Source organism: Octopus sinensis, unplaced genomic scaffold (genome assembly GCF_006345805.1).
Source record: "Octopus sinensis unplaced genomic scaffold, ASM634580v1 Contig10079, whole genome shotgun sequence".
Taxonomy (NCBI): Eukaryota; Metazoa; Mollusca; class Cephalopoda; order Octopoda; family Octopodidae; genus Octopus; species Octopus sinensis.
This window is the reverse complement of record NW_021831989.1, coordinates 601,904-670,265: the sequence shown is the minus strand read 5'-3', so window position 1 is coordinate 670,265 and position 68,362 is coordinate 601,904. Positions and strand designations below refer to the sequence as shown.

Sequence of the window (68,362 nt, the reverse complement as noted above, 5' to 3'; positions counted from 1 at the left end):
GATGAGCTATGAAATTGATAGAATTTAAAAGCGTCTTCTGCAGTTGAATCTCGTCTGACCAAGTCAGCCGGAAAAAATGGAGAAGAAAGACTCGAGTGGAGGGGATTTTCAGATTCCTGGGTTTCAAAACTTTTTGGTGAATATGAGACAAAATTCTGTTTATCCAATTGTTTATAATTGTTGTTGCGTTCCATTGCACTTTGATAACGTTTGGTTGGTCAGGTCGTGCCATTAGCAGAACCGAGGAAGGATATTTAAGAAAAATAATCTTGAACCATTTGGACATTCGATGTGTCTCGGAGTCCGGAAGTTCCAATTGATGAGAAGGACAGTCACAAATATAGTAAAAATGTTAAGAATAAACGTAAAAAGAAGATATGTTGAAATCAAAGGAATTGTCGAGGACGGAGGCAGAAATCTTGGACACAGAAGCAAAAAAACGTTTATAGGAAAATAATATAGAAATCGATAGAGTAATCTTCTCACCAGCATCAGCCGGTAAATAAAATACAGTGACGCTGAGCAGTGCAATGAGTAACACAGGGAATAATAAGATTGCTAGAATAAAAAACAACGACTTTCTTCGTATGACAAAAAAAAATACAAACTTCAACATGTTTTCCTAAATCACTATTTCTTTTTGTTATAGTTTCGTAATCGATGATATCCATACTGGGAGATTCGATAGTCATTAAATCTGCATTCACGTCCAAAAAGTCAAGTTCATCTGGATTATAAGTCCAGGAACCAAATTTCATTTCGCATATTTGTTGATCAAAAGGAAAAAAAAAGGACACATCGATTGTACAAGATGACTTATAATGGCCGGAGGAACCCAGAGAATAAGCCCAGTGTTGTAAATAACCACATTCGACATGAAAGATGGTTCATAGTTTCCGTCGGCACTTGATAATTTACAATTTTATAGAAAATTATTAAAAAGAACAACATCGGGTGTCCAAACAAACGAGTGATCCACGCGGACTGAGCTTACCATGTTGTACTGTTCAGGATCCCACATGAGCTGAAAATCCCCAGTTCTATAAATACAACTAAAAAGATTGTGAACAAATGTGAGCCAGAATTGGATTTCATTATTTGATTCCTTTCGTCCTAAAAATTAATTTCAACGTATTCACTATGTTTATAAGCTGCTGAAAAGCCAGACTGAATTGGACAAATAGGGGGGTTGAATGATTGGAAAACAGGTCGGACAAGTGGGTGTTGTACCTCTGTTTTTAAATAAATCGTACAATTAATCTGTGTTCATCTAAAAGTGTAGAGGATAAGAGATAAATCACACATACCATTAAGATTTTCGGACCATGAATCCTCCCATAAAAAGATCAAAAACTATAAAGAGCGAGAGCATATCCCGTGAATTCTAATTCTAGAACGAAAAAATCATTAAGATATATAATCTAAATCAAAGATCTGAACGTTTAATGACACAAACGTTATCTCGACAATTATTGATGTCAAGAAATTACTGATTATAAAGCAACTCTCTATTAAAAATTTGATTTTAAAGTCAGCTACATATCGACAATAGTATTTATTTCCAACAGTTCAATCAACAGAGTGTACATAATACCGTTTAATAAAACTAGTTCAATAATTTTATTCAAACATAAGGGGCTTATCTAATTCAATCAATAAATCTTATAAATTAAATCAATGTCCACCAAAAATCTGCAGTTTAACAGCACAATCAAAAATCTTTAAAATAATCATTATGTGAAGTAAAAAATAATTCATAAAAGGGGACGTCCAAGACATCCAGAATCACAGGGAAAAGTGGAGCGTTGCAATCAAACATTTGCAGATGGATTCAAAAAGAACTCACAGACAAACAGAAAAAATGGGGGATGTGTTAGAAAAAAATGTATATCAGTACAATATTTCAATTCATTCTTCTATAAATATGTCACCATTTATGGCTTTTTTCCGAACAAGAGGATATAACATTTCTTATTATAATGATGATGAATTAATTGAAGAACATGAAAATCAAACTATCATAAATGACAAATATCTTGAAAGAATGGAACGAAATTTTTCAAAAACATTGAAAGAAATAATTGGAAATAATGTTTTGCTGAAAAAAGATTTTGATACAAATCAAAGGACGAAGAAGCGAAAATTAGAATCTTTTTTTATCAACAAATCTTTACTGTTGAAGATTTAATTTCAAATAATAGAGTTAAAATAAAAGATCAAGATGGAAATGAAAAAATAGTATTTAAATCACAAGTTAAAAAAATTTAGACAGGTAAATTTTCAGGTTAAAATATTTTTAATTTTTTGGTAATTTTAAAATGGCTAACCATTATTTAAATAAATTGTTAATCTTTCAAACGATAATAATAAAAAATTGATTTCTCGGTTTTATTCCTGTTTTCATCAAAGGATTGTTAATTTTATTTTCAAAGTTTTTTGTGGTTTTCTCAAGGTTCACAGCGTTTCACTTTAGGCACGCGTTTCATCCATTGCGCGCGACATTAATTTTTATGTTAATGTACTTTCGAGAGACGACTCCACATAAAGTACAGTCAAACCCCGGTCTTAACCGGCCGACATTCGCGGCGAGTACATTCTTTCAGTACTCAATAAGTTGACTATCCTAAACGACCCATACGCTCATAAAAGGACACCAACCCGCAAAAGAGACAGCCCAACATCCCCGGACCTGTCTCTCTGCACTCCATCCTTGGCTGTAGATATCTCGTGGAATGTTCGTTATGGTTTCTCAAGCGACCATAACCCCATTGTACTGAGACTTAGAAGGCCTTTCTGTTCAATGAGCCGTTCTACGAATTTCAAAAATTACTCAAAAGCTAACTGGGATGGTTTCGGATCGTATGTGGACGACTGCCTGCTTGATCTCACTATGGAAAATTGCACGGTGGAAAGGACGGCCAAGATCTTGTCTACTATCATTTTGAAAGCCGATAAATTATTTATACCTGTCGCTTCATACAAGAAGTTTAATCCAAGATTATCATCACAAATCCTGCCACTTATCAAAGAACGGGGTGCCCTGAAGAAAAACAAGTCCAATGACTCATATCATACTATACGTTCGTTGAATATTTAAATTTCTGAACTGATCCGGACTAATAACGGACTCAAGTGGAGTCGTCTCGTTGGACGATTCAGAAAATATTTTTTTGGCGTGAGGGTTTTAAGGACTTCATCATCGAGGATATTTTTGATATGTAAGATTTTTGGGTGGAAGGTTCTTGGAGGACTTCATAATTTTGGACTTGTTTCCCATTATTGGCTAATTATAAGGAGAATGGATTTTTACAATTTATCTATATTTGGCTAATTTGAAGTTGGTTCGCGCACACACCATAGCATTTTATTATTAAGATAGGTAAAAATGTAACATGATAGAATGTATAAGACGGATGGCTCGCCATATTTATCAATAAGTATAATTATTTCCCATATTATCTGTGCTCATTAGCTGTTAAATTAGCGAATCCTTAGAGATTAAGGAATTATATTTATAGAAAAATTTTGAAAATGATTCAATGAAGCCAATCATACTCTTGCCTTTTTTAAATATTTTATCACATTTCTCAGCTTATGGAATTCTTGTTTTTCTAAAGAACCCGTCGAATATTCCAATTCTAAAAAATTTCATAAACTCAAGCCAAATAATAAATCAATATATAAATTTTGAAGTACTGCTTTTTAATCCAAATCCGAGACACATGATGGATCAAATTTGTACTAAAGTTGCAATAGTGAAACCAAACTTAATAATTCTCAGCTACGACAAATCATCACTGATTAGTCTAAATTTTTTGACATCCTGGATTAAAAAAATACCAATTTTAGTTATCGGGTCACATTATGATTCAGATTTGAACTTTTCTTTAGACGTTTTGACTTTCGGATTTACGAAATTTTAGAATAAAATTAAACAACTCATGTTGTATCCATCAATTGAAGATGAACTTGATCTTTTAACTTTGCTAATCAAAAGAAACAATTGGACACAAATTATTTTTATCAACAGTGACGATGCTGTGAGCAAATATATGCTACGTTCATTGGAAACGTCACAAATAAAAGTATTTTCTTAATTTTTTCAAAAGGTTGAATTAAACATTGTCATTACTTTGGGAATAGAAAATAGCTTCGAAAAAATTAGGCAAATTATAAATTCCCCTGGAAGCGTAATTCTGGGATTATTTAAGTATTTTTTTATTTTAATTACCTGATTATTTATTTTCTAGCACAGAATTAAAAAAAACCTAATTTAGAATTGAAGTAGCACCTTCCATTTTTAAAATAGCAAAATCTCTTAAGTTATTTGATATTCCTTATGTTTGGATTTTAAACGGAGAATTGGCTAAATTAAATGAAGCTCCTGAAGGTAAAAAACTTTTCAATATTTACCAAACTAGGAATTTTATCTTTTAAAAATAATATGGAAGAAGAACTAAATTATGTTAAAGATGCTTTTAATATGACGCAAACTGCATTAAAATTTTCCAAATTACTTAACAGAGTTTACAATAATTATGAAGATTGCCATTCTACGGTCGAATCTGAAATTCTAAAGTAATTCAAAAAAGAGGCCTTATTAGATTGATGATCTTAACTTACAGTGATGGATATTCTGGAAGAATAATATTCTCGGATATGGGACAACGTCGATGGTACAATTATTCTCTTGTAAACAAGCAACAAAACTTGTTGGTATCTGTTGGAATAGTTATCAGAGACAAATTGAATGTTATTATAATTTTATAATTTTTAAGATTGATTTTCAAATGAACAAAAATCTTATTTGGTTTCCAGGAGTGTCTGGACCGTATTCCGAATGTAATAATTGTAGTAAGATTGGCATCCCAAAACAAAAGCTTATCAGGGTGGCATTTATCTTACTATTCGTGAAGATCACTTCAACAGAAATCATTCCGTATACAAAAAAACGCTTAAAAAATGGGACTTGTAGCTTTGAAGAGATTGAATGTATATATCTAAACAAAACAGATGTTAACAAAAATGAACAGATAATATATTGTTGCAGTGGCTATTTAATCGACATTTTGATGATTTATAAAAGTCAGATTAATTTTTCAGTTGAACTTAAACTGGACGACAGTGTCGGAGGAACATATGAAAATGTACGTAATTATTAATATCTTAAGCACAACAACGCTGTTTTTAAATACTGGAATGGACTAATTGGAGATTTAGTCAGTGGAAAAACAGATGTTATTTTAGCTCCAATATATATCACAGCAGAACGAGCAAAATTTATTTCATACAGTCTTTCTTTTAGAAGCCAAGAAAGTGTATTAATACAAAATAAAGTAATTTTATAAAATATAGAAATTACAAAAATTGGTTTATATTTTTATTAATTAATAAAATATTTTTGAAAATTTATAATCTATCAAGGAAATAAACGAAATTAATATTCAAAATTTTCTCCATCCATTTTCTTTTAATTTGTGGATGCTTATAATTTTTTCTATCCTTTCAACGGCGGTAGCCTTTTTTGTATTTGACAGAGTCTCTCCGTTTGGAACGTTTCACGAAGAGGAATCGTGTGCAGTCAGAGATGCACTTAATATCTCAAGCGGATTCTGGTTCACTTTAAGTGTTGCGATAAATTCTGCAATTGGAGAAGGAATTCCGCGCAGTTTTTCAGCCCGTGCTTTAGGGCTCGTATGGGCTTTTTTTACCATGATAATATCTGCTTCATATACTGCTCAATTGGCTGGATTTTTGGTCACCAAACACGCAGAGTTTATTCAGTTAGAAAAATCCGGGAAGCCTGTATTTAGTTTTGTGTATTGATACTTGCAGGGCGCAATTTTTGGAGGTGTAAACGATCCATATATCATTGAATCACTAAAATCGGAACAAAAATACTTTGAAATTCTTAATAAATTAAAAAAATTTTATAACTCAACAGAAGAAGCACTAAGCGCTTTAAAAACCAAGTTTGGTGTGTGTCTAAATATTAGCCAAATCGATGGTCTCATTTTGCCAAAAGAACGGTTGATTTACGAGAGTTACAAAGAATGCCGATTTAGCCAACTGAAATTTAATTTTGCTGAACATAACTTGGCTATAGCATTTGCTAAAAACAGTCCTTTTAAAGCTTCGTTTGACCGCATATTAACACAGATTTTAAGTTTGAAATGATTATAAATTTCAAGAAAATGACATCGAAAATATTGAATTAAAATGGCATTTAAAATTCTCTACAAATAATTGTAATTTGAAATTAGAAGAAAATAACGGGAATTTCTATCAAATTGCAGGTTTTGTTACAAACATTTTATTTCTTTTCAGGAGTCTTTTTTACGGCCATAGTCGGAATTGGTGTGGCAGTTGTAGCAAACCTATTTGAGAATATATATTTCAGAAATAAAGATAAGATTAAAAGAAGTACCAAGGGCACTTTAAACAGATTTAAAAAATATGTTTCATCAAAAAAGATGACTAATTAAATTAATGACAATAAACATCACTAACATTAAACTAAATAATCGGCTATGAAAGCAAAACAAAGACTATTTTTTATTTAAGTACTGTCTTAGTATTTAAAATACTCGTTTAATTAAAAAACTACACTTTCTCCGAATCGAAGCAAAGAACGCGAATGCTACTCCTTCGCTGAAATCCCAATGAACTGGCTGTAGCTGTCAAAATGTTGGCCCTAAAAAGGATTGTCCGATTTGTGGAATATATTTTAGCAACAAATCATTTTAACATTAAAATTTGTTTTTATTTTTTAGTTCATATTAATAAAGAAATAAGCTGGCAGCAAAAAGATTGACCAATAATTGACTTGGATTATGGCGAATGAAATTAATTAACATAAAATAAACAGGAATGTAGTCATGATATATACCTAATAAAGTATCTGATGTACATTTTTTTGATTAATTCCAGGAGTGGAGAATCAATCGTGTTGCGGATTGTTAAATAGGTCTCTTTCAGGATTGCCACTAAGATGAAATTAATTAGTTTAACTTATTAAAATTCATTATTTGGAGTTACATTATTGAATTGAATTGTTTTTATTGTTCAAAAAACTAAAAACCCAAAGAACAAGAAAAAAAATAACGGGAGATAAAACAAGACACGGAAGTGTCTCTTTCCATGCTAACCCAAATTATAATTACTCAACACAACTTTTCTCCAGGACTATCTGGATTGCGGGCACAGAGGATTCTTGCGAGTCTTCTAGTCTTCCGTCAAGTTTTACTTAGTAAGCAAAACTTAGAAACTTGAGTACATTCCCCCGACATTTAGCCAGCTAGCAGTTGTGTGCATCTCAAGCACAATAAGTTCATAGAGTGACTTCTCTACAACTCTAATGTTCCTAATCTTCAGGTTCGCCCTGTAATACACCAAGGCTTCTGTTCCCGCAACTGAGTCTACTTTCCATGGTATATTAATAGACTTTTAGCCTTCAAATTTCACTTTCATTCCTTCCTTCAACTTTGTCTCATTAATAACAAAAATGTGAGACTTCGCTTTGCCAAGATAGAGCCTCAGCTCCGGTGTTCGCCTCACAAGCTAGCAGACATATTGTATCATTAGTACGATCAATTCTTCCGCGACTGACCTCCCTCAGAAGCACCTTGGCTAAATTGGAGGGAGCAATAATAGGCTTTTCAGCCATTTCGAAAGCTTGTTTTTCGTGCAGTTTCATTTGATATCGACTTTCTTCTGACCGTTTTTCATACTGAGGCCTCCTGACATTTTTTTATTTTTTCAAATAACTTTTTTTAATAATGAGATCATATTTAATAAAATTATTAACATAAATTTTTTAAGGTTGTAGTGATGGATGCATGTAGAAATGTGCTTTTTGTAATGTCTGGGAAAGGTGGTGTCGGAAAGACAACAGTATCAGCATTCCTGGCTTTTTCTTTGTACGTAAAGGGATATCGAGTAAATTTATAATGTCATAAATTACGGTTTCTTTGTTGGACATTGATTTATGTGGACCTTCTGCACCAACAATTCTTGGCCTCCAAAATAAAAAATTAATTCAAAGTGAATTAGGGTTACTTTTATTATATTTTTTAACACGTGATAAATGCAACTTTTATTATTATATTGTATATTACATGATTTAAGATAAATTATATTAAAATAATATTTTATAACAAAAATACAATAGCTGGGAGCCCGTGTATTGGAGCGCAGATAAAATGTTTTCTGTTGTGTCTCTTGGCTTTCTCTTACAAAGAGAAGACACACCCGTTGTTTGGCGTGGCCCCCGGAAAGTATCGATGATTCGCCAACTTGTCCAAAATGTAAACTGGGGAGAACTCGATTTTCTAATTGTGGATACTCCTCCTGGAACGTCAGATGAACATATTTCAATCGCCAAATTAATATCTCCCAGGGGCGTCATTCTTGTGACTACTCCTCAAGCCGTATCCCTCGCTGACGTACGCAGGGAGATTTCCTTTTGTAAGGAGACCTCCCTTTCTATTCTCGGAATTATCGAAAATATGTCTGGGTTTCTCTGCCCCCATTGTGAGGTTGAATTTTACTTTCGTAAGTTTGAAGAATATTTCGAATATTTTTGCTAAGGACGGAGGAAAGAATCTTGCAAAAATGTTTAATATAAATTTTCTTGGTTGAAAATTTATAATTATTCTAAGGTTTCCTTCCAATTGAACCAATGTGGGGCAATATTTTTATTAGAAAGTGTGACGAAATAATAGAATTGTTTTTGAATTCTCCTCGATACGAGCCTATGAGATCGCTTGTGGAAAACATTTTATTAGCTATTGATTGATTTTGTTTATTGTTTTTAACTGAATTTTGCCCATTTAAATAGATTTTAATGTCAAAAAGCTTATTTTAAGAATTTTTCGTTTTAACTTGTGGACCGAAATTGCCAATATTGGCTTTACCCCAGAAGATTTTACCTCTGTATTTAATACGTTCTCGAATGTCCTTCCAAATATCCGCAGGACCTTGATCGAAAATTTGAAAATCTTAGGGTCCCTCATATCTAATCTGGGTGTTGAATTATCCCTATATGCTAAAACATCCTCGCTAGTGGCAATTTCTAACAAACTAGCAAAAATCGATTCCCATTCCGGCCTGTTTTTCCTACGCAACTGTTTTGCAATTCCAAAGCTTCTTTTTATCCTCAAAAGTGCCCCATGTTTCTTTAACCTGAGGGCTCTCGAATCATTTGATTTTTCGCTTAAATCCAGCTTGGAGTTCATTTGCAATATTACCGGTTGGCAACAGGCCACCCTTCCTATAAGCCATGGCGGTATTGGTATCCGATCATCTGTCGACCTTTCTATCCCGGCGTACTTATCTTCAGTTAATGCGACAAACGATCTGGTCCAGGAGATTCTCCAATCCGTAACCGAATCATCTATGGACACAGAGTCGGTCGCTGCAGAAAGTTGCTGGCAAGGGATGTCTCTGGAAATCCCGAAGAATACACACGCTCAAGGCCAATGGGACCGGATCCTCTGCGACCACAAGATAAACAGCCTCAAGCCGAAACTCAATCAACATCGCTTGGCTTGCTTATTGGCCGCCTCGCAACCATATTCTGGTGCATGGCTTACAGCAATCCCTATGGCGTCAATCGGCACCTTAATGGACAACGACTGTGTAAGGATTCCGTCTCTCTCCGCCTCGGACTTCCATTTGCAGAACACACCAGTGCCGCTGCGGTTTAAGAGTGGATTCATTTGGCCATCATCCCCTCTCCTGCTCACGTAGTGCCGGACGTTTCCCACGACACGCCGCCATCAACGACACCGTGAGCCGTGCCCTAACGACGGCGGGGTTTCCTAATGAGCTCGAACCAGTCGGGCTCGACAGAGGCGACGGTAAGCGCCCGGATGGCATGTCAATCTTCCCGTTTGAAAAGGGGAAATGCCTTATTTGGGACGCCACCTGTTCCGACACTTTCTCCGCCAAGAATCTAATTGCCTCCGCTGCGGAACCGGGCTCAGTTGCAAAGCAGGCGGAACTAACAAAACAGAAGAAGTACCGGGTCCTGGCAAAGAATCACCAATTCACTGCAGTCGCGGTGGAAACCTCTGGAGTCATCGGCCCGCAGACGCTATCGTTTCTCCGCCGCCTTGGATCTAAGCTCGTGGTTGCCACGAAAGATCCCAACGAGTCGATCAGACTCTTTCAAAGGATCTCATTGGCCATCATGCGCGGGAATTGCCAGTCGATCCGCTGCGCATTTTAACTCTTTTCTGTTGAACTGGTCAAAAATTTGATTGATTTAGTGATAAAAACTTGTGGAGTAAAATCTGTTGAAAACTTTAATGCTTGGCCTACACTGAGCGGCCTTGATTCTCTGATTTCACAATTTCTTCTTAAGTGATTACTGAAATCTTCTTAAGTGATTATGATCGAATATAATCTTTTACGTAGTTTTTTAATTTCGACATGCTTGAAGGACTGTTGCAACGTGATCATAAACTCAATAAAATTGATGGTAATTCTTCTTTCCACAAGCTTGTTATAGTTTTAACAAGCATAGAAAAATGAAAATCATTTCTTTGCGCTTCAATACGATTCTCCAACCCGTTACCGAATCTCCTGTCGACTCGGAGTCAGTCGCCGCAGAAAGTCGCTGGCTTGGGATGTCTCTTGAGCTTCCGCAGAATACACACGCACAAGACGAATGGGACAGGATTCTCTGTGATCAGAAGTCGAACAACCTCAAGCCTAAGCTTAACCAACATCGTTTGGCTTGTTTATTGTCTGCCTCGCAACCATATTCGGGGGCTCGATTGACCGCCATCCCTATGGGATCGATTGGAACCTTAATGGACGATGATTGCCTGAGGATCGCCGTCTCATTGCCCCTGGGACTAAATGTATTTTGAGAACACCGGTGCCGTTGTGGATCGACCGTTGACCCCTTTGGATTGCACCCACTATCGTGTCAGAGAAGCTCCGGACGCTTTCCCCGACACGCTGCCCTGAACGACATAGTCAAGCGGACTCTTGAAACTGCCGAATTCCTATCACAGTTGGAACCGGTCGGCCTGGTTCGGGAGAATGGTAAACGTCCTGACGGCCTAACGACATTCCCCTTCGAAAATGGCAAGTCTGGGACGCAACTTGCACGGCCTGAAACATCTTTACGTTAGCCGCAGAGCCGGGCTCCGCAGCTAACCTGGCAGAAACGCTAAAAATCAAGAAATACAGTGCATTATCGCTCCGTCATATCTTTGCCTCGATCGCAGTGGAGACGTCAGGAGTCCTCTGTTCCAGAACTAAAAAATTCCTTATTAAACTGGGGGACCTGACATGTCTTTTCCAACGCATATCAATAGCCATCTTGCGTGGGAATTGCCATTCCATCTTATCCTCTGCTGCTAATTAAATACTTCAATGTTTATTATAAAGTTTATCAGAACTATTTCTCAAAAATTTACGAAACAAATTATTGTGGGCATAATTGTCTGGATTGATTTTGCAGAGGATTTTTTGGAATCAAGCGATTTCAAATGAGAAAGTTAATTTTAATAATTTAGTTGTTCAGGTTTTTTTTGATTTTGGACGAAACCAATGTTGGGAGAAATAAATTTGTTAAATGTCTAATTGGAACGTTGGCAAATCCGCAAAAATCTTACCTAATAGATTGTACAAAAATTGATTTTTCTCCAAATTCTTCTATAATCAGTCAAATTATTAATGACACTATTCAAAAAATTTTTCAGTCAATTTTTAAAATTTTACGGCCTATTAAATTGAATTTTTAAAAGTAATTTTTTTAGGCTGGAACCACCATCAGTGCTGGAACCACCTGGATTGGACCGAGGAGATGGAAAACGCCCAGACGGGATGACTATCTTTCTGTTTTTGGAAGGAAAGCCTCTCGTATGAAATTCAACATGTTCCGACTCCTTGTCCAAGACAAACATGTTGGAAAGTGCCTGCATGGCACAGCTGCGGATAAAGCAGAGGACATCAAGAAGAAGAAATATGATGGGCTCACCGATCGTTACGTTTTCCGGCCGGTTGCTGTCGAAACCCTGGGATTGATTGGGAAGGAGTCGTTGCGCTTCCTCAAGTGTATTGGACGTCTTAAGACCTTGAGAACACACAATCCTTTGGAGACGAGATGGCTCCTCCAGAACGTGTCCCAAGCAATAGTGAGGGGAAACAGGATCGCCATCAGTTCTTCTTTACATACAAGAACTACTTAAACCTCAAATAATTGATGGTAAATTGTGTTAATAATTGTTCTAATTTTTTTAGGTCAATAAAAATGTTTCCCTAGTTATTAGTTATTATTGTAGATTTGAGAAACATTGTAGTCAAAATGATCATTTTCTTTGTTTTGTTGCTTATTGACATATATTTAAAATGTGCATTCACCAGGAACCTACTTAACAAAAGTGGAATTAAAACCATTATTTTGTATCAGTCGTATCAGTTAGGAATTAAAACAAAAAGTTATGGTGGAGCGAAATCATCACTGATATTTGTGGAAACTTTCAGGAATGAAATTTTGTTAAAAATCATTTTATATAATTAAGTACTAGAATAATTTTTAAACAATAAAATTTATTTTTGAATTAATTATGGAATTTGTTTAATGGTTGCGTGTCACGCATTTCTTTTCCTGTTATTAAATAAAGTGGCCAATTATAGTTAAAAATTTAAAGATTTTGAATGAACCAATTGGTCGGTGTAGCATGTATGGAATCTGTTACACTGACGAAAATGGAAATCAAAAAAACTGTGATTACACTGGAGACGCAAAAATTTTAGAAGGCAAAGATTCAAACAAAATACTCAAAAATATATGCCCACAATTTTATAATGTTCAAGGTTATTAAATATTTTTATGTTCCAGGTTCTTACACGTGCTGTGACCCGGAACAACTGGAAATTTTGAATAACAACTTGGAACTAATTCGCTCTATTTTTTCGAATTGTCCTGCGTGTCTGAGAAACCTTTTTAATTTTTTTTGCGAGATGACATGCAGTCCATTTCAGGGGACGTTCAGCAAAGCTCTGGAATTAGGTCAAAATAATTCTGTCACTTTATTGGAATGTTTATACACAGAAACATTTGGAAATGAACTTTTTTCATCATGCAAAGATATGGTCGGAGTTGGAGGATTTAAAACGATATCTTTCCTTTGCGGAATGGACACGAACTGCACTTTGAAAAAAATGCTCAACTATCTAGGAAACACCAAAATCAACCCAAACGTCCCTTTCGATGTTTTCCATGTTAAATAAATTAAAGATCCATTTTGAGTTGAGTGATGGCCCGAAGGACAAATTAGTTCCTAGTACAGTTACAGCTTTCCGGTGTAGTGATGACCTTAATGGAACGGCAATGCCTTGTAGTTGTCAAGACTGTCCTAGGATGTGCATTGCACCTACATTTCCTTCTAGTGATGAGAGAATAGTGATGGGCATGCCTATACGTTATTTTGTGCCAATTGTGATCGGATCTGCATTTATAATTATATTTGGCTCAGGTTTTCTTATAAAACTAAACCACAGTGAACATAATATATTTTGGTTTGTATGACAGGACAACATATTTTGATTTGGCTTATCAACCGCTTCTTGGAGATTCCCCGCAACCTTTCACTCAGAAATTCAGAAAAAATTATTTCAGAAAACAATCCGTTTTATTTTCTCAACTATTTCGCTCTTGGGGAATGTTTAGTTCCCACCATATTCGCCTTATATCATTGATCTCGCTTGTTTTGGTGGCAATTTTATCTTCTGGAATATATAAGTTTAAGGTTAAATATTTTTTATTTGTAAAATCATTTTTTTCTAATTTAACATTCTTTTATCAATTATGAGATTACTTATTTCTTAATAAAAAAATTATTTTTAGGATGTAAATGATCCTGTGAAATTGTTTTTGGATCCATCCAATTCCGCCATTTTCGAGAAGCAATACTTTGATGAGAGCTTTGGGTTATATTTTTAATTATCATACGTTTCAGTCCGTTTTATCGAATTGAGCAAATAATAATAACCCCAATACCAAGTCAAAATTCAAAGAAAACTAATTACAGTTCTCTCTTGGATAAAGAAGTTTTATTTGAGGTTTATATTCCTAAATATGTATTTACAAAGTTGTTTGAATTGGAGAATTCAATCTCAGAGATCAAAGCAGAATACAATAAATCTATGATCAAATTATCAGATATTTGTTTTTCCCCTCTCTCTCCATTTAATTCGAACTGCACAATTCAGAGTGTCAGCTCATATTTTCAAGGAAATTCCTCCAATATAAACAAGGTGTCTAAGACCGGCTACAATTACATTGATCACATTGATTTCTGCACGAAGTGACTAATTTTATGAATTTTAGACACCCTCTCTCGTTTGATGATCCATCAATTGGCATTCCATGTATTGATAAATCAGGTATACCTGTTAGACCTGAAATATCATTTGGCGGATTCGATAGTTAATTAATTCTTGTATTATGTATTAGGAAATGACTATCTCTATTCACAGGCTTTAATTGTGACTCTGTTGGTAAGGAATAGTATGGATTTGGAATATTTGGCCAAAGTTGAGGCGTGGGAAAATAAATTTTTATCATTTTTGGAAACATACAAATCCAAATATTTTTTATTTTCATATTCTGCACAGGTATCGGAGTTATTAACTAACCAAAACAGATCTCTGTCGCAAGAGAAACCCAAAAAGTGATTTCCACCAACTTTCCAATAATTTCCATTAGCTTTGTAGCAATGTTTATTTGCATTTTTATGATTTCCGGATTCCTTTTTCCTTTTCCTCGTTTTCCTGTAATATATTGTCTATTATTATTAGTGTGAGATCAAGTTATCTTTGATTTGTATATTTGTCTCTGTGGCTTCTTTGACATCAGCTGTTGGTTTTCTAAGTTATGTTGGAATAGACGGATCATTTATGGCGTTGTATAGTGTGTTCTTGGTTGTCCTCTCTATATCAGTCATTAATTTTTTTACTCTATACCATACTATCTGGGTATATTTTACATTTCGCATACATAGTGGAGAAACTGGCCATATGCTTCTACTGAAGAACTTTTGATTGGTGATGTATGTGAGACAGTGTTACCGACTATATTTAAAACTTTTCTCATTCACATTTTAATATTTATTGCAGGTTTCTTCAATTTTTTCAATTGGCAGTTTCGGTGGTCCGAATTCCTATACTACAGATGTATGGATTATGCGGCTTGGTTTCAGTCGTTTTTAACATTCTCCTATTTTTAGCATTTTCGGTTGTTCAATTAAGATGGAATATTCCTGATAGAATGGTAATTTTTATATATTTGTTTAGACTAAAAATATTGCTATGAGTCCTTTGCGGAATTTTATGAGAGTATTGTTTGCTCGGCTCATTTTAAAAAATTATCTTCGTCCCATAATTGTAGTCGATAATATATAATTGATCAGATTGTGACGTTTGTTATCTGGAATTTAATTTCCTGGACATTTCTTCTTAAGTTTCCGGTTGGACTGGACATTAATTCTTCATTCCCAAAAGTCATAATTTAAATTCAAATCATAGGCCTCATATCTCAACAAGTATTTGGATGATCAGGGAAAATATCTCCGAATTGGAGCTCCAGTCTACTTTGTTGTCAAAGATGGATTCAACTACAGCAATCCTCGTTATCTTAAGGCTTTGAGTGGGACTTCTTCCTCATATTCGAAATCACTGTCTGCTACGATTGCTGCATATTCCCAGTTCTCAAAGAAGTATTCAATTTCATTGGCGTATTTTGATAGGTCTGGTATTGCAACCTCTTGTAATAATTGGGTGGATCAATATACTTTGTGGAAGGATAGTTCAAGTTGCTGTCGTTATTATAATGATACTGGAATGTTTTGCAACTCATCTGGTATATTAATATTTAATATTCCGATAGTAAAAAATTCTAAATGTATGCCATGTCAACCTTCTCAAGACTTTTTGCAACATGTACCTTGGTTTTTAAGTGACGTCCCTACTGCTACATGCCCCTTAGGGTATTTATTAATACTAAATGATTAGTGGAAAGGCAGAATATTCGGCTTCTGTAAATTACACAGATAATAAAATCGGGGGTTATTTTTAAAAAAAATTAATATATTTATAGCTACTAATTTCATGGCTTTTGAAATCTCTATGAACACTACTGACCAGTATTTGTCTGCCTTTGAGGAAGCACATGCCATTGGACGTCTTATATCTAACGATCTTAGCAAATTCCTGGACTCACCAGTTGATGTATTTCCTTATAGGTCATATGACTTCTGTTTGAGTAATTTTTAGTTATTTCTACATCTTTTTTGCGCAATATCAAGGTTTGTATAGGACGACCTGTATTCTTGTTTTGTCGCTTCTTAGTGTTCTATTTTTTTGCTTTATAATTTTTTTTGCTCTTGATTTATGGTCATCGTTAATTGTCAGCATTACAATGGCTTCTGCAATTTTTGTTTTTTTTGGTACACTTGGAGCATTGAATATTCAATTGAATTCAATTCTATTAATAAATCTGATCACGGTTGTTATGTTTATTACATTTTTAAGTCTGTGGCTGTCATGATCCAACTTCTGATTCACAGTGCTCATACATTCTCTCTAGATCGAGAACCCTCTAAAATCAAACGTGTAACCAACATGTTGAACTTTAATGGAAGCATTGTAGATATATAATTTTTATTTTTCGGTAGATTGTTTGTGGACTTGTTTTTGTATGGTTTGTCGGGATAGTGATACTATCATTGAGTAAAACACAGTTAATATATATCTACTACTTCAAAACTTTTATGGTAGCTATCCTTGTTGCGGCTTCACATTTGCTTGTTTTGTTTCCAGTCTTACTTATTTACATCGGTATTATAGACGTATATTAACTAACGACACTAGGACCTTTACCTCTGGATAATTTGGAAGATGATTCCCGATTTTCATCTTAATTGATTAATATCTAATTCATTTTCATTCTAAATCGCTAATAATTTCTCATTTTTATTATTGAGCATCCTAAATTAGAGTTTTGGAATAATAAATCTTAAATTACTTCTACCGGTTTTTGGATTTGCAAATTAATTCAGATAAAAAGTTCCTAAAATGATAGATCTGGTGATTAATAATTAAAACTACGTGTTTATATTCTCTTGCAAATTTATATAAACGACAATAATTTAACGAGTACTGGACATTTTCTAAGATGAAAAAATATTGATTAAGTTTTAAGATTTGCCATCTTTCTCTTAGTCGCAATCTTGATGGTATTTCACGTTTCTCAGGTATAATATTATGTTGCGAGCTGAGGATGAAAACATGACAGATTTCATAATACTCCCAGTCGTCATAAAATAATAATCTACGTTAAAACAATTACGGCCTTAAAAGATTGAAATTCATTCCTTGAAGGGAAAGACGTAGATATTTCAAAAGTTAGAAAGTTTCGACTAAAGAAGAAAGCTTCAAATTTTATTTTTATTTACTTAAAGCTATATTTGCAAAATACTAATCGACTCCACAAGGTTGCTTTAAGAAGCACCAAAGGAATGAAAATCATTCCTTAAGAAATCCACAAAACAAACCATTGAGGGCATAATGCTCTAGATGCACTTTTCAGAACGACATTTTTCGAATTAAGTAAAACATCAATATATGCAAGTTTCCTGTGCCACTGAAACAGTATGACGATTCAAGCTATAGTATCGCTAATTTACCTAATGAAAGGTTTCAAGTCGATTTGATTTTAAAAAGTTTAAAGTTTATTGGTTATTATTGTAGATTTGAGAATCATTTTTCTTGGCTATTATTTGTAGTCAAAATGATCATTTTTCTTGGTTATTGACATAAAATCAAAATATAAATTCACTAGGAACCTACTTAACAAATTTTGAAAAAAGGCGGCCAACAAATTAGAAGAAATTTTTATATTACGGGCCTTGAAAATACTCTAATCAAACAAAGGCACAGAGTTCAAGCAAAGGTTTGAGCAGCTCTATGAAGATGCTGTCACTATTGTTAGAAAATGGTTCAAAAATTTTGTCAATGTTAAAGATAGTGTGGGAATAGTGAGGAAAAGCCATTTTAAATGACTTAAAAATGATTAACAATAATTAGTTAATGTTTGCTTGAAAATATTTGATTTTTTTATTTTTTAACAGTGATTGACATTCATTTCAGCTGTTATGGTTTCATCCTCGACTCGTTTACATTCTTGGCTCTTGACAAATTAAACTCATATTTGGGGCATACTCTGGCTTAAAAAATCAAATTTTTTTAAAACTATTTTCTATGAAAAGTGCTTAAAAATGCTTAAAACATTTAAAACTTGTTTTTATTATAGTGCGGCTGATTAAACGCTAAGGAAGCTCAACATCCCATCCGTTCCATCCGAAGTCCGCATGTGATGAGATGTACATGACGGGGTTACTCATTACCCAGGTCGAAGCTTCCAGCACAGACAGCCGCTGGGATTCCAACCCAGGCAATATAGAGTTACCAATAGGTTCTCGATCGTTCACTTTATTTATAATCTCTCAAAAATATTTTTAAGTGGGGTTAAACTTGTTTATACACTAAAAATTGAACAAGTCGTTTGTTGAATCGACGGATGCTTGTAATGGAAATAAATAAAATAAAGAAAGGGTGACAGTTCGTTTATGTACAAATTTTATCAAGGACAAAATAAAACCTTAAATCAAAAAAAAACACTTTTCTTAATTTTGGATAAAGCTCAATGCCACAAAACTGCAAATTACTCAAATATAAATTTTTTGAATATCTTTTCAAAAATATAACGGCATGTGGATAAATATTAGAAATTAATTTATAAGCTATTGATTTTATTAAAAAATTACTTAAGTAATCGCCCAGGGAATTTCTTTTGCATTGACGTGGAGAACCTAATTTTAACTTGGTTCCGTACTCAATAGTTTATAAATTAATAGAAAAACAAGCTTGGAGATTTTTCTGAGCTAGCTTTAAATAATTCAAAGAACCAAATATATTTATCTGGTAGACTTGCTTAAAGAATGACAAATAATTAACAAATTAAGGATTATATACTTTTAACTCTCAGTCGCTTACTGTTAACTTTCGGCGATCGTTTTCAACCTGAAATCACTCACAACTGGTGGCAATTATTATTAGCACATATCGCGTTGCCCACAACTTTGCGTTTTGCCTCTTCATCATCCTCTCCACGAAATTCCTCCACCTCCCTCTGTATTTGGCCCTCTTGCGCATTTTTTCCAGTCTTTTTTTTACCACTGATAGGCAGTGTCTAGGCCTTCCTCTGAATTTAGGAAACTCTTGTCCTTTGAAGTAGACTTCTATGGCGATATTACACAGTGTCCTTTCATCTATTCTTAGGGTATATCCAAAGAGGCCCGATCGGCTTTTCAGTACATCCATGTTTATAGGCTGCGAACTACGCATCTTGTAAAGATTTTCATTGGATACTCTGTGTGGTCGTTAGTTTCAAACATTTTGTTTAGTACTTTGGCCACGATTGCTATTAGTATTTTAGGACCGTATTTCAATAACTTAGCACTTATACCATCCGGTCCTGGAGAGCGATTGCTCTTTAGTCTTTCCGTTGCTTTCATAACTCCTTCAACCGTGATTTCATTTACCAGGTTTGCTGGATTAGTAGTACAGTGCGACCTCGAATTGGGGAAATTTTCCCCCAATTTTGAGGTTTTCCCCCAAAAAAAGGTTTTTCATTAAATTTAGGTCTCGCCTGTTCGATATCTCTCTTAATAATATAACCGAGACGGATAACTACAATTTTTATTTTTTAATAAAAAAATCAGTTAATTTTAATCGAGTGTTTTGTTTTTTTCGCATCGAATATTACGTCGACGTTTGAAAGTTTGAGAGAAACAGCATTACAAGTTGCATTATCAATTAACAATGCTATTTTCCTTCTTTTCTCTCTCATTTCCTCGTTAAATCGAGATAACCAATTTTCAAAAATATTTTTTGTCATCCAGGCTTTGCACGAAGCATCATATTCAATGCCAATTTCTCTCAGATTCACACCTTTTAATACTCTTAGTGACTTCGTACGCCCAATTATAAGCGGTTTATATTTTTCTCCTGTGTAACTGCAACACAAAAGAAGTGTCATACGTTCTTTTCTTATTTTATGTCCGCTGTGTGACTCATTTTTTTCAACAAAACTCTTTTTGGAAACAGCTTTATAAAATAATGCAGTTTCATCACAGTTGAAAATGTTTTCTCCCCCATAGTTTTCAAGCAAATCATTGAAAGTTGATCGGAAGTTTTCCGCACCTTCTTTATCAGCTGATCGTGATTCGCTATGTAATATTCTGAATTTTATTTCGAATTGTTTCTTAAATCTATAAAGCCATCCATTAGAAGCAGTGAAATCATGATTTGAATTTCTATACGCAATTTTACGTGCAATAAGCTTTAAGGTTGACCAATTAATTGGGAAACCTTTCGACCTGAGATTACGAAAAATCTCGTAAACTTGGGCATTCAATTCGTATCCAATTGTCCCTTCGGATGTTGAGAAACCTTGAGCTAAGATTCCTTCCCTTTTCTTTTTTAGTCGGTATAGCATTCCTTTAGAGATGTTAAATCCTTCACAAATCATTTTGTCCTTATGACCCGACTGTATATCCTTGCAAATTCTGATCTTTTCACTTTGATTTAGTTTTCTAGGCATTGGCTTTCTAAAATTTATAAAATAACTTTAAAAATTGATAATTTCAATTTTTTACCAGGTTAATTAGCTAACTAACTTTTTTTTTTTGAAACAAATAAATTCAAAGAAAATATAGGTTAATTAAGGTTGCTTAAGAGAAGAAAGGATAGCGTGGCTATTACCCCTGACAACGGTTGTTGAAAGGCGTTGAAACAGCCATTCGGTCTCCCTTCTATCTTTCGTCTGAACCGAGATCAGGGATCCAAGTTTCCTAATGAAAGAGATTGATTCCGGACCGAAGACTCCAGATGACTCCACAATAATCGGTTGCACTATGAACCTGTCCTTGAGCTCTGAATATTTTAATTTTTTCGTAGTTCTGTGAAGCATATCCTGGAGAGGAGGCTGAGGCGATCAGGTTTGTCTCTGAGAAGGTGTCGGTGCAGGCGCAGTCCCAAACAAGGCACTTCCCGTTGGTGTACGGGAAAATTGTTATCCCATCAGGCCTTTTTCCGTCTGTGCGGACGAGACCAGGAGGCTCCAGCTGTGCCGGGAAGCCAGCTGCATGCAAAGCGTTCTTGACAATTAGGTTCATTGCATGATGTCTTGGAAACCGGCCTTTTTGATATTTATAAAATTGATTTTTGATATTTAAAAATCTTTGTTTTTATTAAACCCCTGTTTTTGGGGTACCCCCGCTTTTTGGGGCACTTGGTGCACCAATTCGGGGTCGGACTGTATTTTTGTTTTTGATGAAAATTATCTAAGTGGTGGCTAAATTCCAAGATAATAAAAAAATCGAAGTGGAGAAACTACAAAAGTACTATCTACACTCCTCGCCAAAAAAAATGATTCAAAATTCATATTTAGTTTTTCTTTGAAAATCTTATAAATATTCTAATTTCAAAAAACTTAGTAGATTAGTTGTAATTATTATGATTTAATTTTAATAAAATATTTGCTAATTACATTAATTTGGAAAAATTAAAAGCACAACACACAATATGTTAGTATATGTCAGTGACAAAAAAAATGATTCAAAATTAAAAACTTTGTAATTAATATCTGGTATTTCCTCCTTTTGCCATAAAAATATCCCAACAACGTTTTTTCATAGATAAAACAAGTTTTTCAATATAATATTTAGGAATATTTTCCCAAATATGAAGAAGTTCCTGCTTTAATTCTTCAGCATTTTTCAAATCGATTTTACTGAGTTCCGCTTTTATATGAGCCCATAAATGCTCAATTGGATTTAGATCAGGTGACTGGGATGGCCAGTCTAGTGTTTTTATATTTTCTTTATCAAAATAATTCATGATTAACTTCGCTGTATGACACGGTGCATTATCCTGTTGAAAAACAAGGTCATTAAGTCCCATTTTTGCAACTGATCTCGGTAGGCTGTTGACTAAAAGATTTAAATTTTTTGCAGAATTCAATGATCCGTCAACAAAAACTAATTCTCCGACGCCGTTAAAAGAAAAACATCCCCATATCATGATTTTCCCTATTTTTTGTTTTCAAGCCAAATCAACCCGTTCCAAATTTCACTGTTGTTGAAATATTTTTGGAATTAAGTTGTTCACCGCTCTTCCTATATACTATTTTTCGAGTTTTGTTTGGATTGGCGCAAAAAATGCATTCATCTGAGAAAATTGTGGTTTTCCATTTTTCATCAGAAATGGCAAGAAATCTTTTCGTTATTTCTAATCTTTTTTTAGTGTGTCTTATATTCAAAAATGGCTTATTTTTTGCGATACGTCCAAATATACCATTTTCATTAAGATTTCTTATAACTGTTCTTGAGGAAATTGCTTTATTGGTTAGTTTCGTCATTACACTTGAGATCTCTTTAGATGTTTTTGTTGGATTTTCTTCCGAATACTTTATCAATTCTTTCAAATCATTTTTATCAAGTATTTTTGGCCTTCCAGATCCTGGTTTCCGATGGATTGTGCCATTCTTTTTGTATCGTTGGATAAAATTAGACACTGTGGCCTCATGTACCCCAACTTTCAAAGAAATTGCCCGAAATGTCATTTTTGTTTCATATAAAGCAATAATTTTTCCTTTTGTAAAGTTATCCATATGCTTTTTCCTAAAATAGAGATTTTAAATCATATAAAAAAAGATATTTGTATAGATAATATTTTTGAATCATTTTTTTTGTCACTGACATATACTAACATATTGTGTGTCATGCTTTTAATTTTTCCAAATTAATGTAATTAGCAAATATTTTATTAAAATTAAATCATAATAATTACAACTAATCTACTAAGTTTTTTGAAATTAGAATATTTATAAGATTTTCAAAGAAAAACTAAATATGAATTTTGAATCATTTTTTTGGCGAGGAGTGTATATGCTGGAGAATTGGCCTAAATCCAGAATGCAAAATTCATGGTTCTTATTTTATTGACATAGGATGGATTAGTGACCAAGTTCTATAAATCATATATGAAAAATTTAAACATAGATATTTTGTCTAAAGCATACATCCTGTCATTAACAATCAAGAAAACGTTTGAGAACATGCTTATATTGCTAGAGAACTGGAAGTGCAATGATTTCCCAGAGGAGTCAGCCTCATTGCTGCAATACGACTGGGTGAGATAGATTAATGGTGTAGTGGCCCCAAAAATAGAAGAAATGTTTATTGGACTTTTCCACTTGCTAAATTTTGCTACCCAATTGCTAAGTGAATCATTATGTCACGAGCCTAGGGTGTTACCGAGCCTAGGTCGTTACATTTCGCTTATTTTTCTATAAAGATTAAAAATTAATTTATCGCTAATCCTAATAAAATTATTCTTAATATTTAAAATTAATCTATTAAATGTGACATATTACAATTACAAATGTATGGTTATCCGGATATTTTTGTTTTAATATTTAATAGATTAATTTTAAATATTAAGAATAATTTTATTAGGATTAGCGATAAATTAATTTTTAATCTTTATAGAAAAATAAGCGAAATGTAACGACCTAGGCTCGGTAACAACCTAGACTCGTGACACATTATAACAAACTTTATAAATTCAATCATTTTTCGTTTTTTTTTTCATGCTAAAGATTTCAATTTAAAAGCTTAACTTTATCTATATTAATGAATTAAAGAGCTGATGCTTTACTCGGCGAGAGCCTGACGCGATCAAGAAAGAGTTCGAGCGTACTATTGCGAGGGATATCATTTTTCTTAATTTACTTTTTTACTCAGTATTAAGGTTTCATAAATAATCAAAAAATAGTAAATTTTTATTATTGGAACTTTTTGGCAATTAGATAGTGGCTTTGGATGGAAATATAAAATTAATGACTTATTTCAGCCTTTGATATAACTTCTCCAAAAATTCAATTAACACGAATAATTCTTATTTATAAGTTTACCTAAGCTTTAACTTCCTGAAAATTTTTATAATAATATTTTTAAAAGTTTAAAATAAAATAAAATTAACAGATAAATATAAATTCTTAATAATTAAATAGATAATTAATTATTGGTTGTGGTTATGGTTGAGAGATATTTACAATTTTTTATCAGTTAGTATAACTCGAGTGACACTAAAACCGACAAAACTGAAAAATATAAGACGCTTGCCCTAGAATATTCTAAAGTATAGTTATTGTGCCAAAATGTAGTTAAAATCATCGTTTACTGTTTTGAAAGATATATATAAAGAACTAAATTCAAACTATAATGAGCTCAAAGTTTTTAATTATAAATAATCAAAGGCCTCTGAGGCCATTAAAGAGATAAAAATCAGAGTACAGGAGCGAGACATTGAAACCCTCAAATTTAGAAATGAAGAATTGGTTCATCGAGTAGGGGCACTTCAGTTAGAATTAGCACAAGCAAATGCAATCCCAAAGAGTAAAAAGACAAAAAAAGTATCAACAAATATTTAAATGATATATAATAAATAGAATTCCGATGGATGCATTAATGATCAAGCCATTCGTGTTGAATTAAGCAATAAAGTCGAGGAAAACATGGAACTCCACAGAAGAGTTTTTTGTTTTAATCAAAAATAGATTTTCGAAAACAGATCTGAACATGAAGAGGAAATTTTTAAACTAAACGAAAAAAATGACCAGATTGTGACAGATTTGAACAAAGCCCGTGACACCGTTGAAGCTTTACAGCGGAAAAATCGTTTTCTAGAACAAAAAGTAACTTCATATACAGTATTTTAATGTTTAAATGATTCTATTCAGAACGATGTGGAAGAACTAAACTCGGAGATAATTAAACTGAATTTAGAACTTAAAATGTATAGAATGTTAAATATCCACAAGGTTCAAGACTACCTCAGTTTTTCAGCCGAATGAATCAAAAGCTGACTTTATACAGACATTAGATACGTTCCTTAGTGCCTCCAGTATTGATAATAAAATTATTTTCAGAATTGGAATCATTTGATTGGATTGACTTAGATAATTCGGGACTATTAAGCAATCCCCAGTCGTCTAAAAAATTTATTTTGGGGTTGTCGAATGTGCTCGTTTGCACTCTTAAAGCATTTCTTGATTTACATATTTCGCTTGAGAAGAGATTCAAATATTTCAAATTTGGTGAGTCCCAGCTGAAAAGAGAAGACGTAATGGAATATCTCGAGAGGGCTATCGGGCTTTTAAGACAGCTGTTTATTAATGCTGGAAGTTGTCATCACATTTCTTTGGCTTCGCTTGGTGACCTCTCTTCATTTATGAGTTGTTGGAGGGACTATACTCGCGCATTCAATCATTTCCTAGATCCTTTGAATATGTGGTTGATTTTTGGAAAGCATAATATATTTAGTTTTAAATCGGAGTTGGTGTCATTTGGCTCTCCCGGTTTATTACATTCAAAATTATCTTGTACGCATCAATCATTGATAAACTACAACGCTATATGCCAGGATATATATGAAGCGTACATTCCAGTTACGGAATGTGGAGGTATACATATTATTTTGAAAACTAGATCTCACTTTCGCTGAAAAATATTATTCTCCATATCAGATAGAGATGGCATTTATTGATGGTCTTAATAGACTATTCGTTTCATTGAGTGGTTTTTTGTTGGTTTACCTTCTTTACAATAGATTTAGCGGTTAATTTTGACTCGTTATTATCATATGAGTTTGAAATGCCAAATATAAGTAATGAACTTGTACTTCTTAACAAGGAGCTTTCTCAAAATATAACTAACATTTGGAATAATATTAAAGAAGTATTTTGATTATCTGTATATTATAGATGGATTTGGTCATAGAAAAATTCAGTCCTTTCATAAACGAAATTAGGAAAAAGAGTCTTTTTACAAAACCTCGATTTTGTTGTTCATCTGTCGACGAATTTCACAAAAGAGCATCGTCATTCGCTGAAATTGTTTGCAACAAAGAAGCACCTCTTCACATGGATAATGACAAGGCAATTCAGATGGAGATTCAACTTTTTGAGTCCAAACGTAATATGAACGCATTAAAGGAGCAAGTCGAACATTATCATGGGCAGATTTCTACCTTGGAGTCAGAAAAGGAACATTGGATGTTGGAATATCAATTAGCCCGTGCCAAATTAAAGCAAAATTTAATTTTATCTACGAACGGAGATTCCCCTGAATATGAATTGAACAGAGTATTGACAATCACGTTACTTTGAAAGGGAATATTTTCGCTTGAATCAATTGACCCTGAAAACTCAAATAATTTAAGAGAGGAATTAATTCGTGAGCATTTTAATTCGAGGATAGCTCAAATTTTTTCGGAACTGAAAGAAGCAGACAGCAAATCAGTATTTTATCGTACTGAGGTGTTATCTTATATAATTATCAAAGTGTTTTGCTTTGGAAGCACAATTGGAAAAAATTACTCGCGATCGGAATGTGATGTGCGATTTGTTGCATAGCAAACAAAGAGATTACGACAGTCTACGAGACGAGTTTGAAGTGAGTGTAAGGGAGTATGGAAACCAGCTGACGACAATGTCTTTGTTGAATGCATCGTTAAATGAACAGATTGAACAAACTTCAATGATTGCCGAGAATACAAATAAATCGAGTGGGTCTTCAAATTTTATCAGAAAAGTGAAAAGTTTTTGTTATATTATTAGGTCAGAAATTTTGGTAAAAATTAATTTTTATTTACTAATAAATCTGTTGAATTAACATTGCTACAATTTAATTACCGACAAAATTACTAATTTTTTTATTAAAGCCAGTAAATAGACCAGCGGTTCTCAACCGTGGTCCCCAGAAAATTTTTAGTGGTCCCCAGGAATTTTCGAAAAATAAAAATATATAAAGTTAAAACTAATTTTACAATTAAGTATAAATCAAAAACATTGAAATTAATCAAGCGGTTCTCAATCGTGGTCCCCAGAAAATTTTTAGTGGTCCCCAGGAATTTTCGAAAAATAACAATATAAAGAATTCCCCATTTTTAGTAAAACTGCATTGGAATCAATACTTGTATTCCCCACTACTTATCACTGTGAAATGGCGATGTCGTGTCTGACTTTTCTAAAAACAAAATATAGAATAGACTACGGGTACAAGATGATATGCGAGTAGCTTTGTCGAACATAGAGCCTGATATAAGTAAAATTATTCCGAGCAAACAAGATCAGAAATCTCACTAAATTACTATTAAATTTTCTGTTATTTTCATAATGTTCATGTTATTTTTATAATAAATATTCGAACATGTCTAAACCTGGCCCTGACGAGGCCAAAATTGTGCGCTAATACCAAAAAATGTTTATTTTATTTAGGTGGTCCCCACAAAATTTTATAGTGCAAAAGTGGTCCCCAGTCTAAAAAAGGTTGAGAACCGCTGAAATAGACCGATTTTTGATTGAATGTTGACTTATTCCGTTTATCGTTTGCTAGTAATTGGACAAAATTTTTCCTGTGTACTTGCAGTCAACTCGAAGGAGAGTTGCAAATATTCGGGCAACAGTTATCCATCGATGTGGTTGTCTTAGTAGTCTGGTTAACCAAAAGTTTATATATGTGATTCGCCCAAGGATTTGAGACCAATTACGTATATGTCCAACATGTATAAACTGATGAAAAAGTGTGTGAACAACAAATTAGACGCATATGGTCTTGTTAGCAACAATCAACTTGGAACACAAAGAATGTGTCAAGGAGCGAAGGAACAGGCAATTGTAAATCATTGTATCAACCAGCAAAATGAGAATAAGCTATCTTGTATGTGAATTGATGTGAGGAAAGCATTTAACTCAGTCAATCACGAATTCTTAATCAAGACCCTGCAAAACTCTGGCCTCCAATGTTGAATGGTATCAAGAAACTCACTACCAAATGGAAAATCTGTATAAATTTGGAAAGCAAAACACTGGGAGAAGTTAAAATCAATAGATGTATACTAGAGTTTGGTGGCCTTCTAACATAATTTTTTGTGTTTGAATGCAAATTTATTTTGCATTCATCACTAAAAATAATTTTACCCCAATCATTTTGGCTCCAAGTTAATTTCTCAATGCACCAATTTTTTCTAGCCTTTTTATGGCATATGGAAAGACTTGGTTTTGGGCATTGCTTTCGCCCATTCAAATTATTTCTTTGTAGGCATCTTTTAATTGTATTTGTGCTTACAATAGAATTTAATTTCATATCAAATTTAATTTGATTTGCCGTTTTTGTGGGGTCTGCTTTCGAAATTCTCACTAATTTGCGTTCAGATCTTGGGGATAACAATCTCGGTCGACCAGATTTGGGTCTGTCGGAATATAGTCCAACGGATGAATATCTGGAAATTGTTCTTTGAACAGCAGTTTTGGATATTTTTAATTTTTCGGCAATTTCTCTTTGTGAAGCTCCATCTTTAAAAAAAGTGATGATAGCGACCCGATCAACCAGTGAAACACGCGGCATTTGTTATTTATTAGTCTTTTGTTTTTAATTGAATCAAAAATTATTTAAATTTAAAGAGATTTAACTGGTTCGAAACATATGATTGCAACTGGTCCGGAACATATGATCGAGTCAAAAATCAATTATATTCAATTGGCGCCAAACAAAAAATTTAAAGAAAATTTTAGAATAGAATAAATGTATTTAAGCTTATCTAATAAGTTTCTCTAAAGAACCGTAAAAAATAATTTAGGATTGACTTGGAAATTGAGAAAAATAGGGTGGTCCGAAACATTTGAGCGGTACTGTATTCATTTAACAAAAATGAAAATTGAGCATTCGTTAAATGATTTAACGAAAAAAATTGTTTAATTAAAAATGTGTCATGTAATCGGTAATTTTAGGTTCCTTCTTTTTAATTTTTGCCAATATATTTCTCAAATTTGTAATTAGGTGAATATGTTCACCAGATTCTTGCAAAAAATTTTTTCAATATTTTCCAATATTTAAGTGCGTCTGCATACCAATGGGATTGTCATTTGTGCTATCTATTTCTTCATGCTCATTTTCTTCCTCACATTGTATTGTATCAAGATACGCGTTTTCTTCGCAGACGACAGGTGCACAGACAGGAAACTCAATCATAATTTCACTTTTATTATCTTTAATTGTAAGATGATTTAAATTTAATACCTTTTTCGTCAGTGGATTCTTCAAGTATTTTTTCATCTATCTTCGCCCAATTATTTAATGCCTTGTTAAAGCAATTTTTGATAGTGTCCACTGTGACTTCGTTCCAAGCCTCAATAATTAAAGGTAGAGCATTAACTAATTTGAATTTGGTAAGTTCATCTGTATATGACAATGTTCCTATATTTGTTCCCATACTCAAATTTCTAGTCATTCCTTTTTTATACAACGTTATAAATGAATGCACAATCCCTTGATCAATTGGTTGAATCTTAGATGTTGTCTTTGGAGGAAGAAAATACAATTCGATATTACTGAATTCGCCATCAAAATAGTGAACTGGCGCATTATCTAAAAGAAGCAAAATCTTTCTATTTTCCACACTCATTTTGGAATTTAACCGTTCAACCCAGTTTTTAAAAATTAAACTGGTCATCCAAGATTTATTGCTATTTGCATATTGAATCCCAAGATTATTCATATTAATATTTTTAAAACCATGAGGATTTTTGAATTTTCCGATTACCAACGGATGCTCTTTATCTCCTTCCATATTTGTGCATAATAACAGTGTTATTCGTTCTTTAGAAAATTTTCCTGAAGCCCTTGATTCGGAGTCAAGAACTAATGTTTTTTTTGGAGTACATTTGAAAAAAGGGCAGTTTCATCGCAGTTGTAAAAATTTTTTGATCCATATTTTTTTAACATGGCTGCAAAGCGTTCATATGAATCTATAAGCAAAACGGGATCCACTAATTGTTCTTCTCCAGAAATCGTGAGTGTTTTTATTTTATACTCTTCCTTAAAGCGTAAAATCCATGGGTGAGATGCTTTGAAATTTTCAATATAAAATCGTTGAGCAATTTTGAGTGCCATTTCGCGTACCATTTCATTAGTTATGGTGTGATTACAGAAACGTTTGTTCTGAATCCATGCATATAGTGGTTCATATATCTTATCAGTACAACTTTTAAGTGTAACATTCTTTTTTTGTTTGTGACGCCTTGATCCATACAATTGCATTTTCTTCAACGTTGAATTGATCACTCCAATAGGCATATTAAACCGCTGAGCCAAATTTTCTTGAGTAACAGCAGGATTATTCTTCTTGAAATCAATAACTTCCAGTTTTTGTTGAATTTGATAAGTTTTTCTTTTTTTCTTCATATTGTTCATCCTTGCACACATGGTTTACTACAAAGAAATAGCGAGGAAAAATTATTTTAAAATTTTATCAAAAATTTTAATTTTCGTTATTTAAATATTCGTTAAATATATTTAAATATTCACTAATACAAAGAAAAAAAATTTTATTTTTGAATTTATCTAAGGAAAAACGTAAAAAAAATATTTTGACTTTCGTAAAATGAATATTTTCGTTAAATTTTTTTTCGTTAAATGGATAGTCTACTGTACTCTCTCACCTCTGATCTTTGTGCTGTTGATGAACCCTCTAAGCCGAATGCTCGACGGAAAATTCCCGAAAGTAATGATGGGAAACTCAGGAAGGGGGAACCCGCATATGCTATTAACCACCTTCTTTTTATGGACGATATAAAACTATTTTCGCGTCACAATGACATGATGGAAATGATAGTAGAAGTTGAATCGTTTTTTGACCTAGCTGGATTGGAAAAAAATGATGAAAAATCTGTGACGAATGTCATGTCTTTGTATATCTATGAAAGCTTGCTTACTCGATGGGCTCGATGGATACTTTATGGGAAATCGGAAGGAATATTCTTTTGAGCTAAAACAGATGATCGTCAAGTCCCACCAAGAAAAAAAAAGTTACAACCAAATTTCCAGATAATTCAATATTCCGAAAAGTTCAGTAAGAAATATAATAGTCCGTTGGAAAGAACGAGGAAATGTTTGCAATAAATCGAGGTCTGGTGCACCTAAAAAGATATCGAGCCGTTCTCTTTCAATGATAAAAAGTACAGTGGCAAATGATCCCAGAATTATTAGAAGCAAGCTGGTAGATGATTTAGAGACCGTGGAAATCAAAGTTGGTTTATCTACGATAACTAATACATTACGCAAACAAGGAATTCATAAAAGGAGGGCACGACATATTCTTCTACTAAAAAAAGTCCATATATCAGCGCGACTAAAATTCGCTCAGAATATTTTAAATAAAAATTTAGAATATATAATGAACATATTATGGTCAGATGAAACCAAAATTGAACTTTTTGGCCTCAATTATAAAAAATATATTTGGAGGAAAAAAATCAAGAATATGACAAAAAATGTACCATACCGACAGTTAAGCACGGAGGAGGGAGCATAATTTTATGGGCGTGTTTTTCGTCTCGAGGAGTGGGTGAACTATTTTTCATAGATGGAATATTGAATGCCAAGATGTACGTCGAAATTTTGGAAAATTGTTTAGTTCCGTCCATCAATAAATTAAAGCTAAGAAGCAATTGGACGTTTCAACACGACAACGATCCCAAACATAAAGCTAAAATAACTACTGAATGGCCTAATAATAAAGGAATAAATGTTCTGAAATGGCCTAGTCAATCTCCTGACTTAAACCCAATTGAAAATTTATGGAAAACGTTGAAAATAAAGGTAGGAAACCGAAGACCTAGAAATATAGTGGAGTTAAAAGCATTCTGCCGTGAGGAGTGGAATAAAATTTCCAAAGAAGAATGCTTTAAATTAATAGATACATACTAAAGAAGATTAGAAGCAGTAATTGTTGCAAAAGGGCATGCAACAAAATATTAATAAGGCATCGTGCCAACACTTATTGACCCTTAAATAACGCTAAAAATTAAACAAATGTTTTTTCTTTGTCAGTTATCGGTAATTTTAAAGATTTAAAATTATTTTCTAATTCACAATCTTTTTAAGTTTTCAAAAAAATAATTAAAAGTCAAAATACTTCATATTTTATGGGTAAAAACGTAAAATACTAAAATTTATTAAGTGGTGCCATGACTTTTTGGGCCCACTGTACATCTATGTCGCCAATATGGGATTAAAAAGTCGAAAAATTAAAAACCCATTCAGTCCAATCTGTTACCACCAATGAATTTGTGGAATTCCGACTTGATACAAACCTCCAGACTGATAATGCTGTCCCGAATAACAAACCCGACATATTTGTTCACGACAAATCGAGCAACACAATTACGCTTATCGAGGTGGGGATCACTTCACAGAATTGTCTCAAGCAGGTCGAAGTGAAAAAGTTCCACAAATACGACTTTTTGGAAAATGAACTGGGAACGATCCGCCGGGCGAAGGTAAAAAATCGTCCCTGTCGTCATGACCTTGGACGGAATAGTGTCAAAATACTTCAAAAACCATCTGGCGGTGCTTGGCGTGGAGGACAGGGTGAAGGCATACATCGAGACACTGATGTTGCGGAAGACCTTAGAAAGCATGCAAGCCGAGACAAGGCACGGGTTATCGATGCCTGTTGAAGAGGTAGCCCCTGAATTTAGACTGCACGTTGACATGAATCTGGCCATCCGTGGACTGAACCTGGGCCCTAAGAGACTGAGGTTGATAGAATAAAACACTACAAATAACGAAAACGGAATAACTATTAATTATAATTCTTTATCAAAAACATGTCCTTCTCAGGCAGTAATTGACTTTATGCTCCAAATCATGGTAAAATTGAAAAACACTTGTTCAGATTTGTTGCTGACATAGTTAAGGCCTCTTCCAAGTTTATTCTCTGATAGGTAAATTCTTGTTTTGTTTGCCGGTCGCAGATGAATATGAATCTCAATAAAAAATTCTGCGAACATTCTTATCAATTTGTTCGAATTTCCCAGGCTAGATATTAATCAATCTAATTTTGAAGAGGGGAAACCCCTAGTCTGGGACGCAACCTGTGTGGACACTCTCTGCCCGTCCAACATTGCCGGGAGCGCAGTGGACAGACTGTATGCCGCGGAAAAAACGATGAGGGCAAAGGAGAGAAAATATGAAGCGCTGCGAGACCGATTCGTGTTCTGTCCGATTGTAGTCGAGACAACTGGAGGAATAAGTGGGAAATCACTTCGCTTCCTAAAGAAGCTCGGACGCTTAGCCACATTAAAAAGCCACGACACACGTGAGACCCGGTGGCTTCTCCAGTTGATCTCCGTTGCTATCGTGAGAGGCAACGCAATGTCAATTATGTTGGCGGGGTCCACTTCGGATAGATGGCTTTGTTAACTTCTAGTAAATAACAGTTTCTAAATTCACATAGAAAGTATACTTAATAGTTATAAAAAGAGGGAAAATTTGTCCATAGATTTGAAAAGATATATCGGATTTCATTTCGTTTTTTGTCTCCGTAGATGCCTCATTAGAAATTTAATCCATAATTTTTTAAGAACATCTTGGCTCATAGAACGTCTGTCAATTACTGTGATCAGTGGGAATAGCTTTGCTATTCGCGAGGCTGGTCGAGCGTTTCGTGAAGCTTTTAACTAGTTTAACTTAATTGTTTTATCTAGCAATATTAGAAGATAGCAGTTCTTATTTTTTAAAACTCGTAAATGTGGGTATCTTTTAATTCCGTTGCGTACGCAAGTTTTATTACAGATTTCACATTTGTTGCAAATTTATTAAAAAAATTTTTCTTCCACCCGTGAGGCGACGCTGGGGTCAAGTCTTGTCATCGTTCCCACCCGTGAGGCGACGAGTCCATCTGGCACGACACAGATGTAGAAAGGGTCATACCTTCCCTTGATCACATTACCAATGCAAAATCTTCTTTATGTAAAAACTTTTCCGAAAACAAATGATGTGCGGTGAGCGACGGTAGGACGCTGACAAATGGGAACTGGGCCCACCTTTCTTTGGATCCGAAAGGCTGTATTGAAGATTTGGAGGCTATTGCTGATCGGCACAGACAGTTCCTTCTTTTCTTGGGTTCTTCATTCGATTAGTTAGCTGTGATTGTTTGTGCAGGGTTTGCTATGCAAGCTTGGGGGTTAATAAATAAAAAAAATAAATCGGCGGAGGCAAAAGTTCCAGACAAAATGGATGGATATAAGTATCCGAAGTAATTGAAAGTTCAACTTGAAAAGTAAAAAACCAAAAAAACCGAAAATCATTTTTAGAGAAGAATTCACGCGGATTGAAAAGTTAGAAAATACAAAACTGAATGAAGTGAACATGTTCGAAGAAATTAATGAACACGCACTCTCACTTACAACTATTACATTGGACTAGTCGATATGATCCATTTGAATATGAAATGGTGGACAATGCAATCTGGCAAAATTAATAGAATACATTTTCGACCGGCAAACAGACAGAGATTATACAGATTTTTTCAAAGTGTCTTCATTCCATATTATACAAAAGTGTTGTGGAGAATTTTGTGAATTTCAAAAATTTTAGTCACTGGCTAGCCAAAGGCAAAAACTCCCCACGGTCTGAAGCTTATTCTATCTCGTGCAAAATAAAAATTTATTCTTTACAGAACATAACTGAATGTGTTTCCACTGCATGAGGTGGATGAAGACCGTCAATCACTGTGCCACTAGATGTGAGGGGATGTTAAATGGGGATTATGTCAGGAGAAATAATAAAGTAATGAGATACATACACTTTCATTTCTGTCGAGAATTCGGATTCAAAAATAACAAAAAGCTCAAAACACATTCACTAGAATCTGTATCGACAAGTGAAAACGCTGAAATCAGGGTGAACACATTTATAAAGACTGATTTGGCTTTGGAACATAACAAACCCGATTTGTTCGTCAAACCTATTGTATTAACATGGAATGGAGTGGTAACTCAATAATTTCTACACTATGCACGCTCGCTTAACATCAGTGAGAGAACTCACACATACATTCAATCATCTACTATAAAGAAAACCCTTGAGAGCATGATTGTCTACTATAAAAATACAGTTGAACAATGGGAAAGGACGCTTGAACTGAAAAAAGAATGAAAAAGATTTATCACCAAATGAATGTGTACACAACATTGCCAGTGCCTGCCAGAACATTGAAACAAAGAGACGGGATTGCCTACCTTAATCTCTGTGCGAATAGAAGATGTATCGACCAGAAGGAGATTATTTAATTAATACTTACTTTAAGTTCTTTAAATAACAGTTTTTTGTATTAATAAGTTGTTTTTATTAGTAAAAGATTTAAAAATAAGTAAGTGAATGACTAAGGCATGCAGTCGATCAATCAATCAATCTTCAACCTCTCAGATTCTTCCTCATGATAAGCCAAATAAATGTAGTAAATTAAAATTATATGAACAATCACAATTGAAGAAATGGCCGAATATATGGCACTCATTTTGTTATCGTAAAGTAAAATGTCTATTAATACAACAAATGTATAATACCTTGAAAAATATACTGCTTGCTGACGAAATATGACAATATAGGAATAACTAATATCGAAATTGCGCATATCATAAACTTTTTCATTGGATTCGACATTTAACTGGAGATGCAATTAACAAGAACTAATGTATGTAGTAATTGTTATTAATTCAAAAATAATATATTTTAGTAAAACAAAAATATATTTTAAATTTACAATTTTCATAGATATACATAAAAAGCAAAAAAGACAATTTATTTTTCGATTATGGTCACCTCTCATAGCAATGTATAGATCAGGGGTGTCAAACTCATTTTGTTTCAGGAGCCGCATTTATAATAATTTTTTTATCAAAAAAAGATTATTTATTCATTTTAGTGAAAACCCAAAAATAAAGAAATCTAAATATGTAATCACCATCTTTTAATCGTGCTTAGACCTACTTCACATCTTGACATCTGATTGACTTCTTTTTTCCAATACAATTTTTGATAGTTCAGACTCGATTATTCGTGTAGTCCCGACATTAATTAAAGTCAACAGATTTTTATCTGTGAGTCGTGTTCTATGAACAGTTTTTGTTAATTTCATAAATGAAAAAAGTTGTTCACACACATGTGTCGAACCAAAAATAGCAATTATTTTGGCAGCAAAATTTCTAAAGTTTTTAATCTTTTCAGGAAGATGCGTAAAGAAAGCAAATATTCCAACTTCCAAATATTTAGCCTTTAGTATAGATTTCCAACAATTCAATTTGTCAACTTTTATCTGCATTGGACATCAAAAGCGAATGGTGCTGTAAATAATGAAAATTCCTGTTCAAAAGACGAAAAATCATTGAATCTTTCCTGAAATTCCTTTAACAACAAATCCAGTTTTTTTCCTACTGGAAAAATTCATTACAGTACGTGCACCAACAGTACTTTTCAGCTCTTTACAAGTAAAAAAATTAGTTAAATCTTTATTTAATAATTGAAACTTCTATAATTTTATTTTCGAAATAAAAAACTTAATATCATTTGACAAATGAGTTATGAGCTTGTTTTGCCCTGTAATTCCAAAATAAGGTCGTTCAAATGTGTGGTAGCATCAACTGCAAAGGACAAATTTTAAATAAACCATATTCATTCATTCACAAATTTTAGATCCAAGATTCACTTTTCATCTCGTCTGTGTTTTGACATTTCATTTTTATTAAATAAAATAAGGCTTATCTATTAAGATCTCTTTGTAGCAGCTATGCAAGCACAAAGCTTTGACTTCACGGTCTTATATTTTTATGTAAAAACATTTAAAGCGGATTGCAGGTTAACCTTATTTCTATTCTCTAACAGCATTTCTTCAGTCCCCTCCCTTCTGATTTGCAAGATGCTTATATTGATTGATTTCATATTATTATTAAAAGCACTCCCGAGAAGTCATAAAACTAATTAAGCTTCCCTTGTGCCGCGTAAACAACAATACTGTTCCACAACCTTCTCCAGGTGCCTCTCCTCTTTTCCAATTCTCTCAGATTGTCGAGATCATCAGAAGTGTTAAAGCACCCAAATGAATACGTGGGGGACATCTCGAAAGTTGTAAAACGCGAAAAAGACATATCCGAAACAGACAGAGGTACGTCACCACCTCAACCAAAAGAGAAATGGCCGAATATATGGCACTCATTGATTTCATACAAAATTAATATCTAGCTCTTAGCAGTATAATCTTCTCATAATTCATGATTCAGATTAATTCATGTATTATTCAGTAATGTCTAAGTATCTGGAGTTTAAAAATCTGCTTAGTGTTTTAATGTCTGTACAAAAAAAATCTCGGTATAACGGTTCGAATTATCTTTAAACTGGATGGATAGGATTGATTGTCAAGGTCAAATACTTGGTACCCACCTTAAACTAAGAGTTATTTTTTTAGTTTTGAGTAGGCATTAAAATTGCTTATAAATCTATTGCTATAGTACCCAAAAGCTAATAAACTCAAAATCTGTCGATGTTCTTTTGTTTCTTATGCTTGAAATACTCATTCAATAACGTTTAAGTATTAAAGACAACGCTGAAAGATAGATGGCCAGACATACGATGATAATTTTGGGATTGACGGAAAGACTAACTTTGTTGTATAATATTAGGATGTTGTCGGGAAAGTGATCAGATTAAAATCTCCGTTTGCTTCGTTAAATGTTCCATATGAAAAGTACTTTTAGATTTAAAAACAAGATAGTTCAACACTATGTTAATTATTCTGGAGAACTATTTAACAATTAATTTATTTTAGAAAACAAAAGTTAGTTAAGTAATGTGGAATATGATCAATCTATTTTGTCGACCATTCCATCAGTCCCGAATTCATTAACCCTCTTTTTATCAGTTGGATAAATGTATCTCTGGTAAAGATATATAAAGAAGATTATATCTACACTAACAACCACTGCCTTACCGTCACGGAAACACCCAATCCTGTACAACGTAGGTGTCTTAATCACGAATGCAAACAAATCGTCAATAAACGTATTCATTGCCTTGTAAGTCAACATTCTCCAAGGAAGGTGTGCGACCGACTTTAATTTATAGTTAATAAATAATTGAGGAGTCATCATTATGAACCCTACTCCTCTAAATAAAGATATATACCGAACATGAGCAGAAATCCATACAACATAGACAATACCCAACTATACCACCCAACATGCTCCAAATAGACTAACGAATAGATTGCATAACCAAAAAGCAGCGGGAACAGAATCCATGATAAGTATCGAAACGCCAACTTGTAGTTTCAATTAAAAAGGCAAACTTGATCATATTTCAAAGTTTGTGACTCTTCATAGTCCTCTTTGTTAGTAAGCATAACAAATGGAAAAGAAAATGAGAACAAGCTGTACCACACGACCTATGAAATGATTTCAAAATAAAACCGCAACGTTGCAGGCCTTTGGAATTTTCCAAACTTCGATTCCAAGGGAGACGATAAGACTAAGTCTCACCATAAAATTAGTGTTGTTGTCAAAGACGTAGAGAAGCACGACGACAGACTGGAAAATGTTGAAGAAGATACTACGAACTGACAATCCCACGACGGACTGTCTGTTCTGCCAAAATTGAATATCTCCAAATGAGCAACTCAGCGTACCGTTTTTAAAGGCAAGGAAATCGAACACGCTGTGAACAAGGGATATCACGACAGTAAGGACGAGCAGGTAAGGATTTGTCTCCAACAGCATAGTCTTTGATAATTCAGGACAAACAACACCTTAAGACTATCTTGATCTTCGTCCTCTTCGTCACCATCAGTCTTGAAGTAGTTCATGTACGGATTCTTCCTAGAGGCCCCCAAATAGAATTGCGTTTTTAGAAGAGAAATTGGGGAATAAGTCAAGTGTAGTTCCAAAGTCCTGAATTTACAAACTACAAAATACGGAGTCGTGTCGTTGAGGGGCTCGTACTCACTTCGAAGGTTCCAAAAATCATTGAAAAAGAACACTGGCTTGTATGAACTGTCTTGAGGCTGAAAGTTGATAACTGTTCACTACTCATTTAAAAATATAAAACATTGCTTCAAGATGTCATTGACCTCGACGGAAGGCCAGATATGGTCGTCACAGAATAAATTAACAGTGATATTGGGGTGGTAGTGAGACACTATTATAGATTCCTTATTCTGACCAAATCAATCACCACCAGAATACATATTCATTGCTTTTTTTCCCGCTCAGTAAATTTACAGATTTTTTAAATGTAATTTTTAAATATTTTGTCAGACCTTAATAAGAAAATAAGATAAACTTTCGGAGTTTTGAACTGATGTCTTGGACGAGTAAGCCTTACTTTGTGGATCAGGACTATCGCCGGAAATCACGGCTACGGAAATGAGGTATATCGAACCGTTATTCAGAGACTTCTATTAGAGTGATAAGAGGACAGTATACCACTGACGGATTAAATGTATGCGAGTAAGAATATGAGCCATTCCAGTCTGCATAAGGGATGCTAGGAATAGTCCAGATATATTGAGAGTAGTCGGTGACAACCGCGGAATCACTCAGGTAAAAATAAATGTCCTACAAATACTTATTTTTTAATATATGACAATTTTAGCGTCGTTGGAATAAATATTTCTGAATTGACCAGATTGTACGTTTTGAGATTTTTGTGACGGCGAAAACATATTAAAGACAAATGAAATTGTAAAATATATTAATAACATTCTCCCCAGTGTCGATATGATAGTCTGAATTGTGCCTGGGGGGCTATCATTAGACTCCATTCTTAAATCACACAAAATAAAATTACACGTTTGCCAATTAAACTAATAAAAAAATTTAAAACAATTAAATCTTAAAAATAAAATCAAATAAATTGAAATAATATTTTATTTGAGTAAATTAATCTACATTATTTTTAGTCGATTAAACTACTAACTCAACAAATTGATTAAACTACTAACTTCGTTTAAATGAGCTAACATTAATTAAAAAAACAATTCATCCATTAACAATGCACAAGGGAATTCAACTATATTTAATTTTCCGAGACTGTAGTTCACAAATGGTAATACTGGTAGGAGGAGGATTGGGAATTTCGCCAAACTCATGAAGATAAGAACACCCAACCGCCAACTGGGAGCCATCAGAGTTAAAACACAGACTGGCAATCCCCGCAGGAAAGCTATTAATTCATGCAAAATCAAAACCGTTCAAACTCGTACAACTTTTTTTTCTTTACTGCATCCCAAAGAATGGCCATTCCGTCCGACCCGGCAGACAAAAAAATTTGATTAAAGGTAGGATGGAACTCGATGGTATTGACAGGGTATATCATTTCGCAGTTGTCCTCGAAGAGTCGGTGACATCTGAAGGAGTAGTGTGTCTGATCAGAGTTCTCCGACTCACTCCCCATAAAGAGCACATGAACTCGACCTTCCGTCGTGCCAAGAGAACAAATATCCGAATTAATCTTGGACAGCCCAATACACCTTGAATTGCCTGTTATCGAGGGTCCGTTTAAAAAAATTGGTTTTTCTGGATTCCTCAAATCATAAATCGAGATTTTATTGTCGGACTTGGAAACTACTAGCGTGTTATGGCTGGTCCTCATCGAATAGATCTACAAATTACGCTAAATCCTCCTACCTTCGCAGGCAATTGTAAATTATGGGCAAATTTGTCCATTCTCAGATCCCACATTTTGACAAAACAGTCCCATCCTCCAGAAATGACAATTCCATGGTCATCAGAGTAGCATATTTGACTGACCGGCTTTTCATGTCTCCCAACGATAAGTTCTAATTGTAATGCAAAGTGATTCGACCAGAAAGGGTGTTGAAATCTACAGATTTTATGGATCCGTCAATACACGCAGCCCAAACTCTATAGTCCGTCTATAATAGTCGGGTGCAATAAATATACTTGAAAGCAGCAATCGAGGACTGGATATCTGCAGTTGTGGTTCGCCGACAGTTGATTTTCTGATATGTTGTATAAGCGAAGTGAGTTATCCCATGAAGAAGCCAACAAAGTGTTTTGCTGTTGGGGATGAAACTGAAGTCTGGTTATTCGATCAGGTGGGCTTAAAATGTCTATATTTCGAAAGTTTGGAGTCTCGCTCATAATCTGCGAATGTACACAACAGCAAGAAAAAGTAACAAGTTTATATTTTATAATCAATAATTTTCATATTAATTTATTTTTACTCAAATTAATCTTTCTTAATAAAAAATTAAAATATCCTTCTTTTAGGACAAAGGGTTTTAATAAATTACAACTATAAAATATCCGTTGCCACTCGCATCTTTCCAACTGTAAAGTATGTCTGCTCCGTACGGAAATTTGCCCTTCCCTTTTTCAGGATTGAGTTCAATTGTCGCCAGAGAACTTCTTCTCTTCCCTTTTCTTTCATTGCCCTGTAAGGCCGATGGTAGCGTGAGGCCCATTGCGGTCGTTAACGTCTTCAGGAAACTCTCGGCCAAGATAATGTCCCGCAGGGTGGTTTCCTCTATAAACCTGGAGTTTCCGGTACGGGGAAGCGTCCAGGATGTCTGAAAAATTCTCGTAAAAGCCCGAAGATTTTAAGTTCATCGTAAAGCTGGGAGTTAGTAACACTTTTAACTGCGTTTGCCGTGACTACCTGTTCGAAGTGATAGCCTGGCAGTGTTAAAGGTAGCTAGATCTAGTTTTTTGAGCGGGAGCGAAAGTTTTGTCTAGCAGACATACAGTAAATTGTTTTCTATTTTTTGAGAACTTTTATTCTTTGAAATTTCTAGATTTAAGTCGGAACAGATGCCCAAGGCGGCCACGCATTCTGACAACTCATAAAGAATAGAGTTAACAAGATCGCGGAAAACGTAAGAAGTTTTAAGGAAGGGCGGAAGAGCCAAGTCTCTAGGACTAGATTCTGATTTCGCACTAACCGACAAGACAGTTTAGCCAGTAACATGCCACCGCAATGTAATTAGATGTTCAGCAAGGAATTAAGACCATAGGAAATCAGGTCATCAAGTTTAGACAGTCCCTCAGGACAATGTTTGTAGATAAAAAAAGTTTTGAACAGCTCAGATGTACCCTCAGAGACGAGACCTATTAAGTACACATTATAACAAAAGTTCCTTCTAACAAGGGTTTTTTTAATTCATTTTGTGTAGATTTGGGAACCAAAAATGATTAGATTTTTTTATCTCTGTGGCTGAAAATTTTTTGATGTTTCTCGAGAAAGCAGAAAATGATCTGTTAAAATTGAGTATGTCTTCGTAACTCTGATTATCTCAGGCTTATGCTCGTTGAAGGTTAGGCCAATTTCCGAAAAAATGACTTTTGAAACGTCATTTAGAAACACATTAAGTGGCCCTCAAAGAGTGACGTTGTCAAGTACCAAGAATTGAATCCCGAATTTAGAAAACAAGTAATGTGATTCACGTTCACTGATGACGGTTTTACCTATCCCGATCTACCTACACGTTTCTGGGAAATCTGGATTCGCTTTTGTGCGGACCCGGCCCTGCCCTGCTATCTTTCTCCACGTCGGCTTCCAGGAATTCCGCTTGCTCAGTTATACTCACCTCTATAGAACTTAATGAGCTCTCGGAGCTCGGTTGGCCTCGATTTCCTCGCGATTCCTTAAGTTCAAAAAACTGGGACGAAACCTTTGGCTTAAATACTTTACGCAAACTTTGTTCAAAGTCAGATCAACTTCAACTGGCCTTACTAAACTGCGCTTGTCAGCCGAATACTGAGATTGACTCAAAGCACTCCCTATTCCCAGCACGAGATTACTACTGGAAGATTATCATTACAGATCGGTATCTGTTTACGCTTGGGCTTGGACATCTGCCAGCTTCATCCCTATCGGTACGGGTCCACAATTTCGTCGAACGGCAAGCACGCATTGTTGTGTAAGAAGAATGCCGGTAAAATTCCTCGCCACACTCAACTTAATGACGTTGTCATGAGGGCTCTAAAGTCGGCTGGGTTCCCCTCAACTCTTAAGCTAGGTGGCCTTTTTAGAAGCGACAGATAGAGTCCCGACTGGATGACGTCCTTCCCTGAAAGGGAAGGAAAGTCCCTGCAAATATCTTATGTTACCGAAGACAAAGTAGTCTTGTAAATCAATCATTTTAACTAGGACCACAGTCCGGATATCGACAATCTATGACCATGCTAACCTGAATTGACTTCCAGAATTATTGTTAATTTAAATTTTTGTCTAATCGGTAAAATAGCTACGTAGTTTTTTCGGGAATTGCTGTAGTAAATAATTTTTATGAAAAAACACGAAATTAAACAGTTTAAGTATTTTTTCTCTTAATTATTGTGTTGATAATCTCCTTCTGATCAACAAAATCAAAAACATATGGAGCATTCATTAAAGTAGCAATACTGCCAATTGCGGTAACAAGCAGAAAAATATACAACTGAAGTCGATCGAATACTGAAGCAATATACTTCCAGTCTTCCCTCACTGCGTTATATTCGTCTTGCTCATATAAATGATGAGCTATGAAATTGATAGAATTTAAAGCGTCTTCTGCAGTTGAATCTCGTCTGACCAAGTCAGCCGGAAAAAATGGAGAAGACTCGAGTGGAGGGGACTTTTCAGATTCCTGGGTTTCAAAACTTTTTGGTGAATATGAGACAAAATTCTGTTTATCCAATTGTTTATAATTGTTGTTGCGTTCCATTGCACTTTGATAACGTTTGGTATGGTCAGGTCGTTCCATTAGCAGAATCCGAGGAAGATATTTAAGAAAAATAATCTTGAACCATTTGGACATTCGATGTGTCCTCGGAGTCCGGAAGTTCCAATTGATGAGAATGACAGTCACAAATATAGTAAAAATGTTAAGAATAAACGTAAAAAGAAGATATGTTGAAATCAAAGGAATTGTCGAGGACGGAGGCAGAATCTTGGACACCAGAAGCAAAAAAACGTTTATAGAAAATAATATAGAAATCGATAGAGTAATCTTCTCACCAGCATCAGCCGGTAAATAAAATACAGTGACGCTGAGCAGTGCAATGAGTACACAGGGAATAATAAGATTGCTAGAATAAAACAACGACTTTCTTCGTATGACAAAACGAAATACAACTTCAACATGTTTTCCTAAATCACTATTTATTCTTTTTGTTATAGTTTCGTAATCGATGATATCCCATACTTGGGAGATTCGATAGTCATTTAAATCTGCATTCACGTCCAAAAAGTCAAGTTCATCTGGATTATAAGTCCAGGAACCAAATTTCATTTCGCATATTTGTTGATCAAAAGGAAAAAAGGACACATCGATTGTACAAGATGACTTATAAATGGCCGGAGGAACCCAGAGAATAAGCCCAGTGTTGTAAATAACCACATTCGACATGAAAGATGGTTCATAGTTTCCGTCGGCACTTGATAATTTACAATTTTATAGAAACTTATTAAAAAGAACAACATCGGGTGTCCAAACAAACGAGTGATCCACGCGGACTGAGCTTACCATGTTGTACTGTTCAGGATCCCACATGAGCTGAAAATCCTTCCAGTTCTATAAATACAACTAAAAAGATTGTGAACAAATGTGAGCCAGACATTGGATTTCATTATTTGATTCCTTTCGTCCTAAAAATTAATTTTCAACGTATTCACTATGTTTATAAGCTGCTGAAAAGCCAGACTGAATTGGACAAATAGGGGGGTTGAATGATTGGAAACAGGTCGGACAAGTGGGTTGTACCTCTGTTTTTCAAATAAATCGTACAATAATCTGTGTTCATCTAAAAGTGTAGAGATTAAGAGATAAATCACACATACCATTAAGATTTTCGACCATGAATCCTCCCATAAAAAGATCAAAAACTATAAAGAGCGAGAGCATATTCCCGTGAATTCTAATTCTAGAACGAGTAAAAATCATTAAGTATATATAATCTAAATCAAAGATCTGAACGATTTAATGACACAAACGTTATCTCGACAATTATTGATGTCAAGAAATACTGATTATAAAGCACTCTCTATTAAAATTTGCTAAAGTCAGCTACATATCGACAATAGTATTATTTCCAACAGTTCAATCAACAGAGTGTACATTAATACCGTTTAATAAAACTAGTTCAATAATTTTATTCAAACATATGGGCTATATCTAATCAATCAATATATCTTATAAATTAAATCAATATTCCTCTAAAAATGTCCAGGTTTAATAGCAACAATCAAAAATCTTTAAAATATCATTAGTCAAGTAAAAAATAATTTTTTTATACTTTTGAAATAAAAAAAATATTTAGTTGCCAATATCTACTAATAATCTTGATCTTGATTATACAATAAATCAAAATGATTAATATTCATAAAAATGTAGTCATATGAAATATGTTTGCGAATGATTAGAAGTGGCCTTTACCGTTTATTTTCCAATTTTTCATATTTTTTTAAGTTCATCATTATAATATCAATTTATTTGAACACATTATTTTATTTAAACACTGAATAATTAATCGCTCGGTCGACGGATTTCAAGGACTAGTCACGATCCAAGAGAGTTTTCTTGGCTCCTGGAACGTCTGTCGATTGCTGTGATCCGAGGGAACGGCTTCGCCATTCGCGAGGCTGGTCGGGTGTCTCGTGAGGCCTTTAATTAACTTAGATATCTTTAATTTCTTTCTTGCTTTCATAACAAAAAAAAAAATTAATAAGTTAGGGCAGTGGTTCCCAACCTGGGGTTCCGCGGAGCCAGTTTTGGGGTTCCGCGAAATTTATTATATTTATTTTTTAATAGTTTTTAATTATTAAAATATATTAAACATCCACACTTATATCTTGTTTCTCTTTTGAGTTAGTTGGTCAATTTTATAAGATTTTTAATGAGAAACAATAATTGCATAAGAGATTCCAAAAAATATTCAAAAAAGGTTTTTTTTATAATTATAATTTTAGAAAAGAAAATATGATGAAAGCTACCTCTCATATGGGTTTTCTCAGAATGGATCTGATTTACCACATACGGCAGAATGTGTAATATGCCATCATATAATGTCTAACACATCTCTTGTTCCTGCTAAACTATCAAGACATTTATTGATGAAGCATCCTCATTTAAAGGATAAAGATATTTCCTTTTTTCAAAACAAATTAAATGCATCTACAAGGTGCAAGTTGGAAATGCCCAATTTTGCGAAAGACGACAATTTAAAATCGACCAGAGCATCTTATGAAGTATATAATTATTTTAATCAAACAGGTGAGTTATCTTGTAGCACGTTGTGGAGAGGCACATACAATTGCCGAAAATCTTATAAAGCCATGTTCAAAAAAAATCATCGAGTGTATTTATGGCGAACAAATGTCGAAGAATCTGGATCTTGTTCCTTTGTCAAATAATACTATTTCAAGGCGAATTCAGGAACTTTTGGAAATATTTTTCGGGGTTCCGCGGACCCCAGCGAAATATTTTCCGGGTAAATTTGATGACGATTGGGTTCAAAACCCATTCAAAGTTAAAGTAATACCAGCAAATCTAACATCAATTGAACATGAACATCTTATTGATTTGACATCAGAATCAGCGTCATATCAGTTATATAAAAATGAATCCCTTTTTAATTTTTGGAGGGGATACATTTCAAAATATCCAGATATCTCAGAAAAGGCTATACGTAAACTATTACCTTTTCCAACGACTTACTTATGCGAGTCTGGGTTTTCAATATATACATCCACCAAAACAAAATATAGAAATAAACTCAATGCTTCCGCTGATATGAGGATACAGTTGTCAACAATAACTCCTAACGTTACACAACTATGCTATGATAAAAAATTACCCCAATGTTCACATTAAAATTGTTTTTGGTTATTACTATTATGTTTTAAGTGAAATTATAATAATTGAATTGGAGGGGTTCCGCAAAAAATAAATTAGCCCAAAAGGGTTCCGCGAGCACCTTAAGGTTGGGAACCACTGAGTTAGGGGAAAGTTCAATTTGAATTAGTCGCCGAGCGGATGGACAGGCAATTTCCACAAGCGATATCCGTTGGAAAAAGAATCAAAACAGGTCACATTCCATACAAGGGCAAGTCCTATCTTAAACGGAAATAATGTAGACCAGTCAGGATGTTTTCCGTCACTACGGTCCAGCCCAACTGGTTCCAGTACTAAATTTATTCGAACAAATTTAGAATAAAAGCAATTATTTTATGTGCATATCTTACTTTTTACAGTCAGACTCCCAAATAGGGGATCAAATGCCTCGAAAACAGGGGTTTGTTATTATTTTTGAATTAAATCAATAATAAACATCAAATAATATTTTTAACAAAATAATCCGTTATTTTAATTTTAGTTTTAGAGTTTTACCGGATATTATGTCACGAGCCTAGGGCCTAGGCCGTTACCAAATCTAGGTGGTTACACTTATAGATTTAGAAAAAAATTCAAAAAATATACGAAATCTATTTTAATTTTGTCAAAATAAATATTATAGCACGTTCGCGTTAACAATAAACAGTGTTTGTGGTTTTGCTTGTGCCATGTTCTTAACTATTCAGTGTATCAAATAATCATGGTATGGCCGAGTTGTAAATTCATCTCTGTTTATTAGAATTATTTTTATTAACAAACAATCAATACAATTTATGTTATTTAATTTTTTAAATTCTTTTCATACGGGTCTTTTTCGTGGTTCCATCCTCCATTGGAACTTTGACCATATTGTGTGGGAGGATTTCAGTTATTTTACAAACTTCTTCGTATGGACTCTCGAATTTCTTGAGTGCAAGTGAGGGATTTGTACCATAGTCTCTTTGAATCCTTATCTCAATTTAGTATAATTTGAGTCCATATCTCCATCCATCTCTCCACTTATCCATATCTCCACTTATCCATATCTCCACATAAAAACAGATAATAAACACGCCTTTATGTATTAAAATTACAATTTTGATTATTTTTATTGTTGATTTTAAAAAAGTGCCTCAAAATATGGCGGCGCCCCAAAAATGAGAGGGTGTTCCAACCCTGTTGTCTGCCCCATTCTGGGGTTGGACTGTACTGCACATTATTGAAAATATTTAGATTTCTAAATATCTAATAATTTAAATAGTAATTTTTTAATATTTAAAATCAATGATTAATCTGTTCAATATGCACCTTTTACCTCGCTTCAATGTTCGATACTTGCACCCCACGCTGGCATATAAATCAAAATTTGTCAATCGTCACATCGGGCCCAGTTACGAACAGATAGAGAGGATGTTGAGGTCGGTCGAAGCAGAGGTAGAATATTTTGTACAATATTTAAGACTCTTGAGGACCTTGCTTCAAAAGCAATTCCTTCTGATATTCTAATCAAAAAACGGCTCAAACTCCCTCTAGAACTAAGTTTTTAATTTTTAAAAAATTTAGATGAATACCAGGCTCTAAAATATGCAGAACTCCTGTCAAAATCAAACAAGGTTTATCGTTCATTTATTGGAATGGGTTACCATAACTGCCATGTCCCGACTACTATAATTAGGAATGTCCTTGAAAACCCTGCCTGGTGTACCTTATTGATAAATTTTTGAAGGTACACTGCATACACTCCATATCAGGCAGAAATATCTCAGGGCCGTCTTGAGGCTCTTTTTATATACCAGACTGTTATTTCAGACTTGACAGGTCTTCCAATTTCCAATGCATCGCTTTTGGACGAAGGAACCGCCGTGGCTGAGGCAATGGCCATGGCTCATCGGTTCAGTTTAGATTCAATATATATTTAGTATTACAAAGAGGCGGCATTTTGTTGTTGACGAAAATATGCACCCCCAAACTATGTCGGTTGTTTATTCTCGTTCAAAGTACACTGTTTTTTAATTATAGATTATTTGGTTGGGAATTGTCTGTGCTACCTTTGAGTAACTTTAGTCAAATCAATGACATTGCTGCTGTTGTATTTCAATACCCGAATACTCTAGGCGAAATTAAAGACTATTCTTTGCTTGTTTCTAAATCGAAGGAACAAAACGTGATATATTCCTTAATTTATTTTGAGTAGATTGTAACAATTTGTGCTACTGACTTGCTTGCACTCACTCTAATAACTCCCCCAGGAGACTTTGGAGTTGACATTGCTGTTGGATCCTCCCAACGACTCGGCCAGCCTCTTGGATTTGGAGGACCCCACGCAGCCTTTATAGCTTGTCGGAGAGATTACGTTAGAAGTCTACCTGGCAGAATAATCGGAAAATCTATGTAAGATTGGTGAATTATTCGAGCACTAAAGACGGAGAGGATAGCTACAGACTAGCCCTGCAAACTCGTGAACAGCACATTCGGAGGGGATCGGCTACAAGCAACATATGTACATCTCAAGCATTGCTTGCGAATTTATGTGCTTTTTATTGTGTATATCACGGGCGAGAGAATCTTGAGACATTTGCTAAACAATCGAATTCAAACGCGAAATATCTGGCCGAACGTAAATATCAGCACTTTAAAACTATTAGAACTTAAGAAAGGTGGATATGAGATCATGTCTAATGACTTTTTTGACACTATTGCTGTCAGGGTTGACCAAATGAACTGTGATCAAATTCGAGCCAGGGCAATACAAAATGGACTTAACTTTCGATACAACTTTAATGGACACGTAAGATTTTAACTTATCTGAAAAAGATCATTGTTGCGTTGGACGAGACTGTAACTTCCAAAGATATGCAAACAATGTGCAAAGTGTTCGACGTAGCGTACAAAGTAATTTAATGTTCCCTATCTTTCAGAATGAGGCGTGGACTGCCACACCTTCGACTTTCGAACAAAACAACAAATTTTCTCGGAAAACTGATTTTTTAACAGCGCGAGTCTTTAAAGAGTAATAATTTGAGTTAAATAATAAAAATAGTTATAGGACAGAGACAGAGTTTATGAGGTTGCTAAAACGGTTGGAAAATAAGGACATTTCCCTCGTCCATTCGATGATAACGTTGGGATCCTGCACAATGAAGCTGAACTCAGCCACAGCCTTGACTGTAACCTAAACCAGCATAATCTAAAGCCCCTTTCTTGGGAAGGTTTTAGTGCAATTCATCCATTCGTCCCTCACGAACAAGCATCTGGCTACATTCGTCTAATTAAAGAACTTGAAGACTATCTCTGTCAAATCACGGGATTTTCTAAATTTTCATTCCAACCAAACAGGTTGAAGTTTAAATCAAATTATAAGTGGTGCCCAGGGAGAGTTGGCAGGACTCCTCGCCATTATTCGGTACTTTGAAAGTCGGAGAGAGACTCAGCGGAAAGTTCATTTTGTTTAGACAATTCAGATTTGCCTCATTCCCGAGTCCGCACATGGAACTAATCCCGCCAGTGCCGCAATGGCGGGAATGGAAGTAAAGATTTTAAGAACATGTAAAAACGGCGGAATCGATTTCGATCAACTCGAGGATTTAGTAATGAGATAAAATTGACGTTTTTAGTGCAAGCGTTTTGGAGAAAGAATCGCCTGTCTGATGATAACATATCCCTCAACTTTTGGAGTATTCGATAGCCAAATTCAACGGATTTGTCAGCTCGTACACAATGTTGGGGGAAAAATCTATCTCGACGGTGCAAATCTGAATGCACAAGTTGGCCTTTGTCTTCCGGCCGAATATGGTGCGGACGTGTGCCACATTAACCTTCACAAGACATTCACGATTCCTCATGGTGGCGGGGGGCCCGGAATGGGACCTATTGGAGTGTACTTATCGGTTTATTACTTAAAGTCGGGAGGATCTCGTACCCTTTTTGCCTACAGACCCACTGAGTGGTGTTCCTGGTTTTTCAGTTTCGAGTGCGAACTACGGATCAGCTTCTATTTTGTTGATTTCTTTACTCTACCTAAAAATGATGGGGGCCAGTGGTCTTTCCGATGCCTCTAAGATAGCACTTCTCAACGCAAACTACCTTCGAGTCCGTCTGGCCCCTCATTACAGAATTCTTTTCCACAATGATCAAGGTATTTTGGAGTCACTTTGGTAGGGTTCTGTGCACATGAGTTTGTCATTTGTTTGGAAGAGTTTAACAAGTCGGCTTCTATCGAACCAATAGATGTTGCTAAAAGACTGATGGACTATGGTGATTCTTTCTTTTTAACACGAAAGGATATCATGCTCCAACTGTGGCTTTCCCTTTGAGAAGTGTCCTCATGATAGAGCCTACTGAATCAGAGTCCTTGGTAGAATTAAATAGATTCTGTGATGCCATGATTGGTCTATTTATCTAGAGTTTTTTTAGGAATTCGTTCAGAAATCCGAGATGTGGAAAATGGAAAAATAGATCGTCTTTGCAATCCAATCAAAGTACTTTAATTTTATATTAATTTAGATGTCCCCTCATACTGCACGGGTAGTGTGTTCTTCGCACTGGGATAGACCATATTCTCGTGAAGTTGCAGCATTTCCATTAGTTTGCGACTATTTTTATTTCCAGGGAATTAATAATTCTCCTAACAAGGTGTGGCCCGCAGTAGGACGGGTTGACGATGTGCGGGGTGATAGGAATTTGATATGTACTATCCCTCCAACCTTTAGCTTATATTTGTCATTTATTTTGGATTCTTTACTAAACTTGGATTCTTTACTAATTTATTCCAAACTATTCATAAAATTAAATAACATTATTTAAAGTTTTTTTTGTAACCTGGAAAAAAAACAGCCTGATGGAAAGTCCAGTGGGTATCAACAAAAAGGACACGCTCATAAAGTTGTCCAGAGCAGGGACCTCCGAGGCACACCCTTCATATTCGTCTACTTAGGAAGTTGGTGATTCATAGTTTGAGTTTCGGCGGAAATTCAGTTTAGAATATCTTCCTTATAGGAGCTTCCTCGAGACAGATTCGAAGGCTTTGTGGATGTCTACGGAGCAAAGCAAGGTCTTTTTGTTGCTTGTAAAAACAGCACGAATGAATTCCGTTAATGACTGTAAGTATGAAGAAGTGGATTTAGCTTTCTTGAAACATTGACAAAAATTAAAATTATTAAATTTATTTTTGAGCCCAGGTTGAGCACCGCTGGTCTACAGACACTTTGATTACCAAACGGTTTTTGATTTTTTAAGTTCAAGATTTAAACAAAAATACAGTTTGATTTTTTACTAAACTTAAATGAAACAAATGATATAACTTATGCTGGACAATTAGCTTAAAAAAATTAACAAGTATCTCAACTTTTCTTAAAAGTGAAATCAAAATCATGGAGAAAATTATATATAAACATTTAATTTTATTTCAGATACTGACTTGAAGCTAGAAAGCAATGTCAAGGTGCAAAGTAAAAATGGCTAATAAACCAGTGTGCCAGTAGTAAGTATGAAAATTCTCTAATTGCAATGTGGATTATATCAAGAAAACATTCGAATTTGTTAATCATAAATTGTTATGTTAAGAAATTCAAGGTCTCTTCATAATGTTTACTTGAAAATGTGGATACTTTTCTGAAATTGTGAAAATATCGATGAGTATTTCGTCTTTTTATCTCAAAAAGACTTAAAAGTTTATAAATAATTTGACTATGCTAAAGAAATAAAATCCATGAATGATTGAGCGGGAAAAGGAGAAGAACCAAACGAAACCAAGAAAACAAAAGAACCAAGTTTTTTGCTGATTGGAGTCTACTTTAATACGAAAGCAGATGTCCCATCGACAAAATAATGATTCCTTGCACGACTATTGATTTAAGTGGTGTAACAATTTTCAATGGATCGTACAGATCCCTCCAACTTTGGGGTTAGTTTAGATTTTAAATCCAAGCCATGTGCCGATCTTAATAAATATTTTCACGTTTTTTCCAAAAATTCAAAGTTTTTTCCTTCATAGCTTTTGAACCATCCTTAAAATCCATAAATCAGGAAGGGCTCTATTCAGGCAGAGTATACGTATAGGAAGGTTTCCGGTTTCAACCGAAATCGTATACAGCATTGCAGTAGTTTTGTTATTTCTGTTGATTATATGAGTCTAACATGATCCAGATGCATCCACAACTATTCCAAGATATTTTAGATTTTCCACGGATTTTATAACTCGATGCTAATACAAGAATCAGGTTTCCTTCTGTTCTTGCCAATCCAACAACCAGCACTTTTTCAAAAGATAAGGACAAGTATTTATCCTGACACTATTTAGCAATTTTTTCAAAATGACGAGAGTGCTTTTCCATTATATTGATTTTTTCATAAAAACTCCATAATTAAAATATAATCTGTGTAAATGACTATTTCCATGTTAGAATGATCCATTTGAGGAATGCCGCACATCACACAATTTATTTTATTTGTTTAAACACCAAGATCATGGTGAAAACCGAGAAAAAATCACGTAATTTTGATGCACTCTACTAGGGACCTCACTTGGGTAGCACTCAGATTATACTTAGCCGATAAGTAACCTTTTATGGTCCAAATATAGTACCACGCACTTTTTCAACAACAAGGATGGCAGCCTTCCTTTGGGATACACTTGACCCACTCCACAAGGTGTCGTGCATTTTAGTAAGAATTTGTTTACTAAAGTGGACGATGTTACTCAGTCCACGTCCTAGCTCCCTACAAGACAATTATCATTTCTCCTTATTGCTTGCCAACACGTGGACGTGATTCTTTCGAAGTACTGTTTGGACAACAAGGTCCCATCGTACTCATTTGGCTCAAATTTCGATCAGGCCAACGTAGTATTTTAGCAATGAGATCGCGTGATGAGTTGAAAAATTTCATTTGTCAGAATAGAATTTTCAGTGATCACAAACAAGATTTTAATAAATATCAGACCTGAAAAATGATATAATCTACCAATGATGTTGCTCTCTTTAGTCTCTGTGACATGCTTTTTGAGTATTCAAGAGGAGATATTTCTAGTAATTGTCAAAGCCTAAAAATTTTTTACAGTTAAATAATTACAGAAAAGAAAAAAGCTCTAACAAAATCATCAGGAATAAGGTTGTTACAATATTTTAATATTACATACCCTGGGAAATTGGCCATGATGTCAGAAATGGTTGTTTTATTACATCTTCAGATGCTTCAATCTGATTCAGACTTTCCTCGCTATGTCATTTTATTAAAAAATTAAATGAAACTAATTCAAGTGACGACGCATCCTATGAAATATAAAAACGTATGAAAGTCGAAAAACTTGACAAATATGACCTCCTTGCTTGATACTTTCCCAAATCCGCAATAAAAAAATTATGATGTTGTAAGTTTTTTTGAAGTTTAATAGATTGGTGGCAACGTGCTCTAAAACATATGCAGAAAAGCTACAAGTAAATGTTCAGAGCATACATTTGGTCAACAATAACCAGAACATACTTTTTATTCCAAAAAACATGACAACTTGAAAATGCTAGGGTTTCACGATCTTTTTGAGATAAGAGAGTCGACAAACAAAACAAATTCACAAGGGTTCCTCCAAGAATAACACTGGTCTCTACCGCCATTGGTTTCATCCAGAAGTCTTCACTAATGGAAGAGTATTGATTTTATTTCTCTATAAAACTTTCTTCAACTGCAGTATTAAAATACTTTGCCAAAATTATAATTTTTTTGAAATTTAATGACTTTAATAGCATGATAGCCTTTTTAAAACTGCATATAATAGAAATAACAACTTTAATGGATTATTTTATTTACATTAAATTATTTGTTTAAGGATAATAATTAAGACATTAATCATCAATGACGTTTGTAAACATTATAATGTTAAAGATATTAGTTAGTCAATAAATTTAGCTTAAATTTATGATTTATTAGTTTTTTCAATTCCATAGATTTTAGACATGGTAGGAGGGAACTTTTCTAACTTGCTGTAGACTACTCTGGTATCCTAAGAAATCACATTAGATCGATCAGAAGAGTAGATTAAACAATAGAACTTTTTAAAATCAATAATGAATATTTTTTTAAGAATACCTTATATTTCCACCAATTCAGAGGATAACAAGTAATCATGTTCATATAAACGAGATTCTTTTTAAAATCTTTTTCCCAATTTTTTCTTGAATATACTTTTTTCACATTGTCAAGGCGTTTCAGAATATCACTATTTTCACTTGAAATAGTCGCTGCAGTTTTCTTATTACTTTCCGAATTTAGGCTAAAGAAAGTTTATATTTAATTTTTATAACCTTTTAATAGAGTAAAAAGTGGGCTTAAATGATGTGCTTTTATAGTTATTTATTGAATTTAAAATTTTAAAATTCATTTTGTCAATATTATCTTGTTCTTCTTTTGCAAGCTAAATGATTAGTATTTATTCTAACCCTAGTTTTTTTAGAGGGAGCCTTCAAATGCGGAACATTTAGTGGAGGTTTATTATCGACGACATGAGAAGCAGATTTAACCTGAAACAAATATTTTAATAAAATCATACTCTACATCTATGCTCTAAATATTTCAGATCGTCCCATTTTTTTTGCAAATATTTGTTATGACTTGGCGCATAAAGATGATAAGCTTTGTGCATTTAAAATAAATACAAGTAATTTTATAATTTTATTATGGTCTTCCAGTGGAAAAACATATATTCAAATTTTCATATAAATATAATTAATAAATAATTCAATAAATTTTTATGATACTGATGAAAATTAAAAAAAATTAGTCTAGAAAAATTTTTGAATCTGTTGACTTAAATGCTGAAATATTACTGAACATATTCAAAAAACCTCACTAATTTGAATCTAAAATTGTGTTTTTATTTTAATTATCATCATTAAAGTATTAAGTTGGATATGCCTTTCGTTTTTATCATAACCCTTATCTTCCCTGCTTCGCACAGGCACGACAAACACTTTATTTTTAGTAAAGAGTTAATTTTTTTAACTAATCGTAGATAGGGCCTGGAAATGATCTTTATTTGATTTCTGTTTCGCAGTGGAAGGCCACTGATGACGGCGTCACTTGTCAAACCCTCTTCAAAGCATCGTAGATGCAATGAACCTTCCACCAAATGGACAACAGCTAGCATTTAAACACTGTGCCGCCTGATCAACATAGACCTCCAAATCTTCAAAAATGAAGAGATTGTAAATGCCCTGGCAGCCTCCTATCAATAACGTAAATCAGGGAGAATAAGAGGTCTCTTTTAAACATTTGTGCCTCAAGGGGGGAAACATTGACAAGATTAACCCCATCCTCTTCTGGAATCAAACCCACAACGGTTGTTTACAGCGGGAATAATATACTTTCTAGGTTTTTTTCGTTTTAAAAACAAGTATCATTTAAAAGCTGTCTGTATTTTTTTAACGGTATTAATAGTTTATACCTTTACTTTAAATAGTTTAAATAGTTTGTGGAGTCATCCGGAGTCTTTGGTCCGGAATCAATCGCTTTCATTAGGAAACTTGGATCCCTGATCTCGGTTCAGACGAAAGATAGAAGGGAGACCGAATGGCTGTTTCAACGCCTTTCAACAACCGTTGTCAGGGGTAATAGCCACGCTATCCTTTCTGCTCTTAAACAACCTTAATTAACCTATATTTTCTTCCTTTTGTTAAAAAAATACATTGATAGAAAAAAAAAGTTTAAAAAAGCTAAAAAATAATCCAAAATAAAAAACATAATAATGAAAAGAACTAACGAGAGTGTAACAACTACTTACGGAATAAATTCAAGACCGTAATAATAAATTTTTCTAAAATTAATATCGTTAACTGAAATGCTCGATTAAATCAGGCAGGTATTTTGCAGATGAATGGCTCTGTGAAAAGTTATTTTCAATCTACCTAATAAAAAAATTTTTTAGACGACACTATTGCTTTAGCTCACAGTATTAATTCAAATAGCTGCTTTTATAGACGCATATACCGAGGATCCTCAAATAGTACTTTTACATAAAGATTTAATAATTTTTATATCCAAAGAGAGAGTCAGTTCTAAACTATCAATTATATTATTAGACTTTTAAATTTATTGATTCACATAATTCAATTAATATTTCCTTAAAACTCAATATTTTAATAAAGGGATCTAAATATTCAATCTGCCAGTCTGTGGTCATTCGGAAAACATTGGAGAGTATGCTTACAGAATATAAGTTTGGCATGTACCCACCCGAAGATCGTCAAATTACCCGGTTTGCAAAGGCAACGGCGGAGAAAGCTTTTCCTAATGAGACCATCTAATCAGACTCGAGAACAACCATAAAAGTGGCCTGCCCTGTAAAATAGGTAAGTGTGCCCGTTGAAGACATTGGCTCGGGCTTGAAGAGGAGGGAAATCGACTGAAGGCAGACGCAATAATTAAAAACTAATTTTATCTGGTTTTTTCAATTTTGTTGTTTTGTTGCTGTTTTTCAATCTTTATTTAAGTACTTTACTTTCAAAATTCGATGAGTTCAAGCACGACGTCAAACGAACTTGTCCACCTTTTTCCCAAGACGTATCAATCTGTCGATGCAAAGTTTAATCAGATCAGTAACGGTGAATGTCTTGATTGCTCAGGTTTAGTATAAAATCCATCTGCCATGCTTCGGTTTTATTTCCTAGATTTTTGTGATAAATCTCTACAGGCTTCTATGCGGTCAACTGTTCTTAAGAGGATTGTGGAGAGTATCTTGTTTGATGCTCGCCTATCCAGGTCTTTCCTGACATTTAGTCAGCAAGAGGCGCTATACTGCACCTTCTCGGAGGTTTACAGTGCCAGAGAAGAGGAGGAAAAAAAGGGAGATCCGTGGAGTGCCATCCTCTGTTTGCTTTGAAGGTTCTGGCAAATAATTAGTAAATTAGTTTCTTTTTATTAATAAAGAGTAAAGTTACATAATCTTTATATTTTTATACCTCCGGTTATTTGCTGGTTGGGTACGTTCCATTCATTGTGACCATATAACATTGTCTACCAATTTAGATTTTTGAGGTTTTAAGAAAGAGTATTTTTGTTTATTACTTTAACATATTTGATTCTCCCGCATATATAATTATAAAATTTGATGGAATTGAATTAAGAGGGATATATATAACTAGCATATCCAACCACGATAAAATGTACCGTTCATGTTTATAAAAAGTTTTGCAGTCTATAAGGTTTAGACTTTCGAGTATGGACTTATTTCTTCAAATAAAGAAATTCCATGCGAAATTAAACATTTTCCTTTTATAGGAATATTCTAAATTCGGAAGTAAACATTTCCACATCAAATTTAGATTCAGAGCTCTCTGTAAGATATTCCAGACATTTATAAAAATTTGTCTTAGTCTCAAGTGGGCAGCTCCCTAACTGACGTCTGTCGTCCTCCCTTGAGAAAACAGCTACCCTTAGAGGACTACTAGAGGTAATATCTATTGGGACTCTACATGCAGAAAACAATGGCATTCGTCTTGACAACGAATTTTATAAATTTATTGTTTGAAAGAATTAAATTATTTTAAATTCAATTTCTAAAGAGATGAGCGGACTGGCATAAAAGTATTAACGACTTGAAAATGTAATAACAAGTTTTTAATAATTTTACAATAATAATTAATTAATCATTTAAATATTTTAAATATATAAAATTTTAATCTTTATACGAATAAATTAAATTTAACGAATCGTAGTGTGCATTTGTTGGTGACCTTTTTTATTTAGAAGAAAGCAAAGATGCAACTCATCCTAAGATGTATCAAAGAGTCTTTCAAATTCGAAAACAAACATTTGGACCTCTCAAATCAAATAATAATCGGTCGCCAGGCTGACGGAAGTTCTTGTCCAGAAAACGGACTTTTCGAATGTCGAGTTCTTTCAAAAAATCACGCAATAATTTGGTCTAAAAATAACAAAGTAATCCATTTTAATTTAATCACAGGTATACATCAAAGACACAAACAGCAGCAACGGGACGTTCATAAATAACCGCAGAATTAATCACGACCAGGACAATCAACCTGCTTATGAAATCTTCCACAACACAATCCTCCAATTCGGAGTCAGTGTAACAACACCTGATGGAGGTTATTCCCCAAACAATAATTTCCTTAGCATTCCATCCATGTGTAATCTGCAAAGTCGACTTAAAAGAAAAGTATTGTTTTTTATTTATTTTAGTCAAAATGAAGAAATTGTGGTCAGCAATGGACTACTGGGGGAATTGGAGATGCTTGTCGAGGAAGTGACGACGGGACATGAAAACGTGGAAAGACAATTGGAGTTATTCGAGTCCAATCTGAGTATTTGGGAGGATTCAATTAACTTCCATCTCAAAGTTTTTAAACTGCTATATTTGTCAGGAAAACATCAAGGTCAATGAACTTGTTCTCAGGATTAATTATTTACACGAACAGTTATCATTATTCGGCCCCAAACCACTAACTGGGCTTGACGAGGAGACTGTGATTTCCATGGCAGCTAAGCGTGAAATGATATACAAAGTTTTTGATACTTTTGTGATTTTTAGTCACAATTGGAATCTACTTTGAAAGAAAAGGATGAATTGTCGATGGATTTGGCGAATAATGACGTATTCTTTATTTTTTTGATTTGAAGGTTAAGATGTCGTCTTTGCTGAGACAAATTGAATCCCTTAATGACTGGAATTCCAAATATAAACAGGAGATAGAAATCAGCGAAACAAGACTTAATAATCTGTTTGAAGAAAGGGACAAACTCCAAAAACTTCTTAATGTTTATTTTAAGCTGTTACTCACAGAACTCTGAGGAGACTGTTCGCGAGCTTAAATCCGTAATAGAGGAATACGAACAACGTACATTCCTACAAGACAATAGCGTGACTAAACCAGCATTTATATGTGAGAGCGAGAATGAAGACTGTCTCCCTGCAAGACATGGCAATTTTAAATTTGGTATGTACTTGTTTTGATCTGAAAGTTACCGTACATGATTTGACTGCTCTTGAGGAAGGAAATGATGAAATATCATCAGATTGGGTTGACAACGTGACGACCCAATTGAGAGTTGAGTTGGAATTGGAACAAACCAAGTGTGCTATGTTATCTGGTTGGTATTTTTCTTTAATTTTGTAGACCAGGTTAAGAACTTGGTTGAAACTGTTTCCGTACTTAATAGTCGAGTGATACAGCTGTCTTCTTTCTCACTGGATCATTATTCTGTTGATAAAGAGTCGCCGATCGTTCAGAATGATGACCTCGTTACCAACGAAGTCAGACATAGAGTCGTTCCTCCTGTATGATATTTTTTGATTATTGATATAGATTGACATACTCAAACATTCTAGTAGTGACAGCTTAGTCATTGAACTAGAAGCCAAGGTTTGGAAATACAAAGTTCCTTTTTTGTATATATAATTTCAGATTATGTGTCAATTCTTTTTGATACTACTAGTAATTTGCTTATTATTTACTGCTTTTTATTAATATTTCATTGTCGATTATCTTAGATCCTTAATTAGCAATTTTTTTTCCTGAGTAGTTAATTTATGGAATTTTAATTGCGAATAAAAAGAGATCATTTTTATCTCTATTAATTTCAAAGAATATTTAAAGTATTAAAGATAATTGCCCAAAAACTAAGATCAAAAAAATTGTCAATGTGCAAAGTCAAATCTATCGATTTATTATAAAAATAATCTTAATTAGGAAAAGTGTCAGGATGCTAAGGACTTGTAATTAAATCTTTGAATACAATAACAAGTATGGATTATCCTTTACATGGATCTATGTTTAAAAGGCATTTTTAAAACCGATGGAGCACCAGCAATGATTAGCTTTGATTTTGCCATTAAAGGTAAAATTAGACTGGCTAACGAGAAAATGAAACATTTGTATTGTATGGTACATCGATATGCACTAACTGCAAAAACACGACCTTCAGATTTAAGATATGTTCTCGATGATGTCGTACGGAATCTACTTCAAAGTTGATGGATAGTTGATGGCTATCCAAGCTTGCCTTCTGGAGAGATGTTTTATCTTGTATAAATTCACTCAACAAATCGCTTCAGGGAAGTTGATTTTGTGGATACAATTAAGTTTGTGAACTGTTTAATATTAACTATTAGTGCCGTTGTTGTGAATTTGTCAAGATTTTGGTGTGAAATGTGTTATTTTTATCCTTCCCTGAGCCCAAATTCATTAAATTCGTGGCTTATTGTTCCGACAACGTATTTATGCAAACATGGCTTTTCAACACTTTTCAATATGAAAAATACTCATCGTGTAGATTGAATATTGAAGATGACATTGAGTATGTTTGTCGATAACTGAACCTCAAAATGATAACATTGCATAAAAAACAACTTCAACTTTCTTATTAATTTTATTTTCTTTTTAATAATAATTTTGACAAAAAAATTGTAAAAATATGTTGGCGGTCTGCAAATTTTTTTATGCAGTCACAAGGGGTCTGCAACCAAAAAGATTCTCGCTGTCACCAATTCGCATAACCTTTTGTCTCTGGCTAGGATTCGAATATCGTCTAGGTCGTCTTAAAATTCAAGCTTTCCTCCCATCCTCCGATAGTCTTTTTTTAGCCATTCTAATAATGCATGTTCTGGCCTCCCACTGAACGTAGGCCTTCCATTGGAATTAAAGCCGCGGATTATTGAAGAATAATAAAGAAAAACATGTAATTTATGGAAATATCTGTCAAATATGACAGCATTCTACGTATATCTGTCATTTTGATGAATCGATCATGCTATATATAATATGAAATCCACTTATCTGAAATGAAACAAGTTTTAAAGTCATATTTATGTTTTTAGTCGGAAATTAGAATATCTGATGAATATATAACAAGTATATATTTTCTATTGTTTCATTAAAAATCACAGCAAATCTTATCTGATATTATCTATAAAAGAATGAGAATTAGTAATTGCGTATTAAATAATTATTCTTTTAATAAATATTACGAAAAATTTCATTATTTGTATTAATAAATCAGAAGTAAAAAACTCTTTTTTTGAAATCGACAAAAAAAACGGAAAAGAAATTCCACTTAAAGAATTGACAAACGTTTTTAAATCGATTGGGCATAATTTGCGTCCTGAACAAGTAAAGAAATGGGAAAATGACATTGACTGCAACGGTTTATGTTATCAAGCATTTGTTTTAGATAACGGAAACATAGAATTCGAAATGTTTATAAATTTATTAGAGAAAAAAATACGAGAAGATCAAGAAGAAGCTGAACTAAGACATGCCTTCAGGATGTTAGCAAATAAAAGAAATCAAATTGATGTTGACGATTTACGGTATATACTTAAATCTCTTGGGGAAAATCTTTCTAACGATGAAATCGAGGAAATGATTAACGAGACTGATAAGGACGGATCAGGAGAAGTAGATTTTAATGGTTGAAAACAAATTAAATCATATATTTTAGAGTTTTATTCGTTAATGCAAGGAGACTAAAACTAAAAATTAATACTTTACTAAACTGATTAAAATCCGTATTAATTTTTTTTAATTTTCTAAAGAATTATTTAGTCAATTGAACGTTGTCAAATTATAAAATTAATTGTGTGGTTATAAAATTTCCTATTGATAGAAAAATATTTTTAGAAAGAAAACTCAATAATTAAAAATGGCATGCATTTGTCTTTGTTTTTTAAATAATATTTTTTTATCATCTGATTCTGCCACTTTCTTTAACAATCCAAAGTGTCAGACACTGCCAAACACCTGACAGATGTTCCAAAAGACCTCCGTTAGGCAAGCCTTACAGTTTTTCATCGTGAAGCGAGAAAAAGTGAGCTGTTGATCAACCAGGTCTAAATCCTCATTGTTCTTCCGCGAGTAAATTATTTTGTTCGGCGTAAGCCGATAAACGATTGAAAATGATTCATTATATTATCTTCGAGATTGTGGAGATAAGGCTAATTGCTCTATAACTTCAGCCTATGTATTCAGTTTACCAGGCTTTGTGAGCATTCGGACGATTGTTCGCTTCCAGCCAGCTGTGACATGACTATTGTCTCAACTGGCATTGAATAGTTTTACAAGAATACGAATCAGACATCCGGGTGCCTTCTTGAACATCACCATAGAGATGAAGTCAAATCTAGGTGCATTGTTTTTATAACTTCTGATCGCCGCGATCGTCTCTTTCATGGCATAAGGGTTCATCTATTACATATTTTGAGCAAAAATTTTAGTCGACTTCGTGAATATTTCCTGAGGCAGGAATGACGAAGGGTCCAACTGCTGCAGGCGGAACACCTCCGGGACTTTCTCAGTAGGAAAAAAAGATTCATCTATCGATTTAAGAATGATTTTTCTCCTTTCGCCTTTGTTCCAAGGACTGACCAGGGATGAAGAGCATAAAGTTACGTCGGATGACGTAGGCTTATCAGTCACTCTGATGGAGTTCTTGTTTTCCTCGATGGATCATTCAAAATTGTTAAGGAAACACTGTTTATTGTTAACCCGGTCCTTTCCGGTAAAGGAGACGCCGTTCGGAAGATGTTGACCACCACGAGTGCGGACATTTTTGTGGTCAACGAAACGAAGGTAAAGGCTGGTCCGTACGTAGTTGATGGCTACAACTGCTGTCACATACCATAAAAACCGGGGTCAATATACAAGCCGTATCTCCCTTTGCAAAGTTCAGGTTTATGTTCTTGTAGCCTACGTTTCCTGACAGTCAATAAATATTCACTTGAAAGCAGGTCATAGTTGGATTCCCCCACTTTAACTTACATATTTAGATCTTTCTGGTAAGGTTTTTAATTTTTTGTTGGTTAATTTATGCACAAAAATTCTATAAATTTTTAATTTGATTTAAAAAATATTATTATAATATGAACGTTGAACTTATAGAAGTTTGTGGTTTATCTCAAAATGACGATTGTAAAGAACAACCTAATAATGAATTTCTACAAAATAATGATCAAAATACTCAACAAATACTTAATTTCTCGGTTAATTGATTTTTACCAATAAATAGGATTCGATGAAGGATTCGGTTTCCAGCTACATTGAACAAGATTCGGCATACGGAAATGAAATCCTATCCGTTATTCCTCGAATTAAATAAACCATGTCAAATTATTGTTTCTAATTACTAAATTCATTATTATTAGGTAATCAATAATATTGATTTATTGAAATCGGTGCCAGACAACTCGCCTAGGAAGAAAACAATAAAAATTTTATATGTTAGAGAAAATTTATATGTAGGGGTAAAAAATAAATATCAGCAACGTTTTTTCGTCAATGTCCCTATCCTTATTGTAAAGATAGTTGTCCAAAATTACCACCTCACTCTTTCTTTGGCCTAATATCTTTTTAATTGTAGCCATTTATTAGGATTTAATTTAATTAAAAATTTTAACAAAAAGAAGAATTTTAAATTAAATTTTTCATAAATAGAACTTTTTCAATTTTTATTTTTACAAAAAACGTCGATTTGAACTATAATAAAATATCAATTGACAATTTTAGAAATAAAGATTTTGTGCTACTTATCGGTCTTGACATTATCAATTATAAAGTTTTTTTATCCCCTACCCCGCTGGGGGCAAATTATAAAATGATGCTTACTTAAGACGGCAAGTCTAACATAGATTGATTTTAAAAATTCATGTTATTCTAAAATTCTTTTATTATTAGTTACTTCTAAAAAATCGTTAAAATTATTTTATTCATGCTTTTAAACCCAACCCTCAAGAATGAAAAAACAAAAGAAAAAGAAAACTATTGAAATACAAATTTTAATACCCCAAGTATACATTTTTTCCTAGGCGAGTTGTCCGTCCTTGTTATTGTCGAGTTCCAGGATACATTGCAAAATCTACGGAAACAGCAAATAATAATGGACCCAAAGGATCGGCCCGCTGTTCACCACAGGAAAATGAAATAAAGGAGTCACCCCCAACCAAAAGGCGTGGGTACCTATATAAAAGAAAAATACATTGCAAAAATGAAGAAATTCTGTCTTTACAATCCTTAAGTAAGATGTTTTCTGTTGAGAGAACTGAACGCATTCTCAACATCCACTTTAAATAATAGCCGGAGGTGATTCAATAAAACACCGGGATACGTGAACCGAGGCCTCGCCCCCACCAAAAACGTCAACGCCCAACTGAATGGGCTGGATTTTGTCACTAATAAATGGAATTACCAGCTTGCATCTAAATTTTGCGAACAGACGGCGGGAAACGTTTTCGACAGCATAGGCCTAATTCCGCAGTCTTTTTTCTCTAATGCTGTCAGGTTCGTAGTGAAGAAAAGCAGCAATCTAGCATGCTCAGATATATCCCCGCGGAGAAATAAGTTACATAGCTTGGTGATAGATTGTGAAAGACAAGGAAATGAGGTCGATTAAGTGAACTGAACGGAGACCGTCAATACCACCACTACTATTACCTCTGAAAGCTTTCAGAGAAAACAAAAAGTTTTGGATAGACGAAAAAGCAATCGAGACCCATCAGGAGTTTGATCACAAAAGTTAGGCAGATTGCCAGTCGGATGCTTAGAGTTTAGGATTTTGACTACATCCGGAGTAATGGAATCAGAAGATGAAAAAATACGGACCGCAGAACAAACGTCGTGCGCCATTAGGCAGGAGTTGACACGTTTGCGTAGTCAAATAAGGTTGTCTTTATGAATGGTTGGAGTTGATTTATTGCACTTGCCCATTAGAGGAGGCAGAATGAAGAATTTATTCTGAACTTATTTATATTTTCTTTGATGGGAAAGGAAAGCGATTTGTTCGAGAACGAACCTTGAACTTGGAGAAAAGACAAATATTACAAAACAGAAAAATCGGTTCCAATTCGGAATGGTCTGATCAAAAATGACCGACTCTGTTGAAGTCGACAAAACGGGAAGATCTCGGAATTCTGATGGGAATACGATCTCCGCTAGGAATATGCCTTCGTCTCGGACTACCATGTGTAACCCCTACCCTTGCCGGTGTGGATCAACGATGGACACATACGGACTCCATACTCTTTCCTGCAAGAAAAGCGCAGATCATATACCTCATAATCCGGCTCTCATTCTAAAGGCCTTCAAAAAGATGGCTATCCTTTTGTCCGCAAGACAATTTGTCTCGACTGTGGTGATGGAAAAAGGTCTAATGGCTCTACGTGGTTGGTTTTTAATATTGGTAAACCATTAGTTTGGGATGCCACATGTGTTGATACTTTCTCGAAATCTGTCATCAACGAATTCGCCTCTCTACCCGGGTCTCATGCTAATAGGGCTGAATTTACAAAATTATAGAAATATCAGTGCTTGTTATACAGCACTAGATTTTGCACAATTGTTGTTGAGACTTCGTATGTCTTTGTAACAAAAACAATTAATTATCTCAAGAAACTTGGCCACCTTTGTTCATGACGTTCCTAGGATCTTAGGGAATTTACTTTCCTAATACAAAGGATCCTGTTGGTCGTTGTGTGCGGGGACAGTTGTTTCATTCGGCTTGCTGGTCCGATTAAGTCAATTTCTAAACGCTTTTCTCTTTTTTATTAACTATCGACAATTAAAAATTCAGATATTAATTAATGCAACTTCTCCTTCTAGTGGCTGCATCGTCATTTCGCAAAGTGATTCAGGTAGGCAATTTCACTCTTGAGTGATAGATTAATTTCAGCTTTTTGGATAGAAGGTATATTTTCTTATTTTTCGATCTCCACTTGATGTAAGTTTTGGAAAGATGTTATCTCAACTTCAGCAAAATTTGATTATTTATCTTGTCGAAAGAGATATGGGAATAATTCTCCCCGATCAGAAGGGTTATTTTCATATTTGCAGTTTAGAAACGTTTTTAATGGTCAACAAGAAACAATGTAACCACTGTAAAAGAAAGTTGATGAGCGTTGATTATTTAGCAACGAAGTGCGGAAGTATCCTTTACCATGATTACTCATGAATGCATAACGAGGTGGTGAGATCCCTCCATCTTCTGCTCTCCAATAAGTATGGCGGCGGTCAATCAGTGTGTGAGAACTCGAAGGTGTGCATTAGGTGGATGCTCCTATACGCACCTCGATTGTTGTTTAGCACAACAAACCAGATATTGTGGTCCACGGTAAGAGCGCACCTGTTCCTTGCAGAATTTTGAAATATGTCCAAATTTCTGACATCTGAAGCACTTTGCTTCTGGTTTATTAAACCATCCGAATGAAATTTTTTTGAAACCGATCTTAATTCCCAATCTGTCCAGAGAGTGGGCTTCGATCTTATTCTGCATTCTGAGTTTTGCCACCGGAAGTGGCACCCTTTTACATACGAATCTCTCTACCTTGAAACCCGGAGAGATTGAACGGGATAGTAGGTTGACTAAAGCATGGTCTGTTACTCAGTAAGGCGGGTTTCGTATAAATTTGTTCTGAGTTCTGCGGTGTCAGTTGATGGTCATTATAAGGGCAAAAGGGAGATTCCCCCCACAGTCCTGGATAGAGTCGTTTATGTCCTCTGCATTCTTTAATAAAAGTTCGTAGGGATCTATTATGGTGTCGCGAAATGCGGTGGGAGATTCACAAATTACATTTGCGACTTGGATCGGACACACACAAGGGCTCTCCCGGACGAGTAAGGGGAACATGCATTTTGCCGTCCCCTCGATCGAGTCCGACCGCTGACTGGCCCGCTGACTCAAGATCGGCTTTTACGATTTTGCTGAGGGCCTTGTGTCTGTGTGTCCTGTCTACACTCATCTTGCAGGACAGTGGGAGCACAAACTTCCAAGCGACGCATGTTGTTGAAAGTGTTGGTGATATTCAGCTTCATCCCAATAAAATTAGTAGTAACGAGTTTGCCCATTGAGAAAATACCCCTCGTTCGCAGGCATGAACAACTCCTTCGCAGCCGCCACGTACGCCGATACCGACTTAGGTGCGTGAAAGCTCGGTCCTAATTATCATCGCAACTCTTCCGGCAGCGACTTTGCTGCGGAGCCTTCTGAAGGAGTTCCCAACTGCAATTGGGTGGACGCCTCCGTCAGGTTTTTGGAAAGCGTGTAGACGGGCAACGAAAAGAAGATGCTTTGCAAAGAGTGTGATCCTTTCATCAATGATCCTTCAAACAAGTTTGGTGATTGAACTCGAGAGGCGCGAACCAGATTCCCCGATGATCGCTAAGGTCATGTCCTTGTGCTCATTTTTTGATCGGGATTATTCATACCCCTCAACTCTTTGCACACGAGGAGAAATCTCAACGGGATTAGTGGCAGCAAGTATTGAAGAAACTTCTAGGCGTTTTTACACAAAAAACCAGAAATTATATGGAACTGGAGTTGCAGCCTATTTAGAAAATGGTCTTATGAAGAGATCTGAAGATCAGCAAGCAGTTTTTCAAGAAACTAAAGTTTCATATCCAAAAATCTATGTGGCTACAATATTTAAATACGATGGTAAATATTTTAAAGAGAATCTTGCCTGCAAGGTGCGTATAGGAAATTGTTTGAATATTCTCGAATGCTTGACAAAGAATTA

At 34.4% G+C, this 68,362-nt stretch overlaps 3 protein-coding genes, 1 long non-coding RNA gene and 1 pseudogene across 4 annotated transcripts; 2 read left to right on the top strand and 3 right to left on the bottom strand.

Moving 5' to 3' along the window:
• Positions 1-16,031: 16,031 nt before the first annotated feature.
• LOC115228228 lies at positions 16,032-16,518 on the top strand. The gene is made up of 3 exons (XR_003883193.1): positions 16,032-16,085; positions 16,118-16,262; positions 16,294-16,518. It is a non-coding gene; the product is annotated as an uncharacterized LOC115228228 (long non-coding RNA).
• A 2,403-nt stretch (positions 16,519-18,921) lies between these two features.
• LOC115228270 (tigger transposable element-derived protein 4-like) lies at positions 18,922-20,683 on the bottom strand. The gene is made up of 2 exons (XM_029798896.1): positions 19,847-20,683; positions 18,922-19,011 (listed from the first exon to the last, which is right to left on the bottom strand). Exons 1-2 carry the CDS (start codon positions 20,681-20,683, stop codon positions 18,922-18,924), a joined length of 927 nt encoding a protein of 308 aa, XP_029654756.1.
• Positions 20,684-29,196: 8,513 nt separating this feature from the next.
• Positions 29,197-29,775, bottom strand: LOC115228269 (tigger transposable element-derived protein 6-like). The gene has a single exon (XM_029798895.1). It carries the CDS (start codon positions 29,773-29,775, stop codon positions 29,197-29,199), a length of 579 nt encoding a protein of 192 aa, XP_029654755.1.
• Positions 29,776-43,314: 13,539 nt separating this feature from the next.
• LOC115228268 (acetylcholine receptor subunit beta-like 1) lies at positions 43,315-46,040 on the bottom strand. The gene is made up of 3 exons (XM_036498892.1): positions 46,019-46,040; positions 44,650-44,785; positions 43,315-44,419 (listed from the first exon to the last, which is right to left on the bottom strand). The coding sequence occupies exons 1-3, from the start codon at positions 46,038-46,040 to the stop codon at positions 43,315-43,317; spliced, it is 1,263 nt and encodes a 420-aa protein (XP_036354785.1).
• Positions 46,041-46,356: 316 nt separating this feature from the next.
• Positions 46,357-60,145, top strand: LOC115228267 (annotated as a pseudogene).
• Positions 60,146-68,362: the final 8,217 nt, after the last annotated feature.

What these genes read in the sequence shown, in the direction of transcription:
- LOC115228269 (XM_029798895.1), bottom strand. Translation starts at nt 29,775, where the DNA reads ATGGAAGGAGATAAAGAGCATCCGTTGGTAATCGGAAAATTCAAAAAT.
- LOC115228270 (XM_029798896.1), bottom strand. Translation starts at nt 20,683, where the DNA reads ATGCCTAGAAAACTAAATCAAAGTGAAAAGATCAGAATTTGCAAGGAT. An exon ending in TCAAACTTTCAAACGTCGAC is followed by an intron (nt 19,012 to 19,846) that starts GTAATATTCGAT and finishes TCATTCTTTAAG; the next exon opens with CAAGTCTACCAGATAAATAT.
- LOC115228268 (XM_036498892.1), bottom strand. Translation starts at nt 46,040, where the DNA reads ATGGCATATTACACATTCTGCC. An exon ending in GGCATATTACACATTCTGCC is followed by an intron (nt 44,786 to 46,018) that starts GTATGTGGTAAA and finishes CTACACTTTTAG; the next exon opens with ATGAACACAGATTATTGTAC. An exon ending in CTTATAAACATAGTGAATAC is followed by an intron (nt 44,420 to 44,649) that starts GTTGAAAATTAA and finishes TAAATTATCAAG; the next exon opens with TGCCGACGGAAACTATGAAC.